The following is a 72,089-nucleotide window of genomic DNA, read 5'->3' on the forward strand; positions in this document are numbered from 1 at the left end:
ATCCCAGACTTAAAGCAACACATAAGCAACATCACTTGTGTGTGTTGCCACATTGCTCATGTGGGAGGCAACCCGTCTACCTAGGGAGACTACCAGTAAACCTAGAGATGAATCGAAGGGGAAGAGATGTCCTTTCTTATTCTGTTTACTGTGAAAAGACCAGACCAGCCCCCTCTGATCCTAGCAGACATATAAAAACCAGCCTGCTACTAGAGTTTCAGATGGGACTTGTGATAGCAACCAATTAACACTGTGGTATAAGCTACTGACCTAGTCCCTCTGGGAGTAGTGAAATTAGATGCATTCTTTGTGACCTCAGAAGTTGAAAGGCCAGTGGTGATGATGTTGAATCTGTTAACTTGTTTTTTATTTTATTATTATTTATTTTTTTAACCCCTCCAACACCCACCCTCTTTGGAGGACAAATATCTTCGTTTTTTTGCTACATATGCATACATTTTACCTGTACATTTTACATACACATTTAACATATACATTTGACATACATGGTACTTTTATATATAACAACAATACATTGCCGAACAAACTCTTTAATCCCAACCCTCAGCCACTCTCAGCCCATCCCACCTGTCTCCATAGACCTCCCTTGTTTGGTTTCCATGTGCCATATGATTTTCAATTGTGCTGTGATGTTTTACAAAATGTTTGAATCTTTGTAATCATATATTATCAACAGATTGTGAGCTAAAGATGAAAACCTTTCCAACGAGTATTATTATATTATTTATTGACTGGCTATGGCTTTTCAGATCGCCCAACACTGCTATTTGTAAGGTTAATTTTAAGTAGTGATTTTTTAACCATTTGTGAGGGATCAGCCGGATCAAGTGGTCCGACTGCGCCCTCTCCTGGAGCTGCTCTACAGTACAGCCACTACTGATGAGCTCTCCTGAGGCCAATTGACTGATTATTGGTTGTGTTCTCTTATTAATTCTTGAGTGTAGGGAGCAGGATTTTCGTTTTTGGCTAAAAAAAAAACGTACCCATTTGAAACTGCCTATTTCTCAGGCCCAGAAACTAGAATATGCATATAATTGTCAGAGTAGGATAGAAAACACTCTAAAGTTTCCAAAACTGTCAAAATATTGTCTGTGAGTATAACAGCACTGATATTGCAGGCGAAAACCTGAGGAAAATCAAACCAGGAAGTGCTGTTTTTCCTGAAAGCTCTCTGTTCCATTGGATGCCTTGCCTCAATTTAAAGGGATATCAACCAGATTCCCTTTCCTATGGCTTCCTCAAGGTGTCAACAGTCTTTAGACATAGATTCAGGCTTTTATTTTGAAAAAATGAGCGAGAAAGATAACTTTGCGTCAGTGGATAGCTGGGTGTTCGCAGAGTTTTGCTTGCGCAACAGAGTGGGGAAGCCATTGTCTCTCCCTCTCCTATTGAAAAAACGACAGTCCCGGTTGATATATTATCGATTATATATTTTAAAAACAACCTGAGGATTAATTATAAAAAATGTTTGACATGTTTCTGTGGACATTACGGATACTATTTGGAATTTTTGTCTGCGATGTCGTGACCGCTCGAGCCTGTGGATTTCTGAACATAACGCGCCAAACAAATGGAGGTATTTTGGATATAAAAATTATATAAAATATAATCTTTATAGAACAAAAGGAACATTTATGATGTAACTGGGAGTCTCGTGAGTGCAAACATCCGAAGATTATCAAAGGTAAGCGTTTTAATCTATTGCTTTTCTGACTTTCGTGACCAATCTACTTGGCTGCTAGCTGTTTGTAATATTTTGTCTACTGAGAGAGATGTTCTTACATAAACGCTTGTTATGCTTTTGCCGAAAAGCTGTATTGAAATCTGACACACCAGGTGGATTAACAACAAGCTAAGATGTATTTTGCTATATTACACTTGTGATTTCATGAAAATAAAATATTTTTAGTAATTGAATTTGAATTTGGCTCACTGCAATTCAGCGGGTGTTTATGAAAATGATCCCGCTAAAGGGATTGGTGCATCAATAAGTTTTTAAGGACCTGACTAAAAGGGCAGAAGGGAGAGAGTGATTATGAGCTGGAGACTATGTTTAATTCCAGGATAACAGACTGCCCTGTTATAGGTTCCGCTCAAGCTGTTGGAATGGCGTTGGGTAAAAACTGTTAGTTTATTTTTAATTTTTTTGTTTGGATAGCCATTACCCTGGCCTTTTTTTGTACATTCCCTGAGAGAGTTGAAAGAACAACTCCCAATACAGTTTCCTTATTTTTGTTGAAGTCACGTCTCTGAGTCTCATTTCGTGCTGTCCCGCCTAGGATTTCATCAGTGAATAGATACGGCCTTTCACACATTCCTGAACCTGTGACCAGAAACAAGCTATATTGGGGAAATACCAGAATAAGTGATCTATTGATTCTGTCTCTTCGCAACAATATCTACAGAGCTGAGATTGTTGTATGTCCCATATATATAGCATTCTGTTGGTGGCAATAATTTTATATAATCATTTAAATTGAAAAACTCATTGTTGAGTCAAGTGTAGTTTTTCTTTGTACCAGTTCGTTCATAAACCATGTGCCATGGTGTTGGTACATTGAAAATCTCCTCCAATTTACTTTGCAACCTGCATTTTTGTCCTCAGATGAAACTGGTTTATTTTTCTATTTATGCCAGTTCCTTTCAGCCAATTTGCATCTTCAATATATGGTAGGGAAACAAGTTCCCTACCTTCTCCCTTTTCCACTTGCCTCCTCCATTTTTGTGGTAGTGCTGCAATCAGGTGGTTGTAAATTTGGATTGACAAATATTCCCATATATTTTCAATAACTGCATATGTGACATAACTACTCCATTTCTATTCATAATGTCATTAATAAATAAAACATGTAAACATTTATTTCCATAAAGAATGTTTTTTTTATGAGTCAATATACACTGCTCAAAAAAATAAAGGGAACACTAAAATAACACATCCTAGATATGAATGAATGAAATATTCTTATTGAATACTTTTTTCTTTACATAGTTGAATGTGCTGACAACAAAATCACACAAAAATGATCAATGGAAATCAAATTGATCAACCCATGGAGGTCTGGATTTGGAGTCACACTCAAAATTAAAGTGGAAAACCACACTACAGGCTGATCCAACTGTGATGTAATGTCCTTAAAGCAAGTCAAAATGAGGCTCAGTAGTGTGTGTGGCCTCCACGTGCCTGTATGACCTCCCTACAACGCCTGGGCATGCTTCTGATGAGGTGGCGGATGGTCTCCTGAGGGATCTCCTCCCAGACCTGGACTAAAGCATCCGCCAACTCCTGGACAGTCTGTGGTGCAACGTGGCGTTGGTGGATGGAGCGAGACATCAAATCAAATCAAATCCAAACATTTTTTTTATTATTTGATGTTAATGCGAGTGTAGCGAAATGCTTGTGCTTCTAGTTCCGACAATGCAGTAATAACCAACAAGTAATCTAGCTAACAATTCCAAAACTACTGTCTTATAGACACAAGTGTAAGGGGATAAAGAATATGTGCATAAAGATATATGAATGAGTGATGGTACAGAGCGGCATAGGCAAGATACAGTAGATGGTATTGAGTGCAGTATATACATATGAGATGAGTATGTAAACAAAGTGGCATAGTTAAAGTGGCTAGTGATACATGTATTACATAAAGATGCAGTAGATGATATAGAGTACAGTATATACATATACATATGAGATGAATAATGTAGGGTATGTAAACATTATATTAGGTAGCATTGTTTAAAGTGGCTAGTGATATATTTTACATAATTTCCCGTCAATTCCCATTATTATAGTGGCTGAGGTTGAGTCAGTGTGTTGGCAGCAGCCACTCAATGTTAGTGGTGGCTGTTTAACAGTCTGATGGCCTTGAGATAGAAGCTGTTTTTCAGTCTCTCGGTCCCAGCTTTGATGCACCTGTACTGACCTCGCCTTCTGGATAATAGCGGGGTAAACAGGCAGTGGCTCGGGTGGTTGTTGTCCTTGATGATCTTTATGGCCTTCCTGTGACATCGGGTGGTGTAGGTGTCCTGGAGGGCAGGTAGTTTGCCCCCGGTGATGCGTTGAGCAGACCTCACTACCCTCTGGAGAGCCTTATGGTTGTGGGCGGAGCAGTTGCCGTACCAGGCGGTGATACAGCCCGACAGGATGCTCTCGATTGTGCATCTGTAGAAGTTTGTGAGTGCTTTTGGTGACAAGCCGAATTTCTTCAGCCTCCTGAGGTTGAAGAGGCGCTGCTGCGCCTTCTTCACGTTTCTGTCTGTGTGGGTGGACCAATTCAGTTTGTCTGTGATGTGTACGCCGAGGAACTTAAAACTTACTACCCTCTCCACTACTGTTCCATCGATGTGGATAGGGGGGTGTTACCTCTGCTGTTTCCTGAAGTCCACAATCATCTCCTTAGTTTTGTTGACGTTGAGTGTGAGGTTATTTTCCTGACACCACACGCCGAGGGCCCTCACCTCCTCCCTGTAGGCCGTCTCGTCGTTGTTGGTAATCAAGCCTACCACTGTTGTGTTGTCCTCAAACTTGATGATTGAGTTGGAGGCGTGCGTGGCCACGCAGTCGTGGGTGAACAGGGAGTACAGGAGAGGGCTCAGAACGCACCCTTGTGGGGCCTCAGTGTTGAGGATTAGCGGGGTGGAAATGTTATTGCCTACCCTCACCACCTGGGGGCGGCCCGTCAGGAAGTCCAGTACCCAGTTGCACAGGGCGGGGTCGAGACCCAGGGTCTCGAGCTTGATGACGAGCTTGGAGGGCACTATGGTGTTAAATGCCGAGCTGTAGTCGATGAACAGCATTCTCACATAGGTATTCCTCTTGTCCAGATGGGTTAGGGCAGTGTGCAGTGTGGTTGAGATTGCATCGTCTGTGGACCTATTTGGGCGGTAGGCAAATTGGAGTGGGTCTAGGGTGTCAGGTAGGGTGGAGGTGATATGGTCCTTGACTAGTCTCTCAAAGCACTTCATGATGACGGAAGTGAGTGCTACGGGGCGGTAGTCGTTTAGCTCAGTTACCTTAGCTTTCTTGGGAACAGGAACAATGGTGGCCCTCTTGAAGCATGTGGGAACAACAGACTGGGATAGGGATTGATTGAATATGTCCGTAAACACACCAGCCAGCTGGCCTGCGCATGCTCTGAGTGCGCGGCTGGGGATGCCGTCTGGGCCTGCAGCCTTGCGAGGGTTGACACATTTAAATGTTTTCCTCACGTCGGCTGCAGTGAAGGAGAGTCCGCATGTTTTAGTTGTGGGCCGTGTCAGTGGCACTGACATGATGTCCCAGATGTGCTCAATTGGATTCAGGTCTGGGGAACAGGCGGTCCATAGCATCAATGCCTTCCTCTTGCAGGAACTGCTGACACACTACAGCCACATGAGGTCTAGCATTGTCTTGCATTAGGAGGAACCCAGGGCCAACCACACCAGGATATGGTCTCACAAGGGGTCTGAGGATCTCATCTCGGTACCTAATGACAGTCATGCTACCTCTGGCGAGCACACGGAGGGCTGTGCGGCCCCCCAAAGAAATGCCACCCCACACCATGACTGACCCACCGCCAAACCGGTCATGCTGGAGGATGTTGCAGGCAGCAGAACTTTCTCCACATTGTCTCCAGACTCTGTCACGTCTGTCACATGTGCTCAGTGTGAACCTGCTTTCATCTGTGAAGAGCACAGGGCGCCAGTGGCGAATTTGCCAATCTTGGTGTTCTCTGGCAAATGCCAAACGTCCTCATGGAGTCTGTTTCTGACCGTTTGAGCAGACACATGCACATTTGTGGCCTGCTTGAGGTCATTTTGCAGGGCTCTGGCAGTGCTCCTCCTGCTCCTCCTTGCACAAAGGCGGATGTAGCGGTCCTCCTGCTGGGTTGTTGCCCTCCTACGGCCTCCTCCACGTCTCCTGATGTACTGGCCTGTCTCCTGGTAGCGCCTCCATGCTCTGGACACTACGCTGATAGACACAGCAAACCTTCTTGCCACAGCTCGCATTGATGTGCCATCCTGGATGAGCTGCACTACCTGAGCCACTTGTGTGGGTTGTAGACTCCGTCTCATGCTACCACTAGAGTGAAAGCCCCGCCAGCATTCAAAAGTGACCAAAACATCAGCCAGGAAGAATAGGAACTGAGAAGTGGTCTCTGGTCACCCCCTGTAGAACCACTCCTTTATTGGGGGTGTCTTGCTAATTGCCTATAATTTCCACCTGTTGTCTATTCCATTTGCACAACAGCATGTGAAATGTATTGTCAATCAGTGATGCTTCCTAAGTGGACAGTTTGATTTTACAGAAGTGTGATTGACTTGGAGTTACAATGTGTTGTTTAAGTGTTCCCTTTATTTTTTTGAGCAGTGTATATATATATATATATATATATTCTTTTTTTTGAGAGTTTAATAATGGGATGGAAATCCTTTTGAGTTACATATCCTTAGGAAAAGCTTATATTAGCATAACAAGGTTGTTGGTTGAAGTTTGTCTATCTCTTTGTTCAGTTAATGTCAGGTGTGTTTGTAATTTACTCAAGCGTAAGGCTATTTCCTGTATTGGAAACGGTTTAATGCAGACTTCTACTTTTTTACAAGAGAATCATGCTTGTTCTTCCGATCTATCTTTTTGGAAAAATCAATGGAGTAATGATATCTGGTTATCATATGGCAACAACCACTCTGCAGGTGTAGCAATTTTAAGAGGTGCATTTAAAGGGAAGGTCATCAGTCGTAAGACTCACCACTCTGGACGTTGGTTCATTTTAACAGTACATTTCCACAGTGAAATGTTTTTATTAGGGAATATTTATGCATCCAACAACAAACAAAACAGGATGTTATTTCATGAATTAAGAAATGAATAGTTATTTTAACAGTATTTCAGGATATCAAAATTATCTTAGGTGGCAATTTTAATTCTGTATCTAATGTGATGATTGACAGATATCCCCCTCCCAACATATCCAGCATAGTTAATCCTGAGTTTAATAATTTATGTCTAGGATTAGTTGATATTTGGAGATGTAAATATCCTGATAAAAAGGAGTAACTTGGAGTAACAAGGACATGTCCAGACAGTCAACAATTGACTTCTGGTTGATTTATAATTTATTAGATCATTCTGTAGTCAAGGTATCAATTGAACCATCTATTCTTACTGATCATAAAGTTATATTCTTACCTTTAAATATGAATGGATCTTAAGTTAAACCGAATCGGAATCATTATTGGAAAATCAACAGTAGACTGTTGGAGGAAGATAATTTCAAGATGGATGCCAAAGATATTATACAAGACAATTGGAGGAAAGCCCAACTATTTAAGTCTTATGGGAAATATTGGGAATTAATGAAGTATGAAATAAGACAAACAGCTATGAAGAGATGTAAAGAAATTGCTGAACTTAAAAGATTGAGGGAAGATAAACTTAAAGAAATATTTTCTCATCTCTATGGAGGACCTTGATGAAGAAGGAAAGGGTCAGATATTCTCTTTACAACTAGAAATGGACTGACTGTATGAAGAGATAGCAAAGGGGGCATTTGTCAGACCAAGAAGGGGATGGTTGGCGGAAGGTGGAAGAAAAATATCAAAGACTTTTACAATTAGAAAGAAATTATGAATGTACGTCTTCATAAGCTCAATTTAGATAGCAAAGAAAATGAAAACCCCAAAGATATTTCAAAATATGTTTCAGAATTCTATGATAACCTTTATACCAGTAATGCCTTTCCTACTAGTGACATATCTGCCTTTCTAGACTCTGTCAAAGACTGCAAAATTCATAGATGAAGACTTCCAAAAGTCTTGTGAGGAAATTATTTTATTTAAAAAAAATGTATCAGCAAGTTAAAAGAGAACACATCTCCAGGGAATCATGGCATTATCAGTGAAATTTATAAATATTTTCAGGAGGATATTATTTAATTTGTTTTTAAGGAGGCAATTTATTTAGGGTCCTGCCTGTTTCTATGACATAAGGCCTAATTTCTGTAATAACCAAACAAAGATTCTATGATGTTAGAAAATTGGAGACCAATCACATTAATGAAAAATGATGGAAAGCTACTTGCATCCATCTTTCCAGAAAGACTTAAAAAAGGTCTTGACCAAATCATTGACGATACCTAGTCTTGGTTTATGAAGGGCAGACATATATGTAATAATATTCTACTAGTATTGGACTTGACAATGAGCACATTATGGAAGATGGCTTTATTTTATGTGTAGACATTTACAAGGCATTTGATACAGTTTAACATTTTCTTTTTGAGACTTCGATATGTTGGTTTTGGTCATTATTTTCAAAGTGTAATTAAGGCACTACAATAATATTAACAGCGCTGTTAAATTGTCCCATGGAACTTCACAAAGATTAGATGTGGAACAAAACAAGGATGCCCAATTTCCCCTTATTTTATTGGTCACACAAGTTATGGCACTTCATATAAATAAGGATTGTTTTAGGGGTATTCAGATACAGTTGCAAATGATAACTTGTTCTCAACTAGCCTACCTGGTTAAATAAAGGTGAAATAAAATAAAAAATAAAAATACAAGACAAAGAGAAAATGTTCACAATTGGCTGACGACACCATTTTTTTTTTGAAAGATCATAATGAAGTCAAAGCTATTGAGTGTATTAATGCCTTCACACATGTATCATCTCTGAATATTAGGAAATGTGAATTATTTGCGTTGAAAAGATGTGACTAACTCAGTATGTAATATCCCTGTAAAAGATGTGATCACATATCTTGGTATTACAGTTAGCAAAGATCAGAAAGAAAGGGCCAGCTTAAATATCTCTTCTATTGTAGAGAGAATTTGAAAGAGATTTAACTCCTGGTTATTAAGAGATCTTTATCTGGACGTGTACTTTTATCACAATCTGAAGGTCTGTCCAGATTAGTTTATACTTCCCTTGCCTTGGATGTTCCTCTGTCAGTAACTAAAATGGTTGATACTAAATTATTTAACTTCATATGGAGGAATGAACCTTATTATTTTAAGAAAAGCGGTAATATGTAGCACCCAAGGTGAGGGAGGGTTGAATGCTCTGGATTTCAAAACCTCTAATATAATATTTAAGATTAAATGGATACAAAACTATTTAAGAAATAAGGATTGCATCTGGAATATCATCCCTAATTTAATATTCCAACAAATTTGTGGTCTAGAATTCTTACTCAAATGCAACTTTGATACGGGGTAAAATCCATATTAAGCTTGCAAACTTTTATAAACAAGTACTTCTAACTTGGAACCTGATGTTCAAACACAATTTTTCCCCTTACAATCTGGAATAATAAAGACATAAAATACAAAAACAAGTCTTTGGTTTTCCAGAACTGGTTTGACAACAACATTATTTGGGTTCAAAAATGTATTGAGTAATGATGGACAACTATATGATTATCCAGAATTTATTAGAACACACAATGCTACATTCACTCCCAAGGAGTTTCAAATGATTGTTAGCGCTGTCCCTAAAGGTGCTATTCTTCTTTTAGGAGAATATAACAATACTCCAAGTGCAACTGTTGAGGATTGTGTAGCCTCAATACATTTTGAAGGTATTGACATTTTAAACTATAAATGTAATAACATGTATATAAGGAAACTATGTTACTATTTCCTCTGCTAAAATGTACTGGAACGCAGCCCTAGGACAAGTGAACTGGAACAAAGTTTCGTTATCTGGTAAATATTGTATATCTAGTGTGAAAGAAGTATCATACCAACTCATTCATAGAATCTACCCTGTAAAGACCTTTATTATACACAGATTTAAAATAGCTATTGATAACAAATGTGTGTTTTGTGATTGTGACCCAGAGACTCTTCACCATTTATTTTGGGACTGCTCTTATGTCAGAAGATTTTGGTGTGAGTTAGAAGATTTTATTTTAAAAGAAACAACTATCAATATTAATTTGAAAGACTGATATTATGTTTTATTTTGAACCAAATGATATGGACCCTGATTTAACTTTCATTGTTAATTTGTTTATTTTTCATGGAAGATTCTTTTTCCATAAAATGAAGTGGGCAGAGAACAAACCCCTCTTCACATTATTTAAGATGGAATTGAAATATTATTTTGAAATAATCAGTAAAAGCAATACGCACCATAAAAGTATTTAACAAATTGAAAATTAATCTTGATATGTAAGTCTGTTAGGTTTATGTACTCTTGATTGTTTATTTCATTTTTTTGTATTTTGTGTTAATACATAAATAAAAAAAAAACTGTTAGCTTGCTAACTTCAGGTAACGTCTAACGTTAATCATTTCCTTTCACTTCTGCCCACTCTCACCATCACAACTTCATTTGCAGCTAACGGGTATATTGACATGCCTCTCCACTCACAGGCTTTGCGTTGACACAAATATGGTGAAGATCTTTATTGGAAACCTCCCTAACGAGGTCGAGAAGGATGAGCTCGAGGCTCTGTTTACTCAACATGGTGCAGTGACAGAATGTGCAAAGTTCAAAAACTATGCCTGCGTCCACATGGATGACCGTAAGTCTGCCACCAAAGCCATCCGCAGCCTGCACCTCTTAAAGCTTCATGGCAGGCCAATCAATGTGGAGCCAAGCAGGGGAAAGAACCAGGGTCCGGTGAAACTTCACGTGGCTAACGTGGAGAAAGGCGAAGAAGATGCGCTCCGCACCTTGTTTGAGGAGTATGGCACAGTCACAGAATGTGCTGTTGTCAAAAACTTTGCTTTTGTCCACATGTCCAACTCTGATGAGGCCATGGATGCCATAGAGGGATTAGACAACTCTGACTACCAAGGTAATAAACAAAGACCCTCATTTAATATTCACTATTAAACTGTTGGGAAGTTCCAATGTTAAATATGGACTTTAGTTTTGTGTGTCACTGTCTGACTGGTTATCATGGTTTTCCTCTTTAGGCAGACATCTTCACGTTCAGATATCAAAAAGACGTCCCAGACGGGAGGAAGAGGATTATGGCCCCCCAACCAAATAATGGCGCATACTGGCCAGCACCTCACGGCTACCCTGTGGACAGGGGGAGCCGGAACCCCCTCATTACAGAAGTTGCATGTCAGGGGGGTACCCTGGCCTCCCTTCACCCCCTCCCCCTAGACGAGCCCCATACCCCCCAGAGCGTGCTTATGAGCGCGAGAGGGAAAGCTACGCGGTGGTGGATTACTATGAGAAGTACAGAGCTCGCCCTGCCCTTTACGTTGCTTCTCAGGCTATGGAGATGAGAGGCGAGTTGGCTCCATACCCCCACCACCACCCTCTTCTGCCATGGTTAGGGCGCGCCTTGCGTCCTCCTCTCTCGCCCGGTATGAGCGTCACCCCCTCCCACCTCTGTCCTCCTACTACACCGTGACCATAGTCCCATCAGGAGACCCTCTCCTCCCTCCATGCCCAGCATGGGTAACGGCTACTCCTATGAGCGCTTCCAGCTCTCTCCTCTGTCCAGGCCTGCAATGTACAACCTACCACGTTCCAGGGACCCCTACGCTGACAGGGTCCCTCCACTGCCTCCTGCACACTACTCTTACTGAACGCACACTGGTGTTTGACTCAAGGTGAGATATCAGAGACAGGGTATTATACTATGCAAGTCCACTCCCTATCTAGCTCAATTTTTTTTAAATTTTTATATATTGAATTGGGGATAACCTCACGTTGAGGCTTAATGTCCAAGGACATTGTTTCTCCATCTCCTTAGCCTTCATAAACTCTCCAAATCTGCTTCAACTGAACAATGTCAAATCGTAATATATCTTTATAAAGAATGCAGGGCATTTTTCTGAACCTGAGCGCGTTCATCCATGAGTACAATGCGCTTTGACTTGTGTGGTTTGCTCTCTTTCCAGGTTTAAATTATCTGCCAAGATTGTCGTTGTCTCCTGATGCACGTGACGCTATACCCCACTTCGCCTGTGGCGGATTGCGTTGCGTTCACCTGCGATTTACTGGAAGACTTTGTATTGCTTGCGGTCACTCCATACTTTAAAAAAAAAGTAATGTTAATTAATGGATGAAAACCTAAACTGTGACATTTATGAATGGAATATTTGAATAATAGTTAAAGAGCAATTTATGTAATTTTGGTAAACCTGAATGTTGCGAAGATTGTGGAGATATCTTTCAGAAACTTAAGAGATGTATCTAGCTACAGTTTGAGAAATAAACCACACAATAACGTTTTAAGTATAACTTCGCTTTAATTGGTTTGGTCTTGGCTATAGGTGGTATTTACCGGTATTCAAGACCTTTTGCGACGTAACTGTCGGTATAGTGATTTAACTTAACTACCAATGTATATTTGATTTGTTAGACATTTTTTGTTAAATGATATGCCGATTTTTATACCAAGATACCCCAAAGCTGCGTTTATGTATGATTTTCTTTTCTTTACAGATGACGTTTTGATTTCAGACAAAATACTTTTTGTCGTCATGGGAAGCCAATATGCATCAGCACTAACTTAATCTATGCCATTTCAGTCCATTCTACTGAAAATACGTTTTAGTCTGTAAGTAATGGGGGAAATTACCCACTTTATACATTTGCCATCGCAAAGTTCAAAATGTCATCTCTTGTGATCTCAAAGCGCTTAATTGCTCAATGACGCTTCCCATCACTCAACCACTAGATACCCTACCATGTTCCTCACCGTCACACTCTTAAATATATTTCATGTTTTGGTTTTTGCTCTCGCATTTATGACAGTATTAGCCCTGTTCTTAGCACCTGCTTTTTGTAGGTTGTTAGAACCATGATCTGTGGATTGGTGTTGTGGACACACTGTACTGTAGGAGACTGCTGTTCTGAGGTAAGTAAGCCTGGGTGTCTTATACTGTCCAATGAGGATATATGGAGGTAATGTTACATTAATTGATAATTTATACAGAAGTATAATTTATCAAATGAAACAGTGGATTACATGTTTTAAGAACATTCTGCCAATCCCCCTCACCTACTTTAAATCCCATTTGACATACTTTGCCCCATGCTTAGTATCTTTTTTTTTGTATCCTTTTCAATCCAACTGATCCCCGTCTTGTTTCTACCATCCTCTAGGCCTCGTGTTCTTTCCTTGCACAAGAGGTTGGTAGGGAAGTGGAATTCTGCTCAAAGGTATTGTGAAATTATTTTAAGTGGAATTGTGAAATTATGGAGGTGTCTATAATGAAAATATTAGATTGTCTGGTCGTTTATACTAAATGTCGGATTTATTTTTAATTGTATGGACACATTTTCCCCTGCTTAGTAGACCCTTTATAATTAAACTTGTCTCCATCCTATTTCTCCCATCTCTTCCCCTCTAGGCCAATTTAAAGGCAATGCTACCAAATACTAATTGAGTGTATGTAAACTTCTGACCCACTGGGAATGTGATGAAGGAAGTAAAAGCTGAAATATATCATTCTCTCAACTATTATTCTGACATTTCACATTCTTAAAATAAAATGGTGATCCTAGCTGACCTAAAACAGGGATTTTTTTACTAGGATTAAATGTCAGGAATTGTGAAACTGAGTTTAAATGTATTTGGCTAAGGTGTATGTAAACGTCTGACTTCAACTGTACATATCATAGAAATACTTGGAGATAGCCCTACGGGACCATGGAGTGTGCTGTTGTGAGCTTATTGGTCATGCTCCTGTCTGGGGTGTGGCATTGTGTTTCTCCTTCTGAAGCCACATTGGTTGAGTGTGGCACTGGGAAGACTTGTACTCTGGCCCTACTCAGCCTTAACCCTGCCACTCTGGTCTGCCCTGGTTCCTCCCTACACCCTTTGATCAAGTGGACCATCCAGGGAATCTTGGACACAGGCTACAGCTCATCTCCAATAGTGATCCAGACCAGTAGAGCCCCCACCAGTCTGCTGAAGGCTGACACCACCAACTGTGAAAGAGTGAATCTCCCCTAGTGTTACCTGCTGTGGACTTGGAGCACTCCGAAACCAACAGGCAAAGGTTTGGCTTGGGTCTGCAGAGAGCTCCAAGCAGGCAAAGAAGGAACATCAATCTATGGAGAGCTCTGTGACTATACTCCAATATCCAATACAGAGCTCTGGTCAGGATAGAACCAGGGGGTGTATAGGTTTTTCAATCCTCCCTTATGGTGGCCAGCCAGACTCGCCCTCAGGCTCCTGCCTCCGCCTTTGAGACACAGGACTTACCTCGCATCTAAACTCAGCATGCTCGCCAGTGAACCTCCTGCCTCTTTCTGCCCGTGCGCAACCCTTAACCTCTGACCACATCAGACCAGCGACCCTCTGGCACAGTTTTTGACTGATAATGACCTCTAGTCACGCCTCAGAGGTGGAGAGCACAACCTTGTCTTCACTGACACCTGGGTCTGGACTCTATACCTGCCAGGTGCGGGATGTGACCCTGGCTCAGTTTGAGGTGCAGGATGTTTAGTGAAGTGCAGATATCACACGCATCCCACCATGGGCAATTGCCCAGGGAAAACTTAAGTGAGGCTGGGGGAGGTGTTCACGGTATGGGGTGCGTGGCAGGGTTTAAACTTCTGTGGGGAACTTGGAGAGAGGAAGAGGATTGGGTGAGTGTAGTTACATTGGAGACATAGCCTTACTTATATTTAAGCAACATTTTCACACTGTGTCCCATTGCCATCAATGCATGACAAAGTTTGACCTGTGTGAGTGGATTTGCCTCAGAGGCAAGAGCAGCAGACTACTACAGGTTTAAGTTTCTCTATCTGTAACAGTAAGAGGTGTGGTGTCATTACAGCCACTAGAAGTGCTGTTTCCTAACTTCCTTTGTTCTACTTAGGTTGTGCTATGCACAGGTCTTCAATGTGAGCACAGGAGAGGGGATCCCGGGTGCGGCCCTTCGGTCTGGGGTGGTTCAGAGACGTCTAGAGAAATTACAAGCTTTCTCCATTGTCCTGGGTCAAGAGGTCATCATAGAAACATGTTGCCAGGACTGTCCGACCTCTTGTATGCATGTCTAGGAAGACATTCCCACTCCGCGGATCCTCCATCGGTCACTCCTGAAGCCTGTTGACATCACAGCCTCCTTGGATACTGTGCTGCTCTGTCCCTCTGTCTCTGTGTACAGGTGAGCTGATGCCTGTTTCCTCTTCAGGGGCTCTTTAAGCTTGCAATAAGCCACCTACTACACACCAATCAGTCGACACATTTATGCATTTATAATGGATGATTCATGTATGTTATTAAAGTATAACGGGATATTTCAGATCCAACTACCAGTCTAACAATGGTACTACATTGCAGTATTGGTTCTAATATCTTTTATATTATTTCTGATGACCTCCCTGCCCACAGCCCTGTATACTGGGAACGAGATGCACTGCCTCTAACCCAGCTGGACCTTCTCCAGAAGAACAGCTCCCACTCTCTGGATCTCTCAAGGGAGAAACGGCTACCTCATCCACCAGGCCTCTCTGTCTGACTCTGGAGTCTACCACTGTTTCCAGGAGGGGTGGCTGAAAGGGGGTTACCTCCTGCAGGTAGATGAGCATGAACACATTCAGGTCCAGGCCCAAGTTGTGCTGGGCCATACTGGCTTCAGAGCTAGTTGCCTTCTCTTCTCCTTCTTTGCCTGCATAGTTCTATTTCTGGTTAAATTTGCCAGGCAAGAGAGTGGAAGAGGGGTTGATAGTCACCTAGGGATAGGGGACCTTGCCAAAATGTCTTCACCGACTACAAGTCCTTTCATTTGAAGTTACTATGGCCTATTGTGATTCAGCTAGGCACTCAATGAATAAATATGATTGTGAGAAGATGTGAGCAATTTAATTTTACATCGTTTGACTGGCTCACTAACTTCAGCTCCAAGATAGAGAAAATAGGGGTCATATCATCTCACATGCAGGTAGACTAAAACATATACAGGTATAGCCAGTTTTTCAGAATGTGCCTTTGTTCCTCACAGGTAAAAATGTTGTTGCTTGTACTTGCCAAAGCCTTTAACACGATAATCAAATCAAACGGTTTAATTATTATAATCAACATTTACAAAACGGTGACATAACAATATCCTTCCCCCACCCTAACATCGTCCTTCATTGAATTCTGATACTTGCTCTTATTTGGGTATCATGAAAAAGGGTAATATTCACAAGCTTTAGTTTCACATTTTATAAAATAACGTAACAGTGAATAATACTTGAGGAGTAGGTTATAAGGTAGAATATAAAAACATTTGAGGTACTGATAGCTTGTTGCCACAGTCAACATTTTGATTTAAGCTTTCAGAATGTTAAGCATTTTAAGAAAACTGCTTCTAATTAAAGAGAAAATAATACAATATGGCTGTTATTGTAGTAAAAGTAATCCATGAAAGAAACTCAATGCACAATTGCCTCACTGGGTCCTCAGCCTGGTACTTGTGTCCAGGGGCAATATGCAGTGTAGAGCTGGATCTGGAGGCATGTCATCAGCTCCTCTGTTTCCACGGTGTGAGACACCTCCATGATGGATCTTATGATGGCTGATGCAATTGAAGGGATGTTGTCTTTCACTTTCTGGTTAACTTGGTCTAAGAGAAAAACAGAGGAATATTCTACCTTTTGTTATTCTGGCACTAAATAAATTAATACTATACAGAATAACAGCGCAGATGGGATGTCAGTGATGGCATGAAAAACTATTATTTCATAGGGACAATGTTCAGGGTATTTCCTTAAAGCAGTCCTAAATTAAGGTGCTTTTGATATTTGCTTTAACATTGTTATTTTGAGACGTCAGAATTGCATCATTCCACCTCAGTCAGCATTTCCTCAAACATCCATTGGTTGAAAGTCATTCCACTGTGCTTTGAATGTAGCCTTTTTCATAGGTGTTCATGTTACATATCATAATCTGCAAATGTCGTAAGCACTAACAAGACTATCTTAATTAAGATTTTACTGATAACTAAACCATTCTGAATGTTCACTTCCAAAGTTTCTATATCTATCCTGTAAAGTTGGGTAAGCTGATCGAGGTAAAGACAGATTCAGGTTGGATATTTGACGGATATTCCCCTGTAGTTTTCCTTACGTCCACCAACAGCATTTAGGGACCGTCAACAGTGACAAATCAAAATGTTCTCATTTCAATAGCTCTTTAACCATTACTCCTATGAATTTTGTAAACATTCTAATTTCAATAGCTCCTTGGTCACTCACATATTAACTTGGGCCTTCTCCCTGGGTCTTCCTGACCTCTAGGCAGGCACCCATTGACCTGGTGACCTCTGACTCCTGGCCTCTAGGCCTACACTCCCTGCCTGCCCACTCCCTGGAACTACAGGCCTTCACATCTACTTTCCCTCCTCGGTCAACACCCCTCTTACTTGGTCTTAGAGTGTAGCTCCTGGAATTACTAAGACGTCTACAGTCCCGCTGTCAGGGACCAGGTGCACAGAGCCTGTAACTGGTTACGAGTGGCATGTGGTTCCTGACAGCGGGACTGTAGACGTCTAATTCTAAACAGCCTCTGTGCACTTGGTAACCCGCCTGCTTTTTTTCTGCTCTCGGACTGCTCTCCCACTCCAACCTCCGGCCTGAGTGCTGCCCCCGAGTCCGGCCTCCCCTGCTTGGGTTCGGAGTGCCCCCCGCCTCGGAAGCGTCCTTGTGCACCTGATTACCTGAAACAAGCTCTGTGCACCTGGTGACCCGTCCGCTTTTTTCCGCTCAGACTAGGTATCCAACCTCCAGCCCAAGTCTGGCCGCCCCTGCTCAGTCTGAGTGCCCCCCGCTGATTCTGTCAAGCCCGTTCCCTTGGCTGTGGTTTCACTAGATAGTAGCTAGGGACTGTGGGAATCTCGTTCATCCATTCATGCGCGTCACTAATTAGATGACGAGGCATTTGGCTACCTCGAAACTCTTAAATATGCCCCGCCGTTTACCCCCGCTTCATCGAATTCTCACTTTGACCTGAGGGGGTCACAGCCACCCCGAAGGTGGTTTGAGTGCGACCGCGAAGGGTAGCATGCTACAGTCATATCATCAAATTGACATCCATTCGAGTCACGCCCGGTGGTATCAGAGGCTTTTGTCTTACTAACTGGACATCAGTCGCCGATACTAACCTTCAGCGGACTTTAACTGGCTTTTTACACCCAATCGACATCAAAAGCCAGTGCAATACTTACTGGCCTAAATCCAACTACCCCTCGCAGTATCTATCTGCACAATTGCCCGGGTGTCGGAAGAAGCAACAAAATAATCATCCCCTTTCAATAATTTGCTTTCCCAGTCAGCCCTCCGGGACAGAGCCATAGGAACCACCTTTACTAGCGCTTCATTGATTTTCCTCACTTTGACATGAGGGGGTCACAGTCACACCACGGGTGATTTGAGTGTGACCGTGACAGGTGGGTACGCTCCTTTTTGAATTTTATCAAGTTGACATTCAGTGATCCGTGCCCAGTGGGATCCTAGGCTTCTTCTGTCCGTTTTATGGTTCCGCAGCAAATCAATGGGCGTGGATGGCACTACCCACATCAGATGTTGGCCTCCCTCCTCCGACAAATTCTCCGACCTGACCGACCCTGCCATTCGAGCCAATCCTTATCCCGAAGTTAAGTATCTTTTTTTGCCAACTTCCCTTACCTACATTATGTGCCAGAGGCTGTTCATTTTGGGATACCTGCTGCTGATATGGGTATGGACCGGCATGAGATTTACACCCTCTCCCCCGGATTTAAGGGCCAGAGAGCCGCTCACTGGACGACGCTGAAACCGCAATGATTTCCAGGGCCCCTCTCTCAAGGTAAACCCATTCCAGGGTGCCCTGCCCTTCACAAAGAAAAGAGAACTCTCCCCAGGGCTCCCGCCAGCTGCTCCGGGATCATTCACGTTACCGCTCATCTCTGACAGTCCATGGACATTCTCAAATTAAAAAGTTAGAAAAATCATGTGCGATGAACATCGACAAACTAAAGGGTGTGCAATATAAGGGTAGTCAATGGACATTCTGAACCTTGTTTGAAGTCAGTAGGTCAGCAATTGAAATGTTAATGTAAAAAGTGTCCTTTCGTTTACACTCTTAACTAATTCAACTAGGAATAGAAAATGCTGCTCACATTTCCACATGCTTATCCGCGTTGGTTAATTAGCAAATGAATGTCCAAATTGTGAAAATAAGACCTGTGCAATGTTGTGCGCAGTTTTCCAACATCATGACACTTACTTGGTGTCTGTGGCTCAAGTGGATTGAGGTTTGAAAGCGTGAATATCCAACTTGAAATGGTCTTTATCTCGGTGGTAAGAATAGTTGTTTTGCCCGCAGCGTCTCAAAAGGTCAGGCTCCAGTAAAACTGTGTCCAACGATTGACTTGCTTTGTCTACTTGAACGGGTACAGCGAATTGTCTACTGACACGCCAAGTTGTGTACCTACTATAACGAGTGTTGGAGGGAACTGGACAGCAAAAAACGACAAGAGGACGATCGTTACGTCAGCAGCACCCGAAACAGCACCCCCAGTGGCAGTGACTGCTGCTTGCCTTGATCCTGTGATGGGAAATTATGTAATTTCCAAATAGCATGAGATGCTTAGGGAACGTCTGTTTTATGCGTTCACCTTTGAAGGCTCCATGCAACTTCCTTACGCTTTTCAGTAACAGACGGGCCCATATATCTATTTTATGTCCGTGTGAGTACGGTCTTAAAAGACGCAGTATAAATTAAACCAAGTAATTCTGTGATTCAGTTGCGTGTCAAGTGATCTGTTTTGGGAAAGGAGAGTTTACTTCAATTGACTGCCATCTAATCAGAATGCCCAAAAAAATCAGAAGCAGTGAAACTGATGGTTGCATGCAACACATAGCCCGACAGATAATGGCGGTAATAAAGTTTTTTTTTTTAAACAGAAAAACGTTTGTTAAATAAAATACGGATAACAGGCAAGCTAAGATATGTAATACCATTTGAATTAGTTGGTTCGAATAGTAGTATATTCATATGTACCTAACTAGGATATTAAACAACCCTACAAACTATTTAGTATTATACATTTATAGCTAACTAATTCATGTCACAGACAGAGGTGGTCGGTATCGCTGGCCTACTCGTTGTGTGTTGGCTACATTGTAACAACTTGAAGTGTCATTGGTGGTCTGAATTACTCGAATAAACGTGGATGTTGTTCCATTGGTCCATTCCCAGGCTAATCAATGAACAACGGTTGTCTAACCAATCAGCTGTGTTGACGCATCTCTGTAGGCGGGCTTCTTTAGCACGCCGGTGTAGCCATTTTTTTCACGACCGTGAAGCTGCTAACTGATTGAGGTAAGCGTTCCATTCAATCTTTCTTGGTCAATAGAAAATACATAGCTACTGCTAAAACATTTGAAATTGACTCGAGGTATGAACTCTGTCTACCCGCATTGAAGAATATTCTGTTTTGCAATAAAATATTTTGGAGTATCGTTTCTCGAACGGGTACGTGCGTATTGGGGTGGCAAGCTAGCTAAATTAGCTACTTTACCTAGGTAATGTAGCAAGACAACGAGATTTACAATATTCGACGCCGTTTTCTATGAATTTTCATTTTTGCTTCTATAAAATTTGGACATGATAATATTGCTGAAATAATAAACGTTTCGAGATCGGTTTCTGTCGAAAGTGGTTAGCTAACATTCTACTAGATTACTAGCCCCCATGCTTGATGCCGATAACAAGTGCACCACTGTATTTAGTTTAAATGACAATCTCGCTGGTTCGCATAGTCTCATTAAGCTTTCCCCCCCTCACATCAGGCTTTCTACAACACTGCTTCAAGTATGGTCAAGATCTTCATTGGGAACCTCCCTCGGGAGGCAGACAAGGATGAAATTCAGGTGTTGTTCTCCCAGTACGGTGCCGTCACAGAATGCGCCATCGTCAAGAATTTTGCTTTCGTCCACATGGACGACCGTAAATCTGCCACCAAAGCCATCCGCAGCCTGCACCTCTACAAGCTGCATGGCACGGCGATAAATGTCGAGGCTAGTCGCGGGAAGAACCAGGGAGCCGTCAAACTCCACGTGACAAACGTGGAGAAAGGCAACGATGATGAGCTCCGCACTTTGTTCGAGGAGTATGGCACAGTCTCTGAATGTGCTATTGTCAAAAACTTTGCGTTTGTACACATGGACAACTCCGACGAGGCTATGGATGCCATCAAGGGATTAGACAACATTGAATTCCAGGGTAAGATTTTTTTAGTGTTATGCTCTTTGAGAAGGTTACACATTTAGAAATGTGGCAACTACTGGTCTTCCACCTAATCATGTTCTTTGGCATTTCTTTCCCTAATAGGGAAACGTATCCATGTTCAGATATCAAAGAGCCGTCCCAGGTACGAGGAGGAAGACGACTACCCCCCACCCCCACCTGAGAGGGGGGGGTACTGGCCCCCCCGTGGCTACCCCGGGGAGAGGCATGATCCTCCACCCCCTAGCTATCTAAGAGGTCGTCACCCACCCCCTCATCACGGGTACCCTGCCCCCCCTCCACCACCCCCTCCCCCTAGACGAGCCCCTTACCCAGAGCGTGCTTATGAGCGCGAGAGGCAGAGCTATGCTGTGGTGGATTACTATGAGAAATACAGGGCTCGCCCTGCCCCTTACGGCATAATGACCTATGATGAGAGGCGTGTAGGCTCCTTACCCCCTCCTCCCCCGCCCCCCTCTTCCATGGTCAGGGAGCGTTTCATGACCTCTGGCCTCGATCCATATGAGCGTCGCCCCCTCCCTCCCCCCCCCTCTGCGTACTACGCCAGGGACCGCAGTCCCATTCGGAGGGCCCCTCCTCCCCCCATGCCCCCCGCCGGTAACGGTTACTCCTATGAGCGTTCCCGACTCTCTCCCATCTCTCGGCCCGCGATGTACAACCTACCACGTACCAGAGACCCCTACGCCGACAGGTTGCCGCCGCCGCCTGCGGCTCGCTATTACTAAGCAGCGTACACCGGCGTTTGACTCAAGGTGAGAATAGGCCTGCGCTACAAACATTCTAATGGGAGGTGAAGTAGTACCTATCCTCTATATGGAGGGTCCAAGGTCACTTGATGCGCTCTTTAGATGGGCTTCATGCCTCAGTTCTGAGAGGAATGGTCTGACAGTCGCTCTTCGCTAAACCTAAACCTTGAACTGGGAGAAAAAGCATGTGTAAGAGAGCTCTGCGAAAAATCGTAATTCTTAATCCTCTCGTTGGCACTGCTGGTTTGTAGGCAACGATTGAGCTAAACATAAATCATGTATTGGTAAAAGTGAGGAACTGATATAGAGAATTAATTTGACCATTCAGATTGAAGTTGCTGATGAGAATAGAAAGATGAATGTAGATTGTTTATAAATGAAACACGTGTTCGCTGCGGGTGTAATGGGCGGTTGACGTGTGTGTGGTTTGCTCTCTTTCCAGGTTTAAATATTTCAACAAGATCTGCGTCGTCGTCTCCTGATGCACACAGCAATTTACCCCCCTCGTCTGGCTGAGCGCGTTTCGTTCTCAGGAGGAATTGTAATGCATGACCTCGTCATTTAAAACCCTTTTATTACACTTGTATTGTTTCCTTATATTTTTTGCATTGTTTTAGTATTGTGCTTTAGCTATGTTTTTAGTCTCAGGCTCCCACGAGCCATTTAGTTGTGCGATTTTATTTTACGTTAACATGATTTTGTCCTCTTGATATACTGTAACGTGTCATGATACAAACTTTTTGCTCTAAAATCTAATTTCTGAAATTGAATGATTGAAAGCTGCAACACGTTATTACGAAAAGGATGTTAATAATCGTGATTGAATATGAACACGTGTTTCCTTTGAACAACCATGCTAGTTTAAATTTAAATCTATCGTCTGAAATTATGCCAAGTTATGGATTATGGAAAGGTAGCGCTCTGCGACAATGTACAACAGCATAATAAACCACTACGATGGACTATTTAAAAAAAATAAATGTTAGTTGGACAAATATTTGCTGATGGTAGCGAGTTACACTAAGGTGGATAACGTTCTTATTTGTAATCAGGACATGATTTTAATAAAACTGAATTGTGTAGAAATTTTTAAATCATATCGCAGATTCTTAATCTTATGATTCAATGGCGAATTATCAGTTGCTTCTCAATATACTTTAACCATTTTGAAGGGGGATAAATGCTTGATAATGATCAAATGTCAAATAACGTTCTGTGTCCCCTCGACTTCAAGCGCTCAATCACAATTGAACTATGCCAATCTGCCCCTTCACTGCCCATCAATTTATTTCGGTGTCATGGGTTTGATAGAGCTTTATTGCCATATCCCCAGTTCTCACCATAATACACTCACTCTGGAAGCATCTCTGGAGAGATGTTCTTGGCACCGCCTGCAGGAACCTAACCAGGTAAGATGGGAGCTGGGACCAGTTGTATGAAACTTGGGGTTAAAGATTTTAGGTACACAGGAATCAGGAAAATGACACGACGTCTGCTTGGCATGGACAGGTAATATAAATGCTAATCTTTTCCATACTAAAAATCTATGTGTCTGTTTAGACAGGCAGCCCAATTCTTATTTTTTCCCCTCAACTAATTGGTAATTTGACAATTTAAAAAAACATTTTTTAGGTATTTTTCAAAGCTGAATGACAGTGTAAAAGAAAATTGTGCTGCCTGTATAAATGCAGCCTAATGTCTTTTTTAAAGGGGCAGTCTCGGATTCTGCAACATTTTGGGATTTTTAGATTTAGATGCAGGCTAAACCACTGAATCTCGAAGAATATAACTTAAATGCCTGATGACCTTTAACTCCCACCTAAAAACACAAGTTAATCAGAGCTCCAAATATAAACCTATTACTCCATTGTTTAAGTAATCTAATTGTGAAAACACTATAGCTTTAAAACATGGTCAACTATCATTTTGAGCTTATAGATGGTCAGTCCATCTATCAAAGGCTCAGTCTATGAATTTCAGAGTGGTTAGTCATATACAGTTCTCCAGCCTCAGCTCTTAACCAAACAAGTGGCTGGGTCTTTGTTTGAATACCAGATTGCCCTTTTAAATATAACCATGATCTTGGTTGTGGAAATGTTAGGTGTCATTGTCAGGTGCAGATTTATTTTATAGATAATTCCGTCCATAAGCAAGTAGGGACACAGTCTTAAGGTCAGCAGATACATATTGTTGTGGGGTTTATTCATTTAGTGTGCACAAGCAAAACATTTTGCTGTGAAAACAAGCATTTCTTAATGGACACATTAATGCTACTGAGTCCCCCTCTGTTTTGGCCCTTTTGGTTCCTATTGAATGCACCCCTATGTTTGAAGTTCTAGGCCCCTGGTAAGTTAGAAAAGTAGAATTCATTAAACATTCATATGTATTGTAACCTATACTGTAAATGGTTGTATTGGTTTGTATAGCTGTACTACTGAATTACATGGTTTTATAAGAGTCCCCTGAATGTCTTTCTGTGTCATTTCCTAATAAAATATTTAAACTGATCTTGTTTGGTCACTCTGGGTTGATAGTGTCCTCTCCAAACAAGGTATTTGTACATGTAATGTTGGAAGGCTGGCTCTAGCTTTTGAGCGTTGTAACAGATTTGGTTGGGGGGAGCCCCTGGTGGCCCTCTTTCTTTGGGATGGTGATTAAAAACACACAAAGTTAATTTATTTATTTCACCAGGTAGGCTAGTTGAGAACAAGTTCTCATTTACAACTGCTACCTGGCCAAGATAAAGCATAGCATTAAAGCTACACATTTTGGCATGGGGCGTAGAGAAAAGGTTACTTTTAAAGAGTTTTCTGCAGTACTACACATTTTGCAATGTTGATATGAGTGAGGGCAACTAATAATCAATGAGGGGTCCCCTGGAGGTCAGGGCCCCATCCAGCATTTTGGCCATGATTACAAGTGAAGATCACTAGATAGCCATGTCTGCTAACAATCTAATTGAGTGACTGATGCACAAAAATGTTTAAATTTACACCTTGTGTATTCTAACGCTCATCAGTAAATTGAGACCCTGACAGTTCCTGGTTGCTGGGGCCCCAAAGTGACTGATTATGCCTGGAGCCGGCAGTACAAGTGAGACTACAGATCACGTATAAAATCTGCTGGGGGGGGTAGATTAACTCTTTCTATAAACCATCATATGACTGGTGAAGAGAGCATCTGGGTGTGGCTGTTCCTTTTGTGGAAGCCAACTGCCCTATGCTGGGCAGTTTGTGCAGATCAAAGAAGTCTTGGCATCCAGTGCCTTCAGAAAGTATTCACACCCCTTTACTTTTTCCTCTTTTTGATGTAACAAATTGGGATTGAAATTAATTACATTTTTCGTCATTCTACTTACAATTTTCTTCCACTTGGACAGAATATTTCGCGGCTTTTGTGGAGCGATGGGTAACGATGCTTCGAGGGTGACTGTTGTTGATGTGTGCAGAGGGTCCCTGGTTCGCGCCCGGGTATGGGCGAGGGGACGGTCTAAAGTTATACTGTTACATATACATGTTAAAATCACATTTGGCAGTGATAACTGCTGTGAATCTTTCTGGGTAAGTCTAAGAACTTTACACACCTGGATTTTGAAACATTTTCCCATTATTATTTTCAAATAATGCGCGCTAACCAAGGTTGCCAGGTCCACGGTGCGGCTGGCTTCCGGGTTGGATGCGTGATGATTGGTGTGGCTTCCGGGTTGGAGGCGCGCTGTGTTATGCTTGGTTGGGTTGTGTATCGGAGGACGCATGACTTTCAACCTTCGTCTCTCCCGAGCCCGTACTCATCGTTGTAGCGATGAGACAAGATAGTAGCTACTAAAACCAATTGGATACCACGAAAACGGGGTAAAATTCAAGCTCTGTCAATTTGGATGTTGATCATTGCTAGACAACCATTTTCAGGTCTTGCCATAGATTTTCAAGCAATTGTAACTCGGCCACCCCAGTGTAAATTTGGCCTTGTTTGGATACCAGCAGGTTACTGTCCTGCTGAAAGGTTAATTAATCTCCCAATGTCTGGTTGAAAGCAGACTGAACCAGGTTTTCTTCTAGGATTTTGCCTGTTTCTTCTAGGATTTTGCTTCTGTTCCTTTTTATCCTGGAAAAACTCCCCAGTTCTTAACAATTACAAGATACCCATAACGTGATGCAGCCACCACTATGCTCAAATATGGAGAGTGGTACTCAGTAGTGTGTTGTATTGGATTTGCCTCAAACACGACTATTTAGGATAAACAGTTAATTGATTTTTTTTGCTGTGTTACTTCACTAATGCACGTTTTGGATAATGTTTTATTCTGTACAGGCTTCCTTTTCACTCTGTCAATTAGGTTATTATTATGGAGTAACTACAATGTTGATCCATCAACTGTTTTAATGGCCTCATGGTGAAATGGTGAAATCCCTGATAGGTTTCTTTCCTTTCTGGCAACTGAGTTAGGAAGGATGACTGTATCTTTGTAGTGACTGGGTGTATTGATACACCATCCAAAATGTAATGAACTTCACCATGCTCAAAGGGACATTCATTATTCATTGCTTTTTTAATTTTTACCCATCTACCAATAGGTGCCCTTTCGACTGAGGGACCTTACAGATAATGTTATGTGTGCGGTACAGAAATGAGGTAGTCATTCAAAATTCATGTTAAACACTTATTGTGAGTCCATGCAACTTATTGTGACTTAAGCACATTTTATACTCCTGAACTTATTTGCTTGCGATAACAATGGGGTTAAATACTTATTGACTCTTGACATTTCAGCTTTTCATTTGTAATGAATTTGTAAACATTTAAAAAAACATAAATCAACTGACATTATGGGGAACTGTGTGTAGGCCAGTGACAAAAACATCTACATTTTATTCCATTTTAAATTCAGGCAGTAAAAACAAATGTGGAAAAAGCCAAGGGGTGTGAATACATTCTAAAGGCACTGTGGCACAGGATGGTATGTGCTTCTCAAAACCACCACAATGATCCCACCCTTACCCAATAAAAAGTCATCTAAAACTTGTGTATTTCAGAAGATTCAAAAAAATGTTAGCAGAATTGATTAGATAATAGCCAGAAAGTATAGCGTTACAGCCTGAATTCAAAATGGATTAAATAGATGTTTTTTCTCATCAATCTACACACAATGGCCCATAATGACAGAGAAAACAACCTTTGATCATCCTTGAGATATCGTAACAACTTGATTGGAGTCCACCTGTGGCCATTACAATTGTTTGACATAATTTACAAAGAAACACCTGTCTATATAAGGTCCCACAGTTGACAGTGAAGATCTGAGCAGAAACTATACCAATGTGTCCAAAGAATTGTCCATAGATGTATAAGATATTTCTGAGGAAGGGTATAAAACTATTTCTAGTGTTGAAAGTTTCCAAGAGCACAGTGGTCTCCACTAAATTAAATCAAATTTTATTAGTCACACAACAGGTGAAACAGTGAAATGCTTACTTACGAGCCCCTAACAATGCAGTTAAAACAAAATACGGATAAGAATATGAAATAAAAGTAACAAGTAATTAAAGCGCAGCAGTAAAATAACAATAGTGAGACTATATACGGGGGGGGGGGGGGGGGGTAGTGGTACAGAGTCAATGTGGGGGCTACCAAGGAACTTGAAGCTCTCAACCTGCTCCACTGCAACCCTGTCGATGAGAATGGGGGAGTGCTCGGTCCTCTTTTTCCTGTAGTCCACAATCATCTCCTTTGTCTTAATCACATTGAGGGAGAGGTTGTTGTCCTGGCAACACACGACCAGGTCTCTGACCTCCCTATAGGCTGTCTCGTCTTTGTCAGTGATCAGGCCTACCACTGTTGTGTCATCAGCAAACTTAATGATAGTGTTGGAGCCGTGCCTGGCCATGCAGTCATGAGTGAGCAGGGAGAACAGGAGGGGACTGAGCACGCACCCTTGAGGGGCCCCTGTGTTGAGGATCAGCGTGGCGGATGTGTTGTTACCTACCCTTACCACCTGGGGGCAACCTGTCTGGAAGTCCAGGATCCAGTTGCAGAGGGAGGTGTTTAGTCCCAGGGTCCTTAGCTTATTGATGAGCTTTGAGGGCACTATGGTGTTGAACTCTGACTACAGCTCATTCTCACATAGGTGTTCTTTTTATCCAGATGGGAAAGGGCAGTGTGGAGTGCAATAGAGATTGCATCATATGTGGATCTGTTGGGGCGGTATGCAAATTGGAGTGGGTCTAGGGTTCCTGGGATAATGGTGTTGATGTGAGCCATGACCAGCCGTTTGAAGCACTTTATGGCTTCAGATGTAGGTAGTCGTTTAGGAAGGTTACCTTAGTGATCTTTGGCACAGGCACTATGGTGGTCTGCTTAAAACATGTTGGTTTTACAGACTCGGACAGGGAGAGGTTTAAAATGTCAGTGAAGACACTTGTCAGTTGGTCAGCACATGCTCACAGTACACATCCTGGTAATCTGTCTGGCCCTACGGCCTTGTGAATGTTGACCTGTTTAAAGGTCTTACTCACATTGGCTGCAGAGAGCGTGATCACAGTCTTCCAGAACAACTGGTGCTCTCATGCATGTTTCAGTGTTATTTGCCTCGAAGCGAGCATAGAAGTAGTTTAGCTCGTCTGGTTGGCTTTTTTCACTGGGAAGCTCTCGGCTGTGCTTCCCTTTGTAGTCTGTAATGGTTTGCAAGCCCTGCCTCATCCAACGAGCATCAGAGCTGGTGTTGTACGATTCGATCTTAGTCTTGTATTGACGCTTTGCCTGTTTGATGGTTCGTCGGAGGGCATAGTGGGATTTCTTATAAGCTTCCGGGTTAGAGTCCCGCTCCTTGAAAGCGGCAGCTCTAGCCTTTATCTCAGTGCAGATGTTGCCTGTAATCCATGGCTTCTGGTTGGGGTATGTACGCACTGTCACTGTGGGGATGACGTCATCGGTGCACTTATTGATGAAGCCAATGACTGATGTGGTGTACTCCTCAATGCCATCGGAGGAATCCCAGAACATATTCCAGTCTGTGCTATCAAAACAGTCCTGTAGCTTAGCATCGGTAAGCATAGGTCATCTATTTTATTGTCCAAAAATTTCACATTTGCTAGCAGAAGGGAAGGAAGTGGGGGTTTATTCGATCGCCTACAAATTCTCCGAAGGCATCCCGCCCTTTTTCAGTATATTGTTTGCATCGGCCGAGTCAGACTCGTTTTTAGGGGAAAAAAGGATTCTGCCAGTCCATTTTGAGTAATCACAGTCCTGATGTCCAGAAGTTATTTTCGGTCATAAGAGACATTGGGAAATGTAAAAAATATGGAACTACCCAAACTCTGCCTAGAGCTGGCCGTCCAACCAAACTGAGCAACCGGGCAAGAAGGACCTTTGTCAGGGAGGTGACCAAGAACCCAATGACCACTTTGACAGAAAAAAATGCAGAGTTCCTTGGCTGAGATGGGAGAACTTGCCAGAAGGACAAGTTTCTACAGCACTAAAACAATCTGGGCTTTATGGGAGAGTGGCCAGACAGAAGCCACTCTTGAGAAAAAGGCACATGACAGCATGCCTGGAGTTTGCAAAAAGGCACTTGAAAGACAGCGCATAAGACAAAAGATAATGTTCTGATTGACTAAAATTGAACTCTGTGGCCTGAATGTAAAGCGCTATGTCTGGAGAAAACCAGGCACCTGTCTAACACCATCCCTACTGTGAAGCATGATGGTGGCAGCATCATGCTATGGGGATGTTTTTTAGTGGCAGGGACTGGAGGACTGGTTAGGATAGAAGGAACAATGAATGGAGCCAAATACATGAGAACCTGCTTCAGAGTGCCAAACGACCATAAACTGGGGGCGAAGATTTACTTTCCAACAGACCCCAAGCATACAGTCAAAGCAATGCTGAAATGGCTTCAGAATAAGAATGTGAAAGTCCTTGAGTTGCCCAGCCAAAGCCCACACTTGAATCCCATTGAAAATCTGCGGAAAGACTTGAAGATTGCTGTTCACCACCTCCAGTGGTGATTTTAGCATGTAATCTTGGTGGAGCAAACTCTAAAAAAAAATGGTTTAGATGCATGCAGCAAAGCCACTACATAACACAACACTAAACAATACATTAATTGCACTATAATGGTGACAAATGTTGCCAACAAACTGTTATGGCCCAACAGCAGTCCCAACACCTTATCACTGCTATATCTGGCTATCAGCGGAGCCTTGTCTGGCAGCGAAACAGTTAATTCAGCCTCATTTACTGCCTTTTAAATAAACATAGCTAATATGGCAGACTTTCTTAAACAAATGTGGTTTCTACTGACAATTGGGATGTACAAACTGTCATAAGGGGACGAACGGATAAGAGGAAATCCGTCATTTCAATGAATACATTAATGAGCGAGCTAGGACGGACGTAGTTAATCTAACTATTTGTTCAGCACTTTTGAAATGTACAGCAACAGAATTCAGAACATGGGCTGTTCTTAACAGTATTGTCCCGGTACACCAAGTCACAACTGTAGGATAAAAAAAGGGTGCGTATAAGCAGACAATGAAAGCTCTAAAACAGGCTATAGGCTACATGTGCACCAGCAAGTCAGAACAGTAGGTTAAATTATGAGGGAAAAAGGGACCAAATTATTAGGGTGAGGTACATGGGCTACTAACAGCTTACTACACTTATGTATACTGTAGCTAAAAAAGTAATACTATCTCCCTGGCATATTACATAATTTACGCAGCAGCATACAATACATTTTTGTACTCACCTTTTTGTGGTGTGTTAAACTGAACGGGAACGTGGTGTGGCTGTCCTTGTGGGCAAATTTTGTCATCAAAGTCTGGCATTCTCTGGATATATAGTGCTTTTGGGATAACTGGGAACTCAGGGGAAAAAAAGGTTGAATCACAGTGATCTTCAGGTCGGAGCTCTAGCTCGGATGACCGTTCAAAAGGTATTTTCCCAGTCGGAGCTTGTTTTTTCCCCGAGTTCCCAATTGTCTTAATCTTACTGAAGTCTGCGATTTCCCAGTTCCGAGTTTCCAGTTGTTTTGAAGCAGCAGAAGTCATGCTGGATTGACAGCATGGCCAATGTATTCAACCTTTTCTGGCCCATGGTGTTGAATGTTTATAATTTTAAGCTTGCAAGAGACCCTTAGACCGCACACCCACTCCACTGAATAGCAGGCTAGTGATTGCTTTGCAACGCTTGCAGTTAGCCACTGATTCCTGCCAAACCACTCATTGTTAAATTTGCAATTTCCAACTTGTTGTGTAATGTATATGTCCAATGGTCGATGAGCACTGATACGTTTTATCTATAATTTGTCTTCATATGACAAGGATTTACCAGTAGAGTGTCAACTTGATTCATGATGATGACTGCTTGTCTGGCTTGCTAGCTAAGATTTTGAAAGTATGATGTTGACATGATCAGTCCAATCAAAGCTATGGTAGATATAACATGATTTGACGTCATTTCATCTGTGGCCAATGACCTTGAGCCTTCTTGAATAGGCACTTCTAATGTAAATCTATGGCAGCACCCAAGGGGCTTACATATTTTAGCTCTCCCCGTAGATTCTTCAGTGACGTAGATTTTTTATTGACGTATATATGAGTGACAGAACACTGAGCAAATCACGGCACAACTAGAAAACATTTCCAAACCCTGTGCTCCGTATTTTCCGCTGGCTTCCCCACCACTAAAGAATGTACTGAGCTAGGCTGAAATACCTGCGTTTTGAAAATGCCTTAAGAAAGCAAAAAAGAGACCGTGTTTGTATGCAGCTGTGTTAACTTATTATTATATGTTTTACATTGTTTGCAAACTGATAAGTGACATGTATTAATGCCAGAATAACATGCAAAACAGGCAACAACAAAAAACAAACAAACAGGTTGGGCTCACACCTGAATGATGGGTCGCCACTGGTTGTATCCTTGTTTACTCTTCAGAGCGCAATGGTGCACAAGTGATGCATTTTCCATTGTATAATTTCGCTTGACTGTGAGAACCAAAAGTTATTTAAGGTTTGTATAAAAAAAGTAAGTATATACCCTATTTCATGTCACTGGAGTAGGCTAGCCTGAAGGCCTATATTTCATTATTTTTTTCACGGCATCCAGACCTAGTTGCCAACCCCAGTTGTATATTGTAAATACCATCATCGCCTTCATTCAGATACTTCAAATATGTGTGGATTTAGTGCTAAACTTGAAGAAATTGTCTCTGTGAAGTGAAATCACAGAACAAAAATATGCAACATTTTCAAAGATTTTAATGAGTTACAGTTCACATAAGGAAAAGAGTCAATTGAAATAAATTAATTAGGTCATAATCTATTGATTTCACATGACTGGGAATACAGACATGCATCTGTTGGTCAAGGATACTGTACCTATAAAAAAATAATAAGTAGGGACATGAATCAGAAAACCAGTCAGTATCTGGTTTGACCATCATTTGCTCTACACATCTCATTCGGATAGAGTTGATCAGGCTGTTGATTGTGGCCTGTGGAATGTTGTCCCACTCCTCTTCAATGGCTGTGTGAAGTTGTTGGATATTGGCGATAAGTGAAACATGCTGTCTTACAGGTTGATCCTGTTAAAGTGTGGGATCCTGTTACGATGCTTGCTTCAGCTCCTCCAGTGAGACGGCTGACTGAAGGGGAGCGTAGAGTATTTGTACGAGCTGTTTCGTTGTCGTCTGGCAAGACGATCGGAGGAGCGTGAGAGGTCTGCCACCACGTTATCCCTCCCCGGAGTGAACTTCAGCTGATAGTCATACTGTCTGAGGCAGTCGGCCCATCTGTTGAACCTGAAGTGGCTTGTGGCCAGTTCCGTATGCCGACAGTAGCGTAGTGAGGGACTGGTGGGTGGGTCGAAATGTAAGTAGAGGTGCCACATTTCGTACGACCAGACACAGGCCAGTGCTTCTCGTTCACCCACAGAGTACCGTTGTTTAGTGGGGCTCAGGGCTCTTGAGGTGAAGGCGACGGGCCTCTCAATGCCAATCTGCAGCTGTGAGAGGAGAGGACAGCTCCTAGTGTTCCATCTGAGGTGTCACAGGTGACAATGGTGAGGCAGATGGGGTCAAAGTGAGCAAATTGAGGTCATATCTCATCTCACATGCAGATAGACTAAAACATATACAGATATAGCCAGTTTTTCAGAATGTGCCTTGGTTCCTCGCAGGTTAAATTGTAGTTACTTGTACTTGCCAAAGCCTTTAATATGATGTGTAACACGATAATCAAATAAAACCGTTTTACTATTATAATCAACATTTACAAAACAGTATCCTTCCTAACCCCATCCTTCATTGAATTCTGATACTTGCTCTTATTTGGGTATCATGAAAAAGGGTAATATTCACAAGCTTTAGTTTCACATTTTATAAAATAACGTAACAGTGAATAATACTTGAGGAGTAGGTTATAAGGTAGAATATAAAAACATTTGAGGTACTGATAGCTTGGCACCACATACAGTCAACATTTTGATTTAAGCTTTCAGAATGTTTAACATCAGCATTTGTCAAGAAAACTGCTTCTAGTTGAAGAGAAAATAATACAATATAATCAAAACAATATGGCTGTCATTGTAGTAAAACTATTTTATGGAAGAAGCGCCCTGCCTGATTGGTACATGATTGTCTCATCCATCTCCATTGGCCCTTGGCTCATGAGTGGTGGGATGCCATTGGTTGAAAGGTCTGAGCCCGTGTCCATGACGGGCACCATATTTGGCACGACCATGCCCATCTCTCTGGAAGGGGGTACTGCCAGCACGCCAAACTCCACCTCAAAGCTCCCCTTCGCCTCTCCATTCTCACGGCGTATCAGCATCTCGTATTCCCCGAACCGTATCAGGGCCTTACCAGGCAGCTCTGCCCTCTCCAGGAACCCCAGCTTAAACCCATTGACAGTCACACGTCCCTTCTGGCTGAGGTTCTGCACAGAAAATAGCATGTCCGGGCTGTTGGAGGTGCGGTAGGCCTGCAAGGACAGCTGCTTGCGGGAGACACGGGGGTCGGCCAGCACGAAGGTGCAGGCCTGGGCATCCCGGCCCAGCCTCACTGGGTCCTCGGCCTGGAGCTTGTGTCTGGTTTCCAAAGGCAACATGCGGTACAGAGCCCTGGAAGCCTGCTGGGGGTGGTAGAGCTGGATCTGGAGGCATGTCATCAGCTCCTCTGTTTCCACGGTTTGAGACACCTCCATGATGGATCTTATGATGGCTGATGCAATTGAAGGGATGTTGTCTTTCACTTTCTGGTTAACTTGGTCTAAGAGAAAAACAGAGAGGAATATTCAAATGGATTACTTTTTGTTATTCTGGCACTAAATAAGTCTCATTACTAGACAGAGAATAACAGCTCAGATAGAGGATGTCAGAGGGTGATGGAATGAAAAACACTTAATTCTATTGCTCTAATCCATAGGAAGAATGTTCAGGCTATTTCCATAAAGCAGTACAAAATCTCAAGGTGCTTTGCTATTTGTTCTAACATTTTTAGTTCTTAGAATTGCATCATCATTCCACACCCTCAGCCTGTCAGCATTTCCTCTAAAAAGTTCACTGGCTTAAAGTAATTCCACTGTGATACGAATGTAGCCTTTTTCAAGTATACACAGGGAAACGGCTTAGGATAGACTGCTTTTTCACAAAGGTCATTCTATATTGTCATCAGAGAAAGGTGAATAACATGTTAGATATATAATCTGTAAATATCTTCCACACTTATTTTTCTTAAGCACCAATAACAATACTAGGTTTGTCTAACATTTTAATGAGAATCACATATGTCATTCGTTCAAACAAAACCATTCTGAATGTTCACTTCCAAACTTGCTATATTTTACCTGTAAAATTGGGTAGGCTGTAGGATTATTTATTTTGCTTGTAGCGTCTCGAAAGATCGGGCTACATTATACAGTAGGCTGTCTCCGACGGTTGACTTGCTTTGTTTACTAGAACCAGTACGTACAACTGTTGCCTATTGGCGCACAAAGTGTTGTGTCAACTATAACGGGTATCGGAGGATACTGCCGGGGCCAAAAAAACAGGAAGGGGGTGATCCTTACGTCAGCCAGAACCAGCAGCACCATACATAGCACCACCAGTGGCAGTGAACTGCTGCTAGTCATAATCCGGTTATAGCTCGATGTTTAGGGAACGTCTGATTATGCTTTCACCTTGGCAGGTTCTATACAACTTCCTTACGATTTTCAGTAACAGGCAGGATCATAGGGCTATTTTATGACCGTGTGAGTACAGTCGACAAAGGAGCGGTATCGGTTAAACCAACTAGCTTCTTATCTGTGATGAAATTGCATGTCAAATTAACTTTTTGGGGAAAGCGGGGCTATTGTCAATCATCGACTGCCATCTGTAATCAGCATGCCAAAACCCTGAAGCAGTAAAACGAATCTTGGTTGCCTGCGACACATAGCTCTACAGATCATGGTGATAATAAAGCGAAGAAAATCTGTCTGTGTTCAATAAAATACTGTAACGACCCTGGGTTTATAAACGCGGAAACGACCCTGCCGCACGAGCATGCTTTTGCGGCACAGTCGATAGCGCGCCGGACCTCGGGCTCGAAGGTCGAGGGTTCGAGACCTGCTTACTGCTGTTTCATTACAATACGTATACCAAGCAAGCTAATATCATAAGTCATACCATTCGAAGTAGTTGGTACGAATAGTGGCATAATCATAGTATTATGTACCTAGCTAGGCTAATAAATAACCTCAATTTGCCTAAGCAGTTTCAAGCTATTCACTGTTTGCTCATGTGACTGATGGTCCGTATTACGTGCCTTCTCTTGGCGTTAGTAACGCTGTAACAACTTAATGTCATTGGTCAATTCACAGGCTAATCAAAGAACAATGGTTGCCTAACCAATCAGCTAGCATAACACATCTCAGCAGGCTAGGGGGGTTTCCGCTCTTAGAACGCGGTGTAGACATTTTTATACGAAAGTGAAGTAACCAACGTTAACCGATTGAGGTAAGTGTACTATTCAATATTTCTGGTCGATAACATCTTTAAAAAACTGCTGTACTAAAACATTTGAAATTGACTCGAGGTTTATCCTTATGGAATTTCTACCCGTACTGAAGAATGTTATCAGTGTTTTTGCAGTAACAAGCTTTTGGAGTGCCTCTTCTCGGACGTATAACGTTACAGGCGTGTTGTAGAGGTGGCGAATAACTAGCTAGCGCATTTGCCAAGTTAGCTACTTTAAAAAAAAAGTTTTATTTCACCTTTTATTTAACCAGTTTGGCAAGTTGAGAACAAGTTCTCATTTACAATTGCGACCTGGCCAAGATAAAGCAAAGCAGTTCGACACATACAACAACACAAAGTTACACATGGAGTAAAACAGACATACAGTCAATAATACAGTAGAAAAATAAGTCTATATACAATGTGAGCAAATGAGGTGAGATAAGGGGAGTAAAGGCAAAGTAAATACAATATAGCAAGTAAAACACTGGAATGGTAGATTTGCAGTGGAAGAATGTGCAAAGTAGAGATAGAAATAATGGGGTGCAAAGGAGCTAAATAAAAAATTACAGTAGGGGGGGGGGGGGGGGTTGTTGTTTGGGCTAAATTATAGATGGGCTATGTACAGGTGCAGTAATCTGAGCTGCTCTGACAGCTGGTGCTTAAAGCTAGTGAGGGAGATACATTTCAGAGATTTTTGTAGTTTGTTCCAGTCATTGGCAGCAGAGATATACCTGCTGGAGCGCGTGCTACAGGTAGGTGCTGCTATGGTGACCAGCGAGCTGAGATAAGGGGGGACTTTACCTAGAAGGGTCTTGTAGATGACCTGGAGCCAGTGAGTTTGGCGACGAGTATGAAGCGAGGGCCAGCCAACGAGAGCGTACAGGTCGCAGTGGTGGGTAGTATATGGGGCTTTGGTGACAAAACGGATGGCACTGTGATAGACTGCATCCAATTTATTGAGTAGGGTATTGGAGGCTATTTTGTAAATGACATCGCCGAAGTCGAGGACCGGTAGGATGGTCAGTTTTACACGGGTATGTTTGGCATCATGAGTGAAGGATGCTTTGTAGCGAAATATGAATCCAATTCTAGATTTAACTTTGGATTGGAGATGTTTGATGTGAGTCTGGAAGGAGAGTTTACAGTCTAACCAGACACCTAGGTATTTGTAATTGTCCACATATTCTAAGTCAGAATCGTCCAGTGTAGTGATGTTGGACAGGCGTGCAGTTGCAGGCAGCGATCGGTTGAAGAGCATGCATTTAGTTTTACTTGTATTTAAGAGCAATTGGAGGCCACGGAAGGAGAGTTGTGTGGCATTGAAGCTCGTCTGGAGGGTTGTTATTAACACAGTGTCCAAAGAAGGGCCAGAAGTATACAGAATGGTGTCGTCTGCGTAGAGGTGGCTCAGAGACTCACCAGCAGCAAGAGCGACATCATTGATGTATACAGAGAAGAGAGTCGGTCCAAGAATTTAACACTGTGGCACCCCCATGGAGACTGCCAGAGGCCCGGACAACAGACCCTCCGATTTGACACACTGAACTCTATCAGAGAAGTAGTTGGTGAACCAGGCGAGGCAATCATTTGAGAAACCAAGGCTGTCGAGTCTGCCGATGAGGATGTGGTGATTGACAGAGTCGAAAGCCTTGGCCAGGTCAATGAATACAGCTGCACAGTATTGTTTCTTATCGATGGCGGTTAAGACATCGTTTAAGACCTTGAGCGTGGCTGAGGTGCACCCATGACCAGCTCTGAAACCAGATTGCATAGCGGAGAAGGTATGGTGGGATTCGAAATGGTCAGCAATCTGTTTGTTGACTTGTCTTTTGAAGACCTTAAAGGCAGGGTAGGATAGATATAGGTCTGTAGCAGTTTGGGTCAAGAGTGTCCCCCCCTTTGAAGAGGGGGATGACCGCAGCTGCTTTCCAATCTTTGGGAAACTCAGACGACACGAAAGAGAGGTTGAACAGGCTAGTAATAGGAGTTGCAACAAATTCGGCAGATAATTTTAGAAAGAAAGGGTCCAGATTGTCTAGCCCGGCTGATTTGTAGGGGTCCAGATCATGCAGCTCTTTCAGAACATCAGCTGACTGAATTTGGGAGAAGGAGAAATGGGGAAGGCTTGGGCGAGTTGCTGTGGGGGGTGCAGTGCTGTTGACCGGGGTATGGGTAGCCAGGTGGAAAGCATGGCCAGCCGTAGAAAAATGCTTCTTGAAATTCTCAATTATAGTGGATTTATTGGTGGTGACAGTGTTTCCTGTCCTCAGTGCAGTGGGCAGCTGGGAGGAGGTGTTCTTATTCTCCATGGACTTTACAGTGTCCCAGAACTTTTTTGAGTTTGTGTTGCAGGAAGCAAATTTATGCTTGAAAAAGCTAGCCTTGGCTTTTCTAACTGCCTGTGTATATTGGTGTCTAGCTTCCCTGAAAAGTTGCATATCACAGGGGCTGTTCGCTGCTAATGCAGAACGCCATAGGATGTTTTTGTGTTGGTTAAGGGCAGTCCGGTCTGGAGAGAACCAAGGGCTATATCTGTTCCTGGTTCAAAATTTCTTGATTGGGTCATGCTTATTTAAGATGGTGGGGAAGGCATTAAAAAAAAAAAAAACAGGCATCCTCTACTGACGGGATGAGATCAATATCCTTCCAGGATACCCGGGCCAGGTCGATTAGAAAGGCCTGCTCGCTGAAGTGTTTCAGGGAGCGTTTGACAGTGATGAGTGGAGGTCGTTTGACCGCTGACCCATTACGGATGCAGGCAATGAGGCAGTGATTGCTGAGAGCTTAGTTGAAAACAGCAGAGGTGTATTTAGAGGGCAAGTTGGTTAGGATGATATCTATGAGGGTGCCCGTGTTTACGGCTTTGGGGTGGTACCTGGTAGGTTCATTGATAATTTGTGTGAGATTGAGGGCATCAAGCTTAGATTGTATGATGGCTGAGGTGTTAAGCATGTTCCAGTTTAGGTCGCCTAGCAGCACAAGCTCTGAAGATAGATGGGGGGCAATCAGTTCACATATGGTGTCCAGAGCACAGCTTGGGGCAGAGGGTGGTCTATAGCAGGCGGCAACGGGGAGAGACTTGTTTTTAGAGAGGTGGATTTTTAAAAGTAGAAGTTCAAATTGTTTGGGTACAGACCTAGATAGTAGGACAGAACTCTGCAGGCTATCTTTGCAGTAGATTACAAAACCGCCCCCTTTGGCCGTTCTATCTTGTCTGAAAATGTTGTAGTTAGGGATGGAGATTTCAGAATTATTGGTGGTCTTCCTAAGCCAGGATTCAGACACAGCTAGAACATCCGGGTTGGCAGAGTGTGCTAAAGCAGTGAATAAAACAAACTTAGGAGGCTTCTAATGTTAACATGCATGAAACCAAGGCTATTACGGTTACAGAAGTCATCAAAAGAGAGCGCCTGGGGAATAGGAGTGGAGCTAGGCACTGCAGGGCCTGGATTCACCTCTACATCACCAGAGGAACAGAGGAGGAGTAGGATAAGGGTACGGCTAAAAGCTATGAGAATTGGTCGTCTAGAACAGAGAGTAAAAGGATGTTTCTGTGGGCGATAAAATAGCTTCAAGGTATAATGTACAGACAAAGGTATGGTAGGATGTGAATACAGTGGAGGTAAACCAAGGTATTGAGTGATGATGAGAGAGATATTGTCTCTAAAAACATAATTGAAACCAGGTGGATGTCATCGCATGTGTGGGTGGTGGAACTGAAAGGTTGGATGAGGTATAATGAGCAGGGCTAGAGGCTCTACAGTGAAATAAGCCAATAAACACTAACCAGAACAGCAATGGACAAGGCATATTGACATTAAGGAGAGGCATGCTTAGTCGAGTGATCATAAGGGTCCAGTGAGTAGTGAGGTTAGTTGAGGTAACGGCGATTCAGACAGCTAGCCGGGTCATCGGTAGCAAGCTAGCATAGGATGGAGGTCTGTTTTTAGCCACCTCGTGCGTTTCCACCGGTAGATAGAAGTGGGGTTCCCTTATGGTAGAGGGGATCAATCCAATTGGCAAAATATATATAGTTATAGTTACCCAATAAAAATTGTCCGATAGACCTATTCAGATAGCAGCCAATAAGACAGCTAACGATTAGTGGGCCGAAGATGGGCGTTCAGGTAACGTCGCGACGGAGGGGCCAGTTGGATAACTCCCTCGGGCAGATAATATCGGTAGTCCAGTTGTGAAGGCCCGGTGGGGCTCCGCATCGGCAGTAAAATGGGTCCGGATAGGTGATTGTAGCCCAGGAGTGGCTGATGGAACTCTTCAGCTGGCTAGCTTCGGAATAATTGATGTTTGCTCCGGCATAAGCCAAAAGTCACTTGATGCGCTCTTTAGACGGGCTTCATGCCTCAGTTCTGAGAGGAATGGTCTGACAATCGCTCTTCGCTAAACCTTCAGAGTAACTGTGAAATGCTTGAACTGGGAGAAAAAGCATGTGTAAGAGAGCTCTGCTCTTAATCCTCTCGTTGGCACTGCTTGTTTGTAGGCAAGGATTGAGCTAAACATAAATCACTTATTAGCAAAAGTGAGGAACTGATGTAGAGTATTAATTTGACCATTTAGATTGAAGTGTCTCACAAGTTGCTGCTGATGAGAATGGAACGATGAATGTAGATTGTTTATAAATGAAACACGTGTTCGCGCCGTTTGACTTGTGTGTGGTTCGCCCTCTTTCCAGGTGTATTTATTTCAACAAGATTTGCGTCCTCGTCACAGCCATCGTATCCTGATGCGCACAGCATTCATCTGCGGCTGAGCGCGTTTCATTCTCAGGAGCAATTGTAATGTTTGACTTCTCGTCATCGAAAACATTTTTATTACACTTGTATTGTTTTGGCCTTTTTTGGTTTGTATTATTTTAGTATAGTCTCTGGCTCCCAGAAGCCTTTGAGCCGTGCATATTTATTTTACGCTCCAATATTTAGTCTTGATATACTGTAATGTGTCATTATACAAACGTTTGCTGATAAGTCACACTTCTTAAATTTGATGAATGGAAGCATCAACACGTTAGGATGTTACAAGTAGGATGTTACAAGTAGGATGTTACAATTAGCAAATAATCGTGACTGTATATCGACTTAAATACGAACCATCTTGTGTTTCCTTGTTCAATCTGAAGTTATGCGACAATGTACAACGGCATAATAAAACCACTTCATGGATGGACTACAACAATTGACTAGTTGGTTAATTTGTAAATTATCAAATATTTGCTTATGGTAGCTCATTACCCCAATGTGGATAACGTTGTTTTTTTTGTCATCAGAGGACAAACTGAATTGTATAATAATTGTTTACATTTTTTGATCTCTTACCATCTTATCGCAGATTCTTATCACAATCAGTGGTCCGATGGCAGATGATCAGTTGCTTCTCATTACATTTTAATCATTGAATTGTGAGCATGTGAAGGGGGTTATGTGCCTGATGATGATAAATTAAGAATCGTCCTCTACCAATGTGAAATAACGTTATCGCTTATATCTCCCCTCGACTTCAAGTGCTCAATCACAATTTAACTATCTAAATCAACCCCTTCACTGCCCATCAATTTATTTAGGTGTCATGGGTTGGATTGTCATTGTCATGTCCCCAGTTCTCAACATATTACACTTGGCATGATGGTGTTATGAGCACCCTCGCTCTTGGAGCATCTCTGGAGAGATGTTCTTGGCAAAGCCTGCAGTAACTTAACCAGGTAAAAGATGTGAATCAAGATCAGTTGTATGAAACTAAGAGTTAAGCGTGATGAATTTAGGTACACATGAGTCAAGGTCTTTTCCAATTTAGTACAGGAGAATGGCAAATGACCTCTGTTTGCTTGATTTAGGCCGGGCATGAACAGGTAAGTTTTTTTTTTTTTTTTTTTGGACTTCCTTTTCCAGGTTAGGATGATATCTATGAGGGTGCCCGTGTTTACGGCTTTGGGGTGGTACCTGGTAGGTTCATTGATAATTTGTGTGAGATTGAGGGCATCAAGCTTAGATTGTATGATGGCTGAGGTGTTAAGCATGTTCCAGTTTAGGTCGCCTAGCAGCACAAGCTCTGAAGATAGATGGGGGGCAATCAGTTCACATATGGTGTCCAGAGCACAGCTTGGGGCAGAGGGTGGTCTATAGCAGGCGGCAACGGGGAGAGACTTGTTTTTAGAGAGGTGGATTTTTAAAAGTAGAAGTTCAAATTGTTTGGGTACAGACCTAGATAGTAGGACAGAACTCTGCAGGCTATCTTTGCAGTAGATTACAAAACCGCCCCCTTTGGCCGTTCTATCTTGTCTGAAAATGTTGTAGTTAGGGATGGAGATTTCAGAATTATTGGTGGTCTTCCTAAGCCAGGATTCAGACACAGCTAGAACATCCGGGTTGGCAGAGTGTGCTAAAGCAGTGAATAAAACAAACTTAGGAGGCTTCTAATGTTAACATGCATGAAACCAAGGCTATTACGGTTACAGAAGTCATCAAAAGAGAGCGCCTGGGGAATAGGAGTGGAGCTAGGCACTGCAGGGCCTGGATTCACCTCTACATCACCAGAGGAACAGAGGAGGAGTAGGATAAGGGTACGGCTAAAAGCTATGAGAATTGGTCGTCTAGAACAGAGAGTAAAAGGATGTTTCTGTGGGCGATAAAATAGCTTCAAGGTATAATGTACAGACAAAGGTATGGTAGGATGTGAATACAGTGGAGGTAAACCAAGGTATTGAGTGATGATGAGAGAGATATTGTCTCTAAAAACATAATTGAAACCAGGTGGATGTCATCGCATGTGTGGGTGGTGGAACTGAAAGGTTGGATGAGGTATAATGAGCAGGGCTAGAGGCTCTACAGTGAAATAAGCCAATAAACACTAACCAGAACAGCAATGGACAAGGCATATTGACATTAAGGAGAGGCATGCTTAGTCGAGTGATCATAAGGGTCCAGTGAGTAGTGAGGTTAGTTGAGGTAACGGCGATTCAGACAGCTAGCCGGGTCATCGGTAGCAAGCTAGCATAGGATGGAGGTCTGTTTTTAGCCACCTCGTGCGTTTCCACCGGTAGATAGAAGTGGGGTTCCCTTATGGTAGAGGGGATCAATCCAATTGGCAAAATATATATAGTTATAGTTACCCAATAAAAATTGTCCGATAGACCTATTCAGATAGCAGCCAATAAGACAGCTAACGATTAGTGGGCCGAAGATGGGCGTTCAGGTAACGTCGCGACGGAGGGGCCAGTTGGATAACTCCCTCGGGCAGATAATATCGGTAGTCCAGTTGTGAAGGCCCGGTGGGGCTCCGCATCGGCAGTAAAATGGGTCCGGATAGGTGATTGTAGCCCAGGAGTGGCTGATGGAACTCTTCAGCTGGCTAGCTTCGGAATAATTGATGTTTGCTCCGGCATAAGCCAAAAGTCACTTGATGCGCTCTTTAGACGGGCTTCATGCCTCAGTTCTGAGAGGAATGGTCTGACAATCGCTCTTCGCTAAACCTTCAGAGTAACTGTGAAATGCTTGAACTGGGAGAAAAAGCATGTGTAAGAGAGCTCTGCTCTTAATCCTCTCGTTGGCACTGCTTGTTTGTAGGCAAGGATTGAGCTAAACATAAATCACTTATTAGCAAAAGTGAGGAACTGATGTAGAGTATTAATTTGACCATTTAGATTGAAGTGTCTCACAAGTTGCTGCTGATGAGAATGGAACGATGAATGTAGATTGTTTATAAATGAAACACGTGTTCGCGCCGTTTGACTTGTGTGTGGTTCGCCCTCTTTCCAGGTGTATTTATTTCAACAAGATTTGCGTCCTCGTCACAGCCATCGTATCCTGATGCGCACAGCATTCATCTGCGGCTGAGCGCGTTTCATTCTCAGGAGCAATTGTAATGTTTGACTTCTCGTCATCGAAAACATTTTTATTACACTTGTATTGTTTTGGCCTTTTTTGGTTTGTATTATTTTAGTATAGTCTCTGGCTCCCAGAAGCCTTTGAGCCGTGCATATTTATTTTACGCTCCAATATTTAGTCTTGATATACTGTAATGTGTCATTATACAAACGTTTGCTGATAAGTCACACTTCTTAAATTTGATGAATGGAAGCATCAACACGTTAGGATGTTACAAGTAAGATGTTACAAGTAGGATGTTACAATTAGCAAATAATCGTGACTGTATATCGACTTAAATACGAACCATCTTGTGTTTCCTTGTTCAATCTGAAGTTATGCGACAATGTACAACGGCATAATAAAACCACTTCATGGATGGACTACAACAATTGACTAGTTGGTTAATTTGTAAATTATCAAATATTTGCTTATGGTAGCTCATTACCCCAATGTGGATAACGTTGTTTTTTTTGTCATCAGAGGACAAACTGAATTGTATAATAATTGTTTACATTTTTTGATCTCTTACCATCTTATCGCAGATTCTTATCACAATCAGTGGTCCGATGGCAGATGATCAGTTGCTTCTCATTACATTTTAATCATTGAATTGTGAGCATGTGAAGGGGGTTATGTGCCTGATGATGATAAATTAAGAATCGTCCTCTACCAATGTGAAATAACGTTATCGCTTATATCTCCCCTCGACTTCAAGTGCTCAATCACAATTTAACTATCTAAATCAACCCCTTCACTGCCCATCAATTTATTTAGGTGTCATGGGTTGGATTGTCATTGTCATGTCCCCAGTTCTCAACATATTACACTTGGCATGATGGTGTTATGAGCACCCTCGCTCTTGGAGCATCTCTGGAGAGATGTTCTTGGCAAAGCCTGCAGTAACTTAACCAGGTAAAAGATGTGAATCAAGATCAGTTGTATGAAACTAAGAGTTAAGCGTGATGAATTTAGGTACACATGAGTCAAGGTCTTTTCCAATTTAGTACAGGAGAATGGCAAATGACCTCTGTTTGCTTGATTTAGGCCGGGCATGAACAGGTAAGTTTTTTTTTTTTTTTTTTTTGGACTTCCTTTTCCAAAAATAAAAAGTAATATGGCTGCGTTTAGACGGGCATTCCAAGTGTTATATATTTTCCCCACTAATTCGTATTGTGACCAATCACATCAGTTATTTTCACATCAGATCATTTTCAGAGCTGAGCTGATTGGTCAAAAGGCCAATTTAGTGAAAATAATATCAGATATGGGCTGCGTGCATAAATGCAACCATTGTCAACCAAATGTCTAAAGGGTCAATCTGGGATTCATCAACATTTTGGGACTTATGTTAATGATGTATAGGCCTAGCCATTGATTCTTGAAGAATACAACTTAAATGCCTCATGGCCTTCAACTGCCCTACACAGAAATATGTTCATCAGAGCCCCAAATATAAGCTTGTCTTACTCAATTCTTTGTAAACAAACTTCAGCTTCAAAACTGACATTTTTAGCTCATGGTCGATCCTTGTATCAATCGCTCCGTCTATGAATTTGAGTGGTTAACCTACATTTCTTAAGCCTCATCACCACTTGTTTGGTTAACAGCTGCACTTTAAACATACATTGCATTCGGAAAGTATTCTGACCACTTGACTTTTTTCACATTATTACATTGTAGCCATATTCTAATGGATAAAAAATATATATATATTTTCTATCAATCTACACACAATACCCCATAATGACCAAGCAAAAACAGGTTTTTGGAAAGTTTTGCAAATGTATAAAAAAGAGGAATACCTTATTTACATAAGTATTCAGACCCTTTGCTATGAGACTCGCAATTGAGATCAGGTGCATTCTGTTTCTATTTATCATCCTTGATGTTTCTACAACTTGATATTAGTCTACCTGTGGCCAATTCAATTGATTGGACAGGATTTGGAAAGGCACACACCTGTCTATAAGGTCCCACATCTGACAGTGCATGTCTGAGCAAAAACCAAGCCATGAGGTCGAAGACATTGTCCGTAGAAAGCCGAGAAAGGAGAAGTGTACCAAACAATTTCTGCGACATTGAAGGTCCCCAAGATCACAGTGGCCTCTATTCTTAAATGGAAGAAATTTGGAACCACCAAGATTTCCTAGAGCTGGCTTCCTGGCCAAACTGAGCAATCGGAGGAGAAGGCCTTGGTCAGGGAGGAGACCAAGAACCCGATGGGCACTCTGACAGAGCTCCAGAGTTCCTCTGTGGAGATGGGAGAACCTTCCAGAAGGACAACCATCTCTGCAGCCTTTGTGGTAGAGTGGCCAGACGGAAGCCACTCTACAGTAAAAGGCACCTAACATCCTGCTTGGAGTTTAGCAAAAGGCACCTAAAGGACTGATCATGAGAAACAAGATTCTCTGGTCTGATGAAACCAATAATTAATTATTTAGCCTGAATGCCAAGCGTCACGTTTGAAGGAAACCTGGCACCATCCCTACAGTGAAGCAAGGTTGTGGCAGCATCATGCTTTGGGGATGTTTTTCAGCGGCGGGGACTGGGAGACTAGTCAGGATCGAAGGAAAACGAACAAAGCCAAGTACAGAGATCCTTGATGAAAACGTGCTCAGGACCTTAGACTGGGGTGAAGGTACACATTCCAACAGGACAACGACCCTAAGCGCACAGCCAATACAACACAGGAGTGGCTTTGGGACAAGTCTCTGAATGCTTTTTAATCCGATCGAACATCTATTGAGAGACCTAAAAATAGCTGTGCAGTGACGCTCCCCATCCAACCTTACAGAGCTTGAGAGGATCTGCAAAGAAGAATGGGAGAAACTTCCCAAATACAGGTGTGCCAAGCTTGTTGCGTCCTACCCAAGATGACTCGAGGCTGTAATCGCTTCCAAAGGTGCATCAACAAAGTACTAAGTAAAGCACATATGTCAGAGTCAAGGCCCGCGGGCCACATCCGGCCCGCAAGAAGGTTTTTTACGGCCCCTGGGATGATCTTGATTTATTATTAGAACCGGCCCGCAGCAAGCCGGCAGCCCGCAGATCTTTTACACGCACCAATACTACATTTCCCACAATGCAAAGGTGACGCACCGAGCAGTAGGCTGCTTCATTTCAATATTTATTGGCACAGCAGTCGTCAGCATCACAGTAAAATTAACTTTCAGATACCCATCAAAAATGGCAAAACGGAAGGTGGATACTGAGAACCGGGGGTTTCAAACAAGGTGGGAGTCGGAGTATATGTTCACGAAGGTAGCTGGAAAACCTGTGTGTCTTCTGTGTGGAGAAAGTGTGGCGGTACTGAAAGAGTATAATCTGAGACGACATTATGAAACGAAACACGCGGACAAAAACAAGAATATGGACATGGAACAAAGGCTACAAAAGGCAGAGGAATTAAAACGAGGCCTCAAATCTCGACAGGCTCTGTTCAAAAAAGCCAAATCACAAGGCCAGGCTGCTGTCAAGGCCAGTTTTATTTTGGCAGAAGAGATCGCTAAATCAGCCCGGCCATTTACGGAGGGGGATTTCATCAAAAACTGCATGATTAAAGTTTGTGACGAAGTTTGCCCAGAAAAAAGGCAACTCTTTTTAAATGTGAGTCTGAGCAGAAACACCATTGCCGAGAGAGTAGACCAGTTGTCCATCAATCTAAAAGAGCAGCTTGTGAAAAAGGGAAAAGATTTTATTGCATATTCCTTGGCTGTGGATGAGAGCACCGACATTTCTGACATTGCCCAGTTGTCAATTTTCATCCGCGGAGTGGACTCCAACCTAAGCGTGACAGAGGAGTTTTTGGCTTTACGTCCTATGCATGGCACAACTACGGGGCATGATTTGTATGAAGAGGTGTCAAGATGTGTAAATGAGATGGAGCTGCCTTGGGAAAAACTTGTGGGTTTGACAACCGACGGAGCACCTGCGATGTGTGGACACAGGAGCGGACTGGTGGCGAAGATACGGGAAAAGATGCAAGAGGAAAACGCGACAGGTGAGCTGACAGCTTATCATTGTATCATACACCAGGAAGCGTTGTGCGGTAAAGCCTTGAAAATGGAGCATGTAATGAGCATCATCACGCGCACAGTTAACTTTATCAGAGCCAAAGGTTTGAATCACCGCCAGTTCAAGGCATTTCTGACGGAGTTAGAAACGGAGCATGGTGATTTGCCTTATCACACAGAGGTGCGATGGCTAAGCCAGGGAAAGGTGCTTCAAAGATGTTTCGAGCTTCGTGAGGAGATTTGTCTGTTCTTGGACAGCAAAGGGAAAGACACAACACAACTCCGAGACGAAATGTTTCTGTGTGAAATGGCTTTTCTGTGTGACATTACGAGTCATCTGAATGCAATAAACTTGCAGCTGCAGGGTCGGGATCGTGTCATCTCTGATATGTACAGTACAGTGAAGGCATTTAAAACCAAACTGACTCTGTGGGAGACGCAGATGCGGAAAGAAAATTTGAGCCACTTTCCCAGCTGCCAGACCATGAAAGAGAAGCTCTCTACCAGTGCGTTCCCGAGCACACAGTTGGCTGATAAAATAGGTATGCTTGCCGCTGACTTTCGACGCCGATTTGCTGACTTTGAAGCACAAAAAAGCAGGTTGGAACTGCTCGGTAACCCATTTGCTGTTGACGTGGAAAGCTCACCACCAAACCTCCAAATGGAGTTGATTGACCTCCAATGCAATGATGCACTGAGGGCAAAATATGCGGCAGTGGGTGCTGCGGAGTTCGCCCGTTTCCTCCCCGGCACAATGCCCCAGCTGCGCATCCAGGCTGCTCAAACGTTGTCTATGTTTGGCAGCACATACCTGTGTGAACAACTGTTTTCTTTGATGAACCTGAACAAAACATCACACAGAAGTCGACTTACTGCTGAACACCTCCACTCAATTCTGAGGATTTCTTCAGCTCAGAGCCTTACCCCGAACATTGATGAACTTGTGGAAAAGATGGGACACCACCAAGTATCACCCTCAACCTCAAACAAGTGAACATTACTGTGCAATCACATATTTAGAGTTTTTACTCAGTTCAAGTTTAAAAGTTAAAATTTAATATTTGTTTTCACTGCATGTTACTTCTCCTTAAACAAAGTGTTGTTTTTGATTAATAGATTTTTGCACTTTATTTTTTTGTATTTCAATCCAATTATATTTTAAAAATATTTCAGTTGAGTGGATGATAGAAAATTGCTATTATTGTTTTTTCTTTGAAGTAAATTTAGCCCACTTTTGCTAAAATAGAAAATATAGTCTACTGATGGTGCCTTGAATACCGGTTTCTTTCATTTAATGTTCATGTTATGGGGATATTTATATAAAGGAAATTTGTCTTTTGTGTCTGTTGAAAATTAAAGATTACTGACAGAGCCATAAGAAAATATTGCTTTATTTATCTGATCATATTGTAATATATTTGTTAGGTTTTCAGTAGGTTCAATTAGGTTCACTAGACTATATGCGTCATTTAAAAATTTTTCAATGAACATTCGAACAGTCCGGCCCTCGTCTTGTAGCTGATTTTTTTATTTGGCCCTCCGTCCATTTGACTTTGACACCCCTGAAGTAAAGGGTCTAAATACTTATGTTAATGTGATATTTCTGTTTTTTATTTGTAATACATTTGCAAAAATGTCTAAACCTGTATTTGCTTTGTCATTATGGGATTTTGTGTGTAGATTGAGGGGTGAAAACTTAATCAATTTTAGAAAAAGGCTGTAATGTAACAAAATGTGGAAAAAGTCAAGGGGTCTGAACTCTTTCCGAATGCTCTGTAAACATGATGTTGGTTGTGGAAATGTTTTACGTTGTTGTGAAGGATTCAGATTTGTTTAAAATATATACTGAACAAAAATATAAACGCAACATGCTACAATTTCATCGATTTTACTGAGTTTAACAGTTCATATAAGGGAATCACTCAAATTAAATAATTAGGCCCTAATCTATGAATCTAACATAACTGGGAATACAGATATGCATCTGTTGTTCACTGATACCTTAAAAAAGAGAGGGGCGTGGATCAGAAAACCAGTCCGTATCTGGTGTGACCATTTGCCTCATGCAGTGTGACACATCCCCCTTCGCATAGAGTTGATCAGGCTATTGTTTGTGGCCTGTGAAATGTCGTCCCACTCCTATTCAATGGCTGTGCGAAGTTGCTGGATATTGGCGGGAACTGGAACACGCTGTCGTACACGTGATTTCAGAGCATCCCAAACATGCTCAATCATTGACATGTCTGAGTATGCAGGCCATGAAAGAACTGGGACATTTTCAGCATCCAGGAATTGTGTACAGATCTTTGCGACATGGAGGCGTGAATTATCATGCTGAAACACGAGGTGATGACTGGATGAATGGCATGACAATGGGCTTCAGGGGCTCGGAACGGTTTCTCTCTGCATTCAAATTGCCATAGATAAAAGGCAGTTGTGTTCGTTGTCCCTCATTGTTACTGGATGCCGCATGCCAGTTGCGTAGTCCCCCAACTAGAGACGTCTGTGGCATTGTTTTGTGTAACAAATCTGCACATTTTAGAGTGGTCTTTTATTTTCCCCAGCACAAGATGTACCTGTGTAATGATCATGCTGTTTAATCAGCTCCTTGATATGCCACAGCTGTCAGGTGCATGGATTATATTGGCAAAGGAGAAATGATCACTAACAGGGATGTAAAGAAATTTGTGCCCAAAATTTGAGAAATAAGCCTTTTTTTGTGTGTGTATGGGAAATGTCTTGGTCTTTTGTGTCAGCTCATGAAATGTGTGACTAACACTTCACATGTTGTTTATATTTTTGTTCAGTGTAATTCCATCCATAAGCAAGCATGGACAAAGTCTTAAAGTCAGCAGGTACATATTGATTTAGGGGATGTATTCATTAGAGTACACCAAAGTGAAACATTTAGCAACGAAAACAAGCGTTTCTAATTGTACAAGTTAATGCTACTGAGTCCCCCTCTGTTTCGGCCCGTTTGGTTCCTAGTGAATGCACCCCTTTGTTTGAAGTTCAAGGCCCCTGGTAAGTTAGAAAAGTAGAATTTATTAAGCATTCATATGTATTGTAACCTATACTGTAAAATAGTTGTATTGGTCTGTACAGCTGTACACCCCCCCCCCCCCCCCCAATAAAAATATTTTTAAAAAAACATGATCTTGTTTGTTCACTCAGGGTTACTAGTGCCCTTTCCAAATGAGGGTACTGTACATAATGTTGGAAGGCTGGCCACGGGACTACAGATGTGTTTACAGATCATGTATCATTTCCGTTGGGGGGTAGCCTACAGATAATCTATCGTTTTCTATGAACCCAAATGTCCATCTGAGATCCTTTTGGTGTGGCTGTGGTGTGTTCCCTTTATGGAAGCCTACTGCCCTCTGCTGGATAGTTGATATACATGCCGATCAAAGAAGTCAAAACATAGCTGTATGTGCTTCTCAAAATCGCCCTGCACCACAATGGTCCCACTCTTACCCAATAAAAAGTCATCTAAAAACATCTGTATGTATTTAAAAAGATTGTTAGAAGTGTTAGCAGAATGTATTAGAAAAATACAATCTATTAGTGAAGGTGCTGGAGGCCAAAGGAAAAAGTCTCAGCATACTTCCAGTCAGATGCAAATGTCTTTAAATGTCGCTGAGCTTTCGGTCAGTCGACCCTCATCAGAGCATGTCTCCACAAACAATAGTGGGACATATACAATGCCTTCGGAAAGTAATCAGACTACTTGCCTTATTCTAAAATGGGTTAAATAAAATAATCCTCAGCAATCTGCACACAATACCAAATGACTAAGCGAAAACAGTTTTACATTTTTCTTCAAATGTATTAAAATAAAAATACCTTATTTACACAAGTATTCATACCCTTTGCTATGAGACTCAAAATTGAGCTCAGGTGCATCCTGTTTCCATTGATCATCCTTACAACTTGATTTGAGTCCACTTGTGGTAAATTCAATTGATTGGACATGATTTGGAATGGCACACAACTGTCTATATAAGGTCCCACAGTTGACAGTGCATGTCAGAGCAAAAACCAAGCCATAAGGTCGAAGGAATTGTCTGTAGCGCTCCGAGACAGGATTGTGTCAAGCCACAGATCTGGGGAAGGGTACCAAAACACGTATGCAGCGTTGAAGATCCCCAAGAACACAGTGGCCCTCCATCATTCTTAATTGGAATAAGTCTGGAGCCACCAAGACTTCCTATAGCTGGCTGTCCGGCCAAACTGAGCAATCGGGGGAGAAGTGCCTTGGTCAGGGAGGTGACCAAGGACCTGATGGTCACTCTGACAGAGCTCTAGGGTTCTTCTGTGGAGAACCTTTAAGAAGGGCAACCATCTCTGCAGCACTCCACCAATCAGGCCTTTATGGTAGAGTGGCCAGACGGAAGCCAAAAGGCCATGACCGCCAGCTTGGAGTTTGCCAAAAGGCACCTAAAGACTCTTGACCATGAGAAAGAAGATTCTGTGGTCTGTTGAAACTCTTTGACCTGAATGCCAAGCGTCACGTCTGGAGGAAACCTGCCACCATCTTAACGGTGAAGCATGGTGATGCTTCACTGTAGATGATGCTCCAGAGCGCTCAGGACCTCTGACTGGGGCAAAGGTTCACCTTCCAACAGGACAACGACCCTAAGCACACAGCCAAGACAACACAGGAGTGGCTTCGGGACAAGTCTCTGAATATCCTTGAGTGGCCCAGCCAGAGCCTGGACTTGAACCCAATCGATCATCTCTGGAGAGATCTGAAAATAGCTGTACAGCAACACTCCCCATCCAACCTTACAGAGCTTGAGAGGATCTGCAGAGAAGAATGGGAGAAACTCCCCAAATACAGGTGTGCCAAGCTTGTTGCGTCATACCCAAGATGACTCGAGGCTGTAATTGCTGCCAGAGGTGCTTCAACAAAGTACTGAGTAAAGGGTCTGAATACTTATGTAAATGTAATATTTCTGTTTTTTATTTTTAATAAATTAGCAAACCTACAAACCTGTTTTTTCTTTGTCATTATGGGGTATTGTTGTGTAGATTGATGAGAAAGAAAAACAATTTAATCAATTTTAGAATAAGGCTGTAACCTAACAAATGTGGAAAAGTGTTCTGAATACCTTCCGGAGGCACTGTAAGGCCACACAGTGAGCCAGAGATAAGGACCGCAACACCTGTGGTAATCTAAAGTATCCCAAAGGGTCACTAGATGTCATATAAAATGGAACAATTAAATGTCAGTATAAGGAACCTATACTCTCAAAAAGGGAGGATTACAGCTGAAAAGCGCCCAAAAAAGAAAGCAAAGGAAAACACATATAGAACACTATACACAGTGCCTTCAGGAAGTATTCAAACACCTTGGCAATTCCACATTTTGTTGTGTTACAGCCTGAATTCAAAATGGATTACCTGGATTTTTTTCTCTCACCCATCTACACACTATAATGACAAAGCAAAAACATCTTGTTTTAGAAATGTTAGCAAATGTATTGAAAATGAAATACAAAAATATCTCATTTACATAAGTATTCAAATCGAACTTTGTCACAGGCGCAAAATACAACAACTGTAGACCTTACAGTGAAATGCTTACTTACAAGCGCTAAACCAACAGTGCCGTTCAAGAAGAGTTAAAACATTTTCCCCAAAAAATAAAATAAAAAATTCTAAAAACGAACACAATAACATAACAATAACAAGGCTATATACAGGGGGTACTGGTACCTAGTCAGTGTGCAGGGGTACAGGTTAGTTGAGGTACTTTGTACATGTAGGTAGGGGTGAAGTGACTTCATAGAAAGTAAACGGCGAGTAGAAGTGAACAAAACAAATGGAGGGGGGAGAATGTAAAGAGTCCGTGGCCATTTGATTAATTTTTCAGCAGGTTTATAGCTTAGGGGTAGAAGCTGTTTAGCAGCCTTTTGGTCCTAGACTTGTATGCGGCACATGTGAAAGCTGGATTAGATTTTTTTATTCACACCCCTTTGCTATGATACTCCAAATTGAGCTCCGGTGCATCCAATTTCCGTTGATTCGCCCTGAGACGTCGCTATAGCTTGATTGGTGTAAACTTGTGGAAAATTCAATTGTTTGGACATGATTTAGAAAGAAACACACCTGTCTATATAAGGTCCCACAATTGACAGTGCATGTCATAGGAACTTTGGTTTGGAAAGAGACGTCGCCTGTATGGTGAAGTCAGAGATAGACATACTTGTAAAGTCGGCTAAGGAACAGAAGTTGGGTTTTGGAGAAACGTCTTCAGTGTGTGCTCTGCAAGCCATGCAGCTGGGCAATAGAGTGGTGAACGGATAGACATCGTTATGGACAGCAAGGAAGAAGAGCTGTGTGTTGAGGAAGAATCTGGACCAGTAGGAGTGACATTTTTGGTGAAAGTGTCTTGGGCAGTGAAAAAATCTGGAGGAGGATGGGTGAGGGATCCTGAGAGGATCACAGTGAGTAGTAGATTTGTGCTGGTATAGAGGGATAGGGTAACGATTGAGTTATGTTTCAGTAAGGTTGGCTTCTTAGCGCTCATAGCAATGGTTTTCAACTGTACCGCAGAAATGGAAAGTAAATTGCAGAAAATAGATGTTGTGGTGGCAGCTTCTGAGAAGTATTTGGGTATATGAGATTTGACTTCAGAAGAGTTACAGGGTTTGTTGAGTTGTGGTGTCCCATCCTCCCAGGCTGTTGGTATGTATGGGCAGGAGCAGATGGGGTCAAAGTAGTGGTTTGCCTCTACATTAACGTGGTGGAAGTGTCGACCTACTGTTCACTGCTCTTGGTGGTCAAATGCAGACTTTTCTACCTCCCGAGGGAGATTTCAGCTGTTATCAAGAATGTTGCATACATTCCACCTCAGGATAAAAAAATAACAAGCTGGCACAAGGCTATAAACAAGCAAGAAAACCTACACCCAGAGGCTGCTTTTCTGGTTTCCGGCAACTTTAATTATGCGTCACTAAGACACTTGATGCTCAACATCCATCAACACGTCTCCGATGCCACTAGGGGCGATAAAGCTTTGGGGGTGAATGTAGTGATGCAAGTAACAGAGAACTCCTTTTGAAGTTAACACTTTTTTTTTGTATATCCTGGCGAGGTTTATAGAGCTCAATTTGGTATGTCTCTTCCACACACAGGGTGGAGTAACCCCTGTCCAGAAAACTTTATCAATAAAGTCCTCTGTCGAATGACACACATCTGAGCCTATAGAACTGGCTCTTGGGTAAACCTTTTTTAAGGGCACTAGGATGAGTGCTAGGAGAAAAGTGTTTGTCAGTCTCTTTCTGATACAGAGTGGTGATAAGTTCCTCATTCACATGCCCAAGAATGGACACGCGTATGGTCGTATTCAATAAAGAACTTCAGGTCAGTGTTCATAATATTAAAAAAGGAAGTTAATTCATGGAGTTTTTGCTCAATGCCAATCCACACAGAGAATATCATCAACATACCTGAACCATTTGAGGATCTTGGAGAAGGAAGGGTTCCTGGTCTCATCCTGAATAAACTTTGGCTCAAAATATCCCACATAAATTTGAATAATTAGGGGCAAAGGTGGAGGCCATCGCAACTCCACTAACTTGAAGGAAACATTATTTTACAAGGGCAAAGTAGTTGAGCTTGAGAACCAGAGAAGACAATTCACAGATTAATTAACTTAGTGGTGACATTTCACGTTCCTGTTGGTAATATCCCAGTGCATCTAAGGGAAAGGGCGATACCTTGTCAGTTGTACAACTGAATGCATTCAACTGAAATGTGTCTTCCGCATTTAACCCAACCCCTCTGAACCAGAGAGATGCGGGGCTGCCATAATCGACATCCACGTCTAGGCCTTTTTCATGACAGAAATTATTGTACAGGCTCTGTAGATCAAATGTACCCCGCTATTGTGTAGCAGAATGTATTAGTAAATTATGGTTATTATATATATATATATATATAAACACATTTTTACAATGCGCTCACATAAATTGTAGAAATGTACGATGTTTAGACACAATATGACGTTGTGGCTGTGTTAACTAGTGACGACCGAAACTCTTGCCTACCGCCCAACACTGCTTGTCTAACCAATCAGCTTTGACGAAGCATCTCAGTAGGCGGGATTTATCCGCTTCTTAGAACGCTGGTGTAGCCATTTTTCTTGTGTGACTGACTGTAAGGCAGATAGCTGATTGAGGTAAGAGTCACATTCAATATTTCTTGGTCGATAAAAAAATGTGAATAACTCTACTGAAACATTTGAAATCAATACAAAGTGTATATTAATGTGATGCCTACCAGTACTAAATAATAATCTCAGTGTTTTGCAGTAGCAAAATTAGTTTTTAGAGTGCCCCTCTTCTCGGACAGACACGACGACGTGTGAGCTGGGTGGCAAGCTAACGTTAGAGCAATTGCTAAGCTACGTAGCTGCTATCTAGCTAGACAATATGTACAATCTTTTTCGCCGTTTTCTAGGCATGTCTGATTTCGGTCGCATGAAAGTTGTTTTGCCTTGGAATTATCATGTTGAGAAATAATACGCGGTTTATCTGCGTTTTCGGAGTTTGAAAAAAAGACCGGTTTCTGGACAAAGCGGTTAGCTACCATGCTAGACCGCTAGCCACATAGTGGTGAGGAGGAGTCTATCGTGTCCGGAAGCGAATTCATCATACATTTTCTATATTCAGGGTTCACTCAAAATATAATTTTAAGCTTTGTTTTACTATTAACAGTTAGTTGGTTGAGGTTGTATATCGATTTCTCTCTTTTAATAAGTATGCCATCTGATATTCGCTTGTCTTTTTGCCGCCAGTTCCTTATTCAGCGGGGTTGGGTTAAATGCGGAAGATGCATTTCAGTTGAAAACATTGTTGGACAACTGACTAGGTATTTCTCGTTCCCTATCAGTGCATTACAACTAGCTTTAGGGTCTCCTGAATTGGCGCACATGCGCACTAGGCCCGAGCTCGCTTAACCCTTTACCGTCTAAACTAGCTGAACTGCTTGTTTTTCGTCAACATTGTCAAACTTAATAAATATTGCACCCTCAACTTTTTAAAACGGCTTTACTAATTATACATTCATATAACTAAGATATTGTATGGAAAGAAACTTAAATGTATTTTGTTGAACAGTCATGACTGGTTTGAGATGTTGTATGATGATAGTGGTGAAGGATATCATTGTCATTGCTACTTAACGCTGATCCAAGTTACGTTTTGAGATCCATTGGCATAGGGTTAGCTGGACTGGACTTTTCTGACTGGTCTTGGAACTGTGGCAACGGGCAGCCTCTCCTTGCTTGGCTCGACTAGGATATGTAGTGATTTTGCCAATAGACAGATAAGTACAGAGTCATGTACCCTTAACCTTTTTTCAACTATGGTATTTGTTGATTAAATCAGACTTTATTAATATATTGAGTAATCCAGGAATTAGTTATTTGACACGAAGAAACTCAAGGAAATAGATTGCCTTGACTACAATGAAAGGCTAAATTACTAACGCTCTGTCTATTGTTAATGCCCAAAACCAGTGTACTGCACGTTGTAATATTAATTAGCTAGCATCTACAAGTGGGTAGCAACATGTTTTGCTGATAATGTGGTTAGCTATGTAGTCATATTTGAGATGCATATCCAGTCAGTAAGTAATTTTAAAATATTTTTAGTCGATGGGAGGGGGGGTGTCTCATTATTGATATTTTTCCCCCCTCTTACCTCAGGCTTTCTACAACACTGCTTCAAGGATGGTCAAGATCTTCATTGGAAATGTCCCTCGGGAGGCAGACAAGGATGAAATCCAGGCACTCTTCTCACAGTACGGTGCCGTCACAGAATGTGCCATCGTCAAGAATTTTGCTTTCGTCCACATGGATGACCGTAAGTCTGCCACCAAAGCCATCCGCAGCCTGCACCTCTACAAGTTGCATGGCACGGCGATAAACGTTGAGGCTAGTCGCGGGAAGAATCAGGGAGCCGTCAAACTCCACGTGACAAACGTGGAGAAAGGCAACGATGATGAGCTCCGCACTTTGTTCGAGGAGTACGGCACAGTCTCTGAATGTGCTATTGTCAAAAACTTTGCGTTTGTGCACATGGACAACTCCGACGAGGCTTTGGATGCCATCAAGGGATTAGACAACATTGAATTCCAGGGTACGTTTTTTTTTAAAGGCTTATGCTGTTTAAAAGGTTACACATTAAAACATTTGGCTACTTCTTCTCTCCCACCTAATCATGTTTTTTGGTATTTCTCTCCCTAATAGGGAAACGTATCCATGTTCAGATATCAAAGAGCCGTCCCAGGTATGAGGAGGAAGAAGACTACCCCCCACCTCAAAGGGGGGGATACTGGCCCCCTCGTGGCTACCCCGGGGAGAGGCATGATCCTCCACCCCCTAGCTATCTAAGAGGTCGTCACCCACCCCCTCATCACGGGTACCCTGCCCCCCCTCCACCACCCCCTCCCCCTAGACGAGCCCCTTACCCAGAGCGTGCTTATGAGCGCGAGAGGGAGAGCTATGCTGTGGTGGATTACTATGAGAAATATAGGGCTCGCCCTGCCGCTTATGGCATAATGTCCTATGATGAGAGGCGTGTAGGCTCCTTACCCCCTCCTCCCCCACCCCCCTCTTCCATGGTCAGGGAGCGTTTCATGGCCTCTGGCCTCGATCCATATGAGCGTCGCCCCCTCCCTCCTCCCCCGTCTGCGTACTACACCAGGGACCGCAGTCCCATTCGGAGGGCCCCTCCTCCCCCCATGCCCCCCGCCGGTAACGGTTACTCCTATGAGCGTTCCCGACTCTCTCCCGTCTCTCGGCCCGCGATGTACAACCTACCCCGTACCAGAGACCCCTACGCCGACAGGTTGCCGCCGCCGCCACCGGCCCGCTATTACTAAGCAGCGTACACCGGCGTTTGACTCAAGGTGAGAATAGGCCTGCGCTACAAACATTCTAATGGGAGGTGAAGTAGTACCTATCCTCTATATGGAGGGTCCAAGGTCACTTGATGCGCTCTTTAGATGGGCTTCATGCCTCAGTTCTGAGAGGAATGGTCTGACAGTCGCTCTTCGCTAAACCTTCAGAGTAACTGTGAAATGCTTGAACTGGGAGAAAAAGCATGTGTAAGAGAGCTCTGCGGAAAATCGTGATTCTTAATCCTCTCGTTGGCACTGCTGGTTTGTAGGCAACGATTGAGCTAAACATAAATCATGTATTGGTAAAAGTGAGGAACTGAGAGTAATAATTTCACCATTTAGATGGAAATATTTCAGGTTGCTGATGATAATTGAACAATGAATGTAGATCGCTTATAAATGGAAACATGTTCGCTAGTGGTATAACAGGCGCTTGACGTGTGTGTGTGTGTGTGGTTTGCTCTCTTTCCAGGTTTAAATATTTCAAGATCTGCGTCCTCGTCACCGCCGTCGTCTCCTGATGCACGCAGCGATTTACCCCCGTCTGGTTGAGCGCGTTTCGTTCTCCTGCAACACTCTCAGGAGGAATTGTAATGCATGACCCCTCGTCATCTAAAACACTTTTATTACACTCGTATTGTTTTGGCCTTTTTTGTTTTGTATTTTAGTATTGTGCTTTAGCTACATTTATAGTCTCTGGCTCCCAGAAGCCTTTTAGTCAGTCGTTTTTTTAATTTTACGTCCTTGATATACTGTAACGTGTCATGATACAAACTTTTGCTGTTAAATCAAATTTCTGAAATTTGATGAATGGAAGCTGCAGCACGTTATTATGAAAAGGATGTTATTAATATCAAATAATCGTGACTGTATATCGACTTGAATACGGACCATCATGTGTTTCCTTTGAAATTAAACCACCACGTTTGTTCAATCTACGTCTGAAATTATGACAAGTTATGGATTATGAAAAGGTTGCGCTCTGCGACAATGTACAACGGCGTAATAAAACCACTACGACGGACTACAACAATGGACTAGTTGGTTAATTTAATTGGACAAATATTTGCTGATTGTAGCTAGTTTTACCAAGGTGGGTAGGGTAACGTGCTTGTTTGTCATCAGAGGACATGCTTTTAGTAAATAAACTGAATTGTATAGTCATTTGGATATATTTTTTTCTCTTGTTAAATCAGTCGTGTCACAGATTCTTATCACTATCAGTGATTCAATGGCGGATGATCAGTTGCTTCACAATATACTTAAACCCTTGAATCGTGAACGGGGGATATATGCTTGATTATGATAAATCTAAGAATCGTCCTCTACCAATGTGAAATAACGTTAGCGCTTATCTCCCCTCGACTTCAAGTGCTCAATCACAATTGAACTATCTAAATCAACCCCTTCACTGCCCATCAATTTATTTAGGTTTCATGGGTTGGATTGATGGGGCTTTATTGTCATGTCCCCAGTTCTCACCATATTACACTTGGCTTGACTGTTCTGAGCACCCTTGCTCTGGAAGACTCTTTGGAGAGATGTTCTTGGCACAGCCGGCAGTGGCCTAACCAGGTAAGATGGGAATCGGGATCAGTTGTGGGTTGTATGAAACTAAGGGTTAAAGATGTGAGGAATTTAGGTACACAGGAATAGAGGTATTTTCTGAATTTAGTACAGGGTAAAGGCAATCAACCTTTTGATTTATGCTGAGTGTGGACAGGTAATATAGTTTTGTTATTCCTTTCCAAACTTAAAAGCAGTATGTCAATCAAATGTCTTTTAAAGGGGAAATCTGGGTTTCATCAACATTTTGGGACTTAAATTAATTATCTGCCTAACCATTGATTCTTACAGAATACAGCTTTAATGCCTCATGTGCATAGTTAAGCTGTCCTACCCAAAAAATGTTTCACAGCCCAAACGTAAGTTTGTTACTCCACTGTTTGTAAAAAATAAATAAATGTTTAATTGTTAACAAACTATAGCTTCAAAGCCTGGTCAACTATTATTTTGATCTCATAGATAGTCAGTCGTTTCAATAGCTCAGTTTATGATTTTCAGTGGTTACATTTCTCCAGCCCATCCCTCAGCTGTTAACCAAACAATTGAATTTATTATTTGAATCCAAGATTGCCCTTCCATAATCAGGCAGGGACCAAGTATTTTCAGTTCAGCAGGTTCCTGGTAATGTGTGTGTGTATTTACATTTTATTTTTTAGTGTGCATATAAGAAAAACGAGAACGAGCGTTTATTGGACAAGTGCAGGTTGGTGAGTCGCCCGGTTTTGGACATATTGGTTCCTAGTGAATGCGCACCTGCGTTCGATGTTCTAGGCATCTGTTAAATTACAAATGTATAGTTAATTGAGCATTCGTATGTAGTGAAACCTATACTGGAAATAGTTATATTGGTTTGTACAGCCTGTCATTCCTACTATCCGGTGCCTTTTGGTCCCCATAACTTAAAAACGTGTGTGTGTGTATATGTATTTCATCAGAAGGCACACGTTTGACTTTAATAAAATATTGGTCAAACTCGGGCACTAAAATCCCTGTTGTGTGCATGATCCCATACAGTCCATTGCATAATCCTAACGGTGGCAATTTGGAGCATAAATTAGCCATAGCTCTGTGATTTAAGATAACATAATCGTGAACACTTAAAGGATGTTAACTTCTTTATGAAATGTTTTTTAAGATTTTGCCATTTGATTAATTTTCTCTCATTTAGCCTAACAAAGGAAATGTTTGACTAGCATAATGAAAAATGCATAAAACCGAGTGTTTATTTATTTACATTTTGCACAATTGTTCTCTTCCCCCCCCCCCCCCCCCCCTAAAACGATGTCCTGAACGTGATTGTGGGAAGGGCATGTTTTCTTAATAAAGGAGAATTGCTACATACTAAGGGAGAAAAGTGATATCGGGGCACACATTTTAAATTCAATAGTTTATATTTCTCGTAGAAGTTGAATAACACGTGGGGTTGCATAAACGCCTCAAAATGCGTAGCATTCCCTTTCAAGATCTATATTTTTGTGTTTTTAAGGAATGGACGCCTGGCATTAATTCCCCTTCCCGATTGTTTAATCTCCAAATAAAATACTTACAACCATGATCTTGTTTGTTCACTGGGTTGATCGTGCCCTTTCCAAACAAGGGTATTGTACATACAATTTTGGGAGGGCTGGCCACACGAAATTACAGATGTGGTTACAGGTCATGTATAATTTATGTTGGTGGTTAGCCTATGATTTTTATAAACCCATATTTAACCATTATCATATGACTGACTGGTAATGAGATCCTTTTGGTGTGCCTGTGCTCTCGGTTCCCTTTGAAGCCTACTGCCCTCTGCTGGGCACTGGATGGTATGTTTCTCAAAATACCCTTACTTACACACAACCAACACATGTTCCCACTCTTACCCAATAAAAAGTAATCTAAAATGTATATATTTCAAAAGGTTAGAGGAATTTTCATTTTTTTTTATTGCATACGTAGAGCATGCTGTATATTCAAACAATATTTACAGACGTGCATATTTTATAATAGACTCACAATTTTCTTTATTAAACAAAAAAATGGTGTCTCAGGCCCACTCATAATGACGTCTCACCCCAGAGAAAACCACGTTCATTGTCCTTTCGTTTATAGTATGTTCACATAATCTAAACCCAGAGGCGAGACATCGCAAGATTTAAGGAACGCTTGCGAAACAGACGAACAGAACAGACCGGGGTTTGAGAGGTCAATGAGAGAAGTGAGAAATTATTCCTTTAAATTTCTCAATCTAAAGTCACAACCTAGATTTGGTCCGTATTTTAACTAGTTGAACATCAAATTACTCCAACCTCGTGAAAGTGATGAACTGACACGTGTTCATTTTTGTCAAAAATAACTATATCAAAGTAGTGCCTTTGATTTAACGGCTTGCTCAGTTCGAGCGAGAAGACCCATTTGACCTGATGTGCTTCTACACATTAGTTTGGCTATATAAAGTCGCCATAAATGTGGTGAAGGACTCAATGGAACGCAAACACCAACCAGATTGGCGCACATTCAACAAATCTGATCTAACTAACTGGATAGTCGTCAAATCCGTCATAATTTATTTACTGTAACGGGCCCACAATGTCGGAATTTAAGTCTGATTTTGAGTTATTTGTCTGATTTCGCTGCGTAACATGTAGAAGTTGTCCCTTTTCAGGTTAAGAAGAAGTGACTGCTAATAGGCTGGACACTTTAAACATAAGTGTCAATTTTAACAATGCTTTTTTTCTGATAACTAGTTCATTGCATCCGCCTTAGAGCCCAGTTTAATAATATTACCATATGTCCCAGCTGCTTGCCATAGTTTTAAAGTAATCATGAAAAAGCAGGCCTTATTAGAGCATTTTTCTCCCTGCCATCTCCTATTAGTTCAATTGAGCACCTTGGCACCAACTTGTCTTCCGAACGTTCTATTCCCAGTTTATTGTTCTACATCACAATGCTTTGCTATTGTTGGCAATGAGACCTGCCCACGTTGCTGGTAGTTCAAATGTTCAAACAGCAAAACATTACTCATGGAACTCTGAGGTCATCCCATTGTTTACTATAGGGGAATATAGGTAAGTCTGTCTATTTTGCCAAATATCTCACTGTATATTTAGATTTTTTTCAAATGAGACAATTGTAAACATGAGAATCTCCTCTTTTTAATTATGTAGACTGGCCAGCGTACTCCGTTGTCATCAAACGCTATCCCTGAAATATCCCTTGCCCTTGGAACGCTGAGCTCCCCTCATTGTTTTCCTATGGAGAGGCATGCTGGTATATTTCGCCAAATATCACGCAATGTGTATATTTTGATTTTTTCAAGTCCGACACCAATTTAATCATAGTCTCCTCTTTCCAATTACATAAGTTTGGGCAGCGTACTCTGCTGTCATCGATCGCTAGACCAGAAATAGTCAAAAGTTGCTATTTTTCCCCTACTTCATCGCTATGCAGACATAAGCACACTTGGCATCATTGAGGTGCGGCTGTTTACTTTCTACACAAGTTATTATTTTTCAGTTTCTTCCAAAGAACCGATTGTAGTGGTAAGATAAAAAGGGCTAAATTAAAAAAAAATGCTAAATGGAATTCTAAGTCCCTCCAGCCAAAACAGCCTATGCGAACGTTTGATTCCATTCATTTGCTATGGAAAAAGTGTTCCAGTTTAGCCAACGATCTTTTGCCATTTTTCAGCCTTGGGTGAATTTTGACTCGTTCTATTGTCCAGCCTACTGCTAAACACTAACTCCCATTTGTGTAAGCTGGTTAGCCTAGCTAGCATACAGAAATTGGTCAAATTTGTTTTTAACTAATGCAGTTGATTGGTAACAATGACATGAACATATGTTGGGGTTGACGTCCATACAAGCATTATACTATTTTTACCACAACAGTGTGAAAAACACACAGGCTAATTTAGCTATGGGGCAATGAGGTGTCTCAGGATCTTTCTCCCACACAGGCCTATCCCCCATAAATATCCATGGCAATTCCATTGTTTTGGTTGAGTTCGACTGACCCCTTTACCAAATCTATCGCCAACAAGTGTGATCGGGGATTTCTATTGAAGAAGCAGTTTTAGCTTATCTTCATACTGCACTGTCTTTACCTGTGAGTCAGCTAGCTGATTGAGGCAAGTGTCCCATTCAATCTTTCTTAGTCGATATTTTGTAGTAAATAGAGTATATAGTTAACGTTTTAAATCAACATGGAGTCTATATTTAAGCAATAAAGCCAGAGAGGGTGTGGTATATGGCCAATATACCACGACTAAGGGCTGTTCTTATGCACAAGGCAAAGTGCCTGGATACAGCCCTTAGTGGTAGTATATTAATAATATACCACAAAACCCTTAGGTGCCTTATTGCGATTATAAACTGATTACCAAAGTCTCTGTCGAGACTCCTCACTGTCCTTTCCCACCTGTACAAAAGGAACACCTATGTGAGAATGACATTCATTGACTACAGCTCAGCGTTCAACACCATAGTGCCCTCAAAGCTCATCACTAAGCTAAGGACCCTGGCACTAAACACCTCCATCTGCAACTGGATCCTGGACTTCCTAATGGGCCGCCCCTAGGTGGTAAGGGTAGGTAACAACACATCTGCCATGTTGATCCTCAACACTGAGGCCTCTCGGATGCGTGCTCAGTCCCCTCCTGTACTCCCTGTTCACTCATTACTGCATGGCCAGGCACAACTCCAACACCACCATTTACGTTTGCAGACAACACAACAGTGGTAGACCTGATCACCGATAACAATGAGACAGTTAATGTGAAGGAGGTCAGTGATCTCGCCGTGTGGCGCCAGCATAACAACCTCTCCCTCAACGTGATCAAGACAAAGGAGATGATTGTGGATCACAGGAAAAGAAGGACCGAGCACACACCCCATTCTCATCGATGGGGCTGTAGTGGATCAGGTTGAGAGCTTCAAGTTCCTTGGTGTCCACATCACCAACAAACTATCATGGTCCAAACACACCAAGACAATTGTGAGGAGGGCACAACAAAGCCTATTCCCCCTCAGGAGACTGAAAAGATTTGGCATGGGTCCTCAAGTTCTACAGCTGCACCATCGAGAGCATCCTGACTGGTTGCGTCACTGCCTGGTATGGCAACTGCTTTGCCTCTGCAAGGCACACTGCCATCCAGGACCTCTATACAAGGCTGTGTCAGAGGAAAGACCTAAAAATTGTCAAAGACTCCAGCCGTCCTAGTCATAGACTGTTCTCTCTGCTACTGCACAGCAAGCGGTACCGGAGTGCTAAGTCTAGGTCCAAAAGGCTTCTTAACAGCTTCTACCCCAAGCTGTAAGACTCCTGAACAGGTAATCAAATGGCAACCCAGATTATTTGCATTACCCCCCTCATTCGGGACTTCTCCCTAGATGGGGGGCTGGTTTTGTGGCTGTTGTACTTCCAGAGCCAGATTACTTTGTAGAGTGGTGTGAAGAATCACACTTTGTCCTCATTACCATCAAGACCAAAGAGATGTGCATAGACTTCAGGAAGTGTACAACACCTACAGTACCTTGCGAAAGTATTCGGCCCCCTTGAACTTTGCGACCTTTTGCCACATTTCAGGCTTCAAACATAAAGATATAAAACTGTATTTTTTTGTGAAGAATCAACAACAAGTGGGACACAATCATGAAGTGGAACGACATTTATTGGATATTTCAAACTTTTTTAACAAATCAAAAACTGAAAAATTGGGTGTGCAAAATTATTCAGCCCCCTTAAGTTAATACTTTGTAGCGCCACCTTTTGCTGTGATTACAGCTGTAAGTCGCTTGGGGTATGTCTATCAGTTTTGCACATCGAGAGACTGACATTTTTTCCCATTCCTCCTTGCAAAACAGCTCGAGCTCAGTGAGGTTGGATGGAGAGCATTTGTGAACAGCAGTTTTCAGTTCTTTCCACAGATTCTCGATTGGATTCAGGTCTGGACTTTGACTTGGCCATTCTAACACCTGGATATGTTTATTTTTGAACCATTCCATTGTAGATTTTGCTTTATGTTTTGGATCATTGTCTTGTTGGAAGACAAATCTCCGTCCCAGTCTCAGGTCTTTTGCAGACTCCATCAGGTTTTCTTCCAGAATGGTCCTGTATTTTGCTCCATCCATCTTCCCATCAATTTTAACCATCTTCCCTGTCCCTGCTGAAGAAAAGCAGGCCCAAACCATGATGCTGCCACCACCATGTTTGACAGTGGGGATGGTGTGTTCAGCTGTGTTGCTTTTACGCCAAACATAACGTTTTGCATTGTTGCCAAAAAGTTCAATTTTGGTTTCATCTGACCAGAGCACCTTTTTCCACATGTTTGGTGTGTCTCCCAGGTGGCTTGTGGCAAACTTTAAACAACACTTTTTATGGATATCTTTAAGAAATGGCTTTCTTCTTGCCACTCTTCCATAATGGCTAGATTTGTGCAATATACGACTGATTGTTGTCCTATGGACAGAGTCTCCCACCTCAGCTGTAGATCTCTGCAGTTCATCCAGAGTGATCATGGGCCTCTTGGCTGCATCTCTGATCAGTCTTCTCCTTGTATGAGCTGAAAGTTTAGAGGGACGGCCAGGTCTTGGTAGATTTGCAGTGGTCTGATACTCCTTCCATTTCAATATTATCGCTTGCACAGTGCTCCTTGGGATGTTTAAAGCTTGGGAAATCTTTTTGTATCCAAATCCGGCTTTAAACTTCTTCACAACAGTATCTCGGACCTGCCTGGTGTGTTCCTTGTTCTTCATGATGCTCTCTGCGCTTTTGACGGACCTCTGAGACTATCACAGTGCAGGTGCATTTATACAGAGACTTGATTACACACAGGTGGATTGTATTTATCATCATTAGTCATTTAGGTCAACATTGGATCATTCAGAGATCCTCACTGAACTTCTGGAGAGAGTTTGCTGCACTGAAAGTAAAGGGGCTGAATAATTTTGCACGCCCAATTTTTCAGTTTTTGATTTGTTAAAATTTTTTGAAATATCCAATAAATGTCATTCCACTTCATGATTGTGTCCCATTTGTTGTTGATTCTTCACAAAAAAATACAGTTTTATATCTTTATGTTTGAAGCCTGAAATGTGGCAAAAGGTCGCAAAGTTCAAGGGGGCCGAATACTTTCGCAAGGCACTGTACCTCTGCAACATCTATCAGTGGTCAGAATATAGAGATTGTAGAGGAATACAAATACCTGGGTGTCCTCTTGGACAATAAGCTTCAGTGGAGTAAATGTACAGACCTGATCTACAAAAAGAGCCAACAGAGACTGTACTTTCTCAAGAAGCTGGGATCTTTTAATGTAGATTGTACTATACTGACTCTGTTTTACAAATCTTTCATTGAGTATTTTTACTTTTTGTATAGTTTGTTGGTTTGGCAATGCCACTGTCAGCCAGAGAAATATCCTGAGAACGATTATCACCACAGCAAGCAATGTACTTGGAGTCAAACAGACATGTCTGGATAAGATCTTTAAGGTCAGGGCCCTCCGCAAGGCTCACAAAATCATTTTAGACCCAAGCCACCCCCTGTACCCGGACTTTGAACTACTCCCCTCTTGGCGCAGGTATAGGGCACCCCTCAGCAGGAAAATAACTAGACAATAATCTGTGCCAGGTGTGATATCCCCCCTAAATAGATCAGGCGAATGTTCCTATTGACTCGGTAAGGCCAGCAGGCTAGTCTTTTAATTTACAAAAAATATATATTTATGTTTTATTGGTATGTAACTGTGAAGAAAGTTGTATTGTCCATCTTGTTTTGTATTTAAACCCCACTTTAAAAGTGTACATGACACTGCAACAAAATGTCCACATCGGGACAATAAAGTCAGTAAGTAAACCCTCTCTTTTACGCTGCTGCTACTCTCTGGCTATTGTCTATGCGTAGTCACTTTAATAACGCTACCTACATGTACATATTACCTCAATTAACCTCGACTAACCAATTAACCTCGACCCGCACATTGTCTCTGTACCGGTACCCCCTGTATATAGCCTCGCTGCTATTAATTTACTGCTGTTCTTTAACTATTTGTTATTTTAAATGTTTTACTTGTCTATTTTTTACTTAACACTTATTTTTCTTACAAGGACTTAAGTAGTTAAGTAAGCATTTCACTGTAAGGTCTACCTACACCTGTTGTATTCGGTGCATGTGACAAATACAATTTGATTTGATTTAAAGAACACTGAGTTTTCTCTACAGAGAACCTGAATCCCCACATTAATGCCCACCGCTCTACTTCATCAATTGCTTCCTGTACATTCCTGACTATGTATCGCACATTTCTTCCCCTCTTCCATAAAGCCCCATCTGCAAATAATGACCTCCCAATATTTGTCCGTACCTGAGTAAAGATAATTGGTCATGATTGAGAACAACAGAGGACTAATCACGCTCCCCTGCGGTGTACCGTTATCCACCAGGTAGCTTTAGCTGCCTGATAGACTTTGCCACCCTCACCTGGATAGACCTTCCAAACAGGACATCCTTTATCCAATTGTACGTTCTTCCTCCTAGCCCCATAATAGCAAGCTTGATTAACAACCTCTCCTTCCACATAAAAAATAAATTTACAACAGTCTCCTTGTTCATCTGAGCCTTCCTGACCTTTGCTTCTAAGCAGACCACGGGTCCATAGTTACCCTACCCTTCCTGAACCCACTCTGATGTGGTGACACTAGCCTCCTTACCCTCTCCGTAATCATACGTTCCATCATCTTATATACATGTGATGTTAAAGCTATTGGCCGATAGCTTGTTGGCCTCGTTCCCTGGCTTCCGGATATGTACAACTACTGTCTCCTTCCCGCTGCCTGGTAGTTTCCCCTCCTCCCAGCTGCCTGGTAGTTTCCCCTCCTCCCACACTCTGTTGTACAACACCAATACCTTATCCAGTGTCTCATCACTAAGATGGGCCAACATACAATAGCACACCTAATTTTTTCCAGGTGAGGTTAACCCAGCCTTACCTATTGCCCTTTTTTTTCCTTCACCTCCCCCACGGTAAATGGTGCATTCAACGCATAATTGACATCTTCCCTCCTATCCAGCACTCCCGGATGCTCCTCTCTCATTCTCTCTCTTCCCCTCTGCCCCTCCTGACAAATTTTCAGAGCTATGCATTTCAACAAACGCTTTGGTCATCATCTCTGCCTTCTCATCTGTTACTGACACATCCTTTCCACTCGTCAACACTCGATAATCCCACTTTCTGACCCCACTCATCCTCTTAATCATCACAATTCTCCCACAGGTGTCGTCCTTCCAACGGACATGACCTCTTTGCCTGACAGATAGTTCTCCTCACCCGGGCCTGCTTATACTGAATCAGATGTTGGAAGTTGTGTCCTTTTCAGTACTCTAAATGCCCTGTTCCTCACCATTTCCCCACACTATCCTGTCCACCATGGGACAGCTTTCCTCCTCCTCCCTGAACTCTTAGGTATATCCTCAGTAGCTGCCCCCACTAACGCTGTTCTCACCCAGTTATTCATACTATCCACATCCCCTCTCATATCCACCTGAGCCATCACCTGCTCACTCAGCTCCTGAAACTGATCCCAACTTTGCACGTCCAAACATCCACCTGCCTACTCCATCTACTGACACCTCCATCTCCTCCAGTCTACTATGCATACTATAGGGTAATGATCACTCCCTACTGTCGACTTCTACCATACCTCCCACTCACAGATTCCTGCCATAGCACTAGATACCAGAGTGAGGTCCAAGGTAGACTCTTACCCTGTGGCTACATCAATCCTGGCCCCTCGGCCATCATTCAGGCACACCAGATCTTTCATTTCTATCAGATTTTCCCTCACTTGGCCATTTCCATCCATCCGTTTCCCCCCCATAGCTTGTTGTGGGCATTAAAATCCCCACACAACATTACCTTACTTATATCCTGGCCCTCCACCATTTCCAGAACTACCAGGTCCAATACGGATTCCAGGTCCAACACAGATTATAGTAGTTCACTACCACTATCACCCCTCCTCTCAACCACACCTCCACCACCACCACACATTCCTGTTCAATACCTTTACCTAGCATCCTGTAAGGAAGTTTTTGCCTCCCCCCCTTACTACGACCATAACTGTAAGGAACTCTTTGCCCCCCGTACTACCACCATAACTAAGATCCAATAATACACGATTCCACCCTCGGCTGATTGAGGTAATCTCAAACCTCTTCCCATGTCAACCCTGTCATACTCAGATGTCTCCCAACCGCTTTCACTATGAGCTGAATCCTCTCTGTTTTAGATTCTACTTTAGCAGTGCTATTGATAGCTCCTGCGATGAACGTCACCAGCTTTCTCTTATCTCCGTATACTATATCACCGCCCACTTGCCCCGTAAGCCCCGATCTAGATGCTCCTAACCATCTCTCTCTGGAACCTGTATTTCCCTGGACCTGGACCACCCTCACTGCCTCAGCATATGACACCCTTCTCTCCACTCGCACTTGTAGCACCTCCACTGCCTGCTTCATTGCCTCACACCCACTATATGTCACACTATGAGCACCCCCACAGCTGCAGCACTTGGTTGTACACCGCCCCAACACTTCCATACTCATGCTCCCCTCCACACCTGGCACACCTCTTTTTCTCTTTACAGACTGTTGCCACATGCCCACACTTCTGGCATTTATAACATCTTAAAGGCTTTGGTACATAAGCCCTCACCTAATAACTCATATATCCTATGGTTACTTTATTTGGCAGTACCCAGTCCTTGAAGTGTAACAGAATAGACAGTAACAGAATCTACCCTAACTCCACCCCTTGTTGCTTGCAATCTTTGAACATTCACTAGAACACCTCTCAAGTTGTTGTTTACCTCTTTAGTGCTAACACTCACAGGAACTCCTGTTATCACCCCTTTAATCGACCGCCTCCCTGCTTGATCAGTCCAGCTGCTCCACACCACCTTACACTTCCCTATTTGCTTCACTCTGAGAGCTTTTTCCCTCTGCCCCATGTCCTTACAGAATACCAACAAGCTCCCATCTCTTAACACTTCAGCATTGACAACTTCCCCAATAAACAATTTCATCACAGCCGTCAACCTTATTGGACTCATCGCCCCAACTCCCCTTCCTCCCTAAACTTCAGAATCACTTTATGCTCCTCCTCACCTCCATGCTCCCCTTGCGACTTATCTGTCCCTTCCTCGGCACGCTCTATCTCCGAACTGCCTCTAGCATTGGAAACTATGTTGCTCTCCTCAAACTTTTCTGCCTCCATAGACCTCTCGCTCCCCTTTAAATTCCTACTCCCTTTCTTTCCCATCTTCTTTTTCTCTTTCTTACTTCCCCTTTATTTGTACCACTATGCTCCATACTTGCTTCATTTTCTTCTCCATCAATGTCTCCTACCATCTCTGACCCAGTCACGGCACAGCTGTGCCGAACCACTGCCACACAAGTAAAGTTTGATTGCTGCTTTATCAACAATTGATCGTAAGCCACATGTATCAGCCTCTCCCTCACTTTTGTCCCCTACTCCTCTCGCCCGGTTAGCTAGCTATCTATAGTCAGTAAGTCATTTAAAGGTAAGTTGAGTAAATGGGCCAACAACATTGTCTGGATAAGTGGCCCTGGGGAGGCGGGTTTTGCCTCCTAGTCTCATCATGGATCTTTTCCACCCTCTCACCTCAGGCTTTCTACAACACTGCTTAAAGGAAGCAGACAAGGATGAAATCCAGGCATTGTTCTCAAACTATGCCATAAGGGAACAATGAGCGAATAAGAGGACATCTGTAAT

The 72,089-nt window shown here is 42.4% G+C and overlaps 3 protein-coding genes, 1 long non-coding RNA gene and 1 pseudogene across 4 annotated transcripts; 3 read left to right on the plus strand and 2 right to left on the minus strand.

Moving 5' to 3' along the window:
- The first annotated feature begins 10,402 nt into the window (after positions 1–10,402).
- LOC139417148 (RNA-binding protein 4.1-like) lies at positions 10,403–11,559 on the plus strand (annotated as a pseudogene).
- A 4,407-nt stretch (positions 11,560–15,966) lies between these two features.
- On the minus strand, positions 15,967–19,423 carry LOC139417149 (uncharacterized). The gene is made up of 3 exons (XR_011635163.1): positions 19,179–19,423; positions 18,599–18,877; positions 15,967–16,539 (listed from the first exon to the last, which is right to left on the minus strand). It is a non-coding gene; the product is annotated as an uncharacterized lncRNA (long non-coding RNA).
- Positions 19,424–20,207: 784 nt separating this feature from the next.
- LOC139416051 (RNA-binding protein 4.1-like) lies at positions 20,208–24,456 on the plus strand. The gene is made up of 4 exons (XM_071164299.1): positions 20,208–20,276; positions 20,747–21,179; positions 21,288–21,955; positions 22,392–24,456. Exons 2-3 carry the CDS (start codon positions 20,771–20,773, stop codon positions 21,926–21,928), a joined length of 1,050 nt encoding a protein of 349 aa, XP_071020400.1. The 5' UTR covers positions 20,208–20,276; positions 20,747–20,770; the 3' UTR covers positions 21,929–21,955; positions 22,392–24,456.
- A 7,731-nt stretch (positions 24,457–32,187) lies between these two features.
- Positions 32,188–35,729, minus strand: LOC139417150 (TRAF-interacting protein with FHA domain-containing protein A-like). The gene is made up of 2 exons (XM_071166393.1): positions 34,794–35,729; positions 32,188–34,216 (listed from the first exon to the last, which is right to left on the minus strand). The coding sequence occupies exon 2, from the start codon at positions 34,149–34,151 to the stop codon at positions 33,549–33,551; it is 603 nt and encodes a 200-aa protein (XP_071022494.1). The 5' UTR covers positions 34,152–34,216; positions 34,794–35,729; the 3' UTR covers positions 32,188–33,548.
- Positions 35,730–55,969: 20,240 nt separating this feature from the next.
- LOC139416052 (RNA-binding protein 4.1-like) lies at positions 55,970–59,914 on the plus strand. Its single transcript, XM_071164300.1, has 4 exons — positions 55,970–56,024; positions 57,555–57,987; positions 58,098–58,759; positions 59,223–59,914. Exons 2-3 carry the CDS (start codon positions 57,579–57,581, stop codon positions 58,730–58,732), a joined length of 1,044 nt encoding a protein of 347 aa, XP_071020401.1. The 5' UTR covers positions 55,970–56,024; positions 57,555–57,578; the 3' UTR covers positions 58,733–58,759; positions 59,223–59,914.
- The last annotated feature ends 12,175 nt before the right edge of the window (positions 59,915–72,089 follow it).

This window comes from Oncorhynchus clarkii, chromosome 9, assembly GCF_045791955.1.
Source record: "Oncorhynchus clarkii lewisi isolate Uvic-CL-2024 chromosome 9, UVic_Ocla_1.0, whole genome shotgun sequence".
Lineage (NCBI taxonomy): Eukaryota > Metazoa > Chordata > Actinopteri > Salmoniformes > Salmonidae > Oncorhynchus > Oncorhynchus clarkii.

Bases quoted from the DNA above. Each gene is read 5' to 3' on its own strand.
- LOC139416052 (XM_071164300.1), top strand. From the start codon at position 57,579: ATGGTCAAGATCTTCATTGGAAATGTCCCTCGGGAGGCAGACAAGGAT. The intron at 57,988-58,097 runs GTACGTTTTTTT...TCTCCCTAATAG, and splicing joins AGACAACATTGAATTCCAGG to GGAAACGTATCCATGTTCAG.
- LOC139417150 (XM_071166393.1), bottom strand. From the start codon at position 34,151: ATGGAGGTGTCTCAAACCGTGGAAACAGAGGAGCTGATGACATGCCTC.
- LOC139416051 (XM_071164299.1), top strand. From the start codon at position 20,771: ATGGTCAAGATCTTCATTGGGAACCTCCCTCGGGAGGCAGACAAGGAT. The intron at 21,180-21,287 runs GTAAGATTTTTT...TTTCCCTAATAG, and splicing joins AGACAACATTGAATTCCAGG to GGAAACGTATCCATGTTCAG.